The 72,089-nt window shown below is 41.9% G+C and overlaps 1 long non-coding RNA gene across 3 annotated transcripts; it reads right to left on the bottom strand.

Annotated features, from left to right (window-relative positions):
* Positions 1-17,971: 17,971 nt before the first annotated feature.
* On the bottom strand, positions 17,972-55,506 carry LOC118933465 (uncharacterized). Of its 3 annotated transcripts, XR_008992074.1 has the most exons (6): positions 53,272-55,506; positions 52,979-53,112; positions 50,491-50,601; positions 47,281-47,380; positions 39,072-39,189; positions 17,972-18,416 (listed from the first exon to the last, which is right to left on the bottom strand). It is a non-coding gene; the product is annotated as an uncharacterized LOC118933465 (long non-coding RNA). The 3 variants fall into 3 exon arrangements; XR_008992075.1 differs by lacking the exons at positions 17,972-18,416; positions 39,072-39,189 and adding an exon at positions 43,910-45,788 and having other exon boundaries at positions 53,272-55,494; XR_005033125.2 differs by lacking the exons at positions 17,972-18,416; positions 39,072-39,189 and having other exon boundaries at positions 43,910-47,380; positions 53,272-55,460.
* Positions 55,507-72,089: the final 16,583 nt, after the last annotated feature.

A 72,089-nucleotide genomic window follows, 5' to 3' on the forward strand; every position in this document is an offset into this window, starting at 1 on the left:
CTGGTTGCCTCCCCTTGGACTGCTAAGAAAGGGGAAGGACATTTAGCTGGTGGGACAGCTTCTAGGACTTAGTACTCACCAGGATAATAGAGCTGCAGAGGCTCAAAAATACTTGAATAGCTAGAGAGAGCCTGGAGCTTTTCCTGAAAGAATAGGTTGAGTTTAGGATGTTAGACTAAGGTAAGGGGGTGGAGAGAGATTTGGCAAAAGTCAACCCTGGCTGCACTTGGGACAGGAGGCCAAGGGCCCAGAAGGCAGCAGATGCTATGAAGAGTGAGACTATGAGAAGAGGACCCCTATTACAGTTGTTTTGGGTTGTATAATATAATGTTTGTTGCATACTTCTTTGAAATATTTCAGTATATTCATATATTTTTAAAAAATGTTCTTCAGTGTCATCTGGTATGTGTAAGTACAACAGAATTCAGAAACATTAGACCATCCAGATTTGTTGCATTACTGAGCTTTGTTTTTCTCTTACCGATTCCATTAGCTTCTGGAGGACAGGAAGTGGAAAGGATACTTTGCACATGGTGGATAGTGACACAGATTTGAAGTAGTGAATGAAAACGCACAAAAGAAAAGGACAGTGATGTTGTTTTGGATATGCGCAGCAATCGGGATCTAAGTAATGCCAGAAAGGAAGAAAAAAACCCCAAAACACCTGAAAGGATTTTCTGGGAGGAACAAATAAGTTATACCAGATGCCAGACCACACTCTAGATGAGCTAAGGCAAAGACCTGAGAGGTGTAGACAGGTGAGATTTTGAAGCATAGTATGAAGCATTCCAAATACTCTAGTGGCAGGATCTTGAAGAGCTCTGAAGGGACAGCAGATACATCTAATCCATCAACTGAATCTGATGTGTTTGAACAAAGCAACAAAGAACAGGTATAGAGCAAAGTCATGGCCAACTGGCTAGTGTAAACTTCACCAACAACCCCAAGAAACAGTCTTTATAAAGACCCAACAAAATGATTTTTAAGATTTTAAGGCAATTTTGTTGTGAACTGGTGTCAAATGTATTACATACTTGCTGCAAGTGAAGAGATCTTGCAGGTCAATTCAAAGATTTACTTTTGGTAAGCATAGGAAAAGGGAATGGCCAGATAATCTTTGTTCAACTGGATATAACAAAAAACAACATCTGGTTTAGTACCATTTGATTCCTAACAAACAGAGAGCCAAGAGGGAGGGTAGCAAGTTCCCAGAAGAGATCTTAAGCTCCTTAAAGTTTTTCAGAAACTTGCTTAAGCATTTTTATTCAGGAATCATAATTTTTCTCCCAGAAGAAGGCTATAGATAATCTTAGAAAATGATTTTGTTCCCAACCATGTTTGGGCATTCTTTTCCCTATAAATTAAAAAAGAAAAGTTTTTCAATGATATCACTATTAACAGACACATATATAAATCTTAAAATATAAAGGAATCTGTCACATGTCCCCTGAACTGAGACAATTAGAAAAAGAATGACTGTGGTCACCACTGGGGTCAGCAGAACCTCTTGTCTCAATTATACATCGTTATCAAGGGTAACGAGACACATGAGGTTGATCACTTGCTGTACCTTACATCTTGAGCTAGCTTAAAAATAATGAAAATAAGTATAAGGAAAAGGAGTGGCTTATAGAAACCAAAGGCTAGAAATAGGTGGGCCTTGGGAAGGTTGCTATGCATATCTGGAAACCTGTTGGGGATACAGAAAGTGCCCTCTGCTGTCTTGATCTGCTTCTGTCTGCATATGCTGCATTCTTTCTTGGGCAACAGATTTTTATGCTATTCAGTCCAGTGGAAGATGAGAGTCAACAATTTCCAAGTTCACAAGGTCTAGCCACACTGAGTGTCTAACCTTGTTTTGTGCTCCCAATTCCATATTTCTGGGGGCCAGGCTTCTGAGTTGCTGTAAGTCCAGGGAGAGGAAATCCCAGGGCAAAATACTTTTAAAAACCGAAATCAGTCAAAGGGAGAAATAAAGTTTAAAATCCATTTATTGCTTACAAACTGCAGTCTGGGGCCTTCTCTCTTCCCTGCTCCAGCAGAAGCAAAACCGGCCCTCCCCTTCATCTACAAACTGCAGTCTGGGGCTATCTCTTTCCCCTGCTCTGGAAGAAGCAAGCCAGCAAGCAAGCCAGACCATGCATATCTGGAAACCTGTTGGGGATACAGAGAGTCCTTAACCTCTCAGGTTCAGACACGCCCTTGGTTGCCTAGTTAATTACCCATTGATAAGGAGATGAACTTCTCTCCACCCCTGAAGAATGATGCAAATGCCCTACAGCCATACTTCTTTCCACCCTTCAGCGTGTGTTGATATGCAGATGTACTAAAGCCAGGCGAGATATTCTGGAAATATTACAATTTTACCCCCACTTGCTCAGCTGGGAACATTCCCATTTCACTAAACTGAGGCCAGTATTGTATAAAAGGTGTGCTGGGTGCCTTCCCTATTGATTGAGAAATTCTTGGAGAAGGAAGAGTAGTTATAAGCTGGGCTAATATACACCAAAATGTATGATATTAGGATTGTTTAAAAAAACCAGATTATTTAAAAGTTCAGTGTAGCAAGAGAGAAACCTGTAACTACTGAACAGCCTCAGAGAACGAAAAGTTCAATCTTAGCTCTAGAAGGTACAATAAGATACCATCCTCTATAATGGCTTCTAAACCTGCCCAGTCACCAGAGACTGGTTTAGTGCTTTAAAAATAGATTACCTGGTTCTTGCTTGAGAGTCTGGATCATTAAGTCTGAAATCTGCATTAAAAATTTTTCTCTATTGATTCTGGTAATCAAGCAGATTTGGGGACCACTGGTCTACTGTTGGATTCTCCCAGAGGAGGACGCCACCCCAAATCACTCACGAAAGGCGTCTCTTGATGCAACAAGCAAGAGGAATTTATTGTTATTCCAGCTAGCTGGGGTCCAAGTTAGCCCGACGCAGCGGGTCTCAACAAGGACCCCGAGCACTCAAAACCAACGGTTTATATAGCATTTTCAAAACACTTAACTCTTAGTAATTTTCTACAGCTGCACATTATCTTTGCAAGACAAGACCACTCCTCAATTGTTAGGGAGGTTCTGCACGATAAGCTTGGTATGTAGGATTAACTGACCAAGGTTAGCTGACCGAAGGCCACAGCTGCCCCCATCCCGGTGTTCATGATTAACTTGTTTTCCAAGGCCTTACCCAGTTCCAGTTATTTTCTTTTAAGTCACAACCTCAGAAAACTGCTTCTAGGCCCTTAAGATGGCTACTCTTATGCTAACTTATTCTCATTCTTACACTACCATATACCCTGGCTTCTGGATTGCAAAGAAATCTTGTTCAAAGGTTTTCTTAGGGAAAGACACTCATAATCTGAATTCTTCCTTCTCCTTATTTTTTGGCCTGAAGATCAGAAACTTTTTATTCACAACCAAATAAAAATTTCCATCCACAACTGAAACATATAAGGAATGTTCTACCTTGTATTTATTCTATGTTTATTCTTTCTCAGCTTCCATGTGAATTTTTCTAGACCTTTATACATTTCGAATTCTGGAACTGTAATCAGTGGAGTCCTATCATAAATGCATTATTCAGATTCACTTAGACAAAAACACTTCCTTTTAAAAGATCCTGGAAATTCTGACAAACCATTGTCCAGTTCTTGTCTTCAGAGACTGGGGCCATCCCAGCAGTAACTTCAGTCTTGCTGGCTAGTTGCAGCTGGGCTTTGGAGGGTGTTCTGGACTATACTGCAGAGTTGCTCATATATTGCCCTCTAAGACCTCTGGGGGGGCTTACTTCAGAGATAGAGTCCTGGGGTAGGTGGGGGGTACACATCTTTCTTTTAAGCCTTCTTTGCTGAATCATGGTTAACAGATGTCTTGCTGAGGTTCTCAGAGGACAGCATGGAGGCAAATTAATCCAGAATGTTGTTACATTTGGACCTACCTGGAAGCAAATTACCAGACTAGGACTCCTGAGTATTTTCATATCACCATATCTGATTCCAATTACAAAAGAAATACTATAGATTTAAGTGAAAAGTAAATGTCACACTCCTTCTCAGTCTCTTCTTCCAGAAATAACTACTGATAATGTTTTCTTATTTATCATTCTGTAAATTTTGCATGCACATGAATGGGAACATGCCACACGTGATCATACTATTTACATTTCTTCAGCTTTTTTCCATTGAAAATGTCTAGCTCATTTACCACAGACTTTCCAACTTCATCCTTCCTAAGGGCTATAGACAGCTGTAGAGTATTCTACCCTGTGGCTGTTCCATTCATTACTCAAACAAGCCTGTATTTCAGGATATTTAAGTTGTATAGTAGATGGTTGTAAGTTGCTTATTAGTATCCGTTCCCACTTCTTTCTGTTAACGACAACTCCAGTTTTGTTCAAGACAGCAATATTCTCAACTAAAACGACTACTGTCTCCAGACTCCTTTGTAGGTAGGGGTACTTGGCTTAATGGAATCACAATGTCCCATTATATGGGCACGCCATAATTGGGTATAGAGGTTGTTTTTGAATTAGTGACATTATAAATAAAGCTTCGATCACTGTCTATTTGCTTGATTATTTCTTTAGATAAAAGAACTGAGTTTATGTGATGGAATTTTGAGCAGTAACCAGGGGTATGGGTGGTACTTTAGGGTGGGAAGCAACCATCTCCTTGGCTTTTGTATGCCACAGGCCCTGACCTCTTGGATTTTGTTACTAATATGAGTTGACTCAGTGGTACATGGTGCATTGTCAACATAATCACTACACTTAATCATATCTCAGTTTCTCCCTGGCTCCTTCCCTGCTTGTCTGTTTCTGGCATCTTGTGGTCAGAGGTCAGTTTTCTCAGTGTCTCTGGTAGTCTGGATGCTATTGTGATTTGCATTCTAATCAGTTCTGTTCTGATTACTTCAGCATGGCTTGGTCACAGGAGAAGAGCACATGAAGTCAGTTCCTCTCGTGGGGAGCCAGTTCATCCAGGCTGCAGGCAAATTTATTTCTGTTGCATCTTGATATCTAAGGTGGAAATAATTGAGGTCGCACATCACAGGCAGACAGAGAATAGAATTCTAAACTATTTTGGAGCAATTTCAGTTTATTGGAAATATATTGCAGCATAGGGATGTTCAGAGGAGATAATCAAGATACTCAACAATCAGAAAATGTGGATGTCACATCAGAATGGATGCTGGCATTAAAAAACTGGTGTGGCTGCATTAGTGTGAAGCAACTGAATACCAGCTAGGGGACAGGGAACTGGAACTGGGATTCTTTCTCCTTTTTATCCCCAGGAACTAAATTATGAAATTCTTGTCAGCTGGACTTCCTTTCAGCCAATTCTTGTCTCTCTCAACCAGTCCAGGAGAACCAAACTTCCTGAAATGCCCCTTTAAAAATTACTTTGATTAAATCATCAATGGATTATATATTTTAAAAAAGAATTTAAAGAATTTTTTAAAAAATTCCAACTTGGATGCCTTGGTATCACTCTTTGGGTTGCAAATGACAGAACCCAGTTCAGACCATAATCAACATGAAGGGAAGTTTTGGGTTTACAGAACTAGTAAGTCCGACATGGAAGACTTCAGGGATATTTGTATTTGTTCAATGGTATTATTATTATTAAAAAAAATTTTTATTTTGGTATCATTGATGTACAATTACATGAGCAACATTATGGTTACTAGACTCCCCCCATTATCAAGTCCCCACCACATACTCCATTACAGTCACTGTCCATCAGTCAATGGTATTATTGAGCCTCTTCAATAATTATTCTGGAACTGTAATCAGTGGAGTTCTATCATACATACATAATTCATATTCACTTCATATCCTCTTTATATGTTGGTCTTCTTCCAATCTGGTGACAGGGCTGGCCTCATGGATTCCCAACTCCTGAGCTCATGAAGTTCCTGGCACTAGAAGGACCCTGAGCACAGACATGTGAGCAAGCCAGCCCAGACTAGCTGAGCCAGACCCAGAGCAGCAGAACCTTCCAGGTAGCTTACAGACAATAATAAATGCTTATTGTGTTTGAGTTTGGGGGCAGTTTGTTATATAGCATTATTATGGCAATAGATAACAAATCCAGGTGTCTATTATTACTGTCCCAATGCTCTACCATACATTGAGACTTTTTAAAGCATGCATTATACAGTATTTATCTTTCTATTGCCCGCCAGTACTTAGCACAGTGACTTGCATTTAGCACTTGGATGATAAATATTTGTGGGGAAAAACAATTACCCTGTAGCTGCTACTTTTCTATTACTCTGCTCCGTGCCTTGGTGAAATGTCCTCAGTGACTTTTCTGTAGTGCTGAACTTCATCCCCATTGCACTGACCTTCTGTCCCCACCTCTCCATTGAGACTGTCCTTGAATTGTTCACCAGCACCCTCTGGGCTGACTGCGGTGGTCACACCTCTTCCTTCCCCTTATTTGGCATCTCCATAGCTTTAGGTACAGTTGGCTACTCCTTCTGCAGAGATTGCTTTCTTCTGCTGGTTTTTGGGGGGCACCACACTTGTTGAGTTTTTCTCTTACTTTGCAGCCACTTCTCTGTTGGCTCCTTTGATGAATCTTCCTTTTTCTCATAAACAATGGACTCTCCCAGGGCTTTGGACCTTGGATTTCTTCTTCATTTTTCTTTCTGTCCTTCTCTCTCAGTGACGTCATCTATCCCCCTGGCATCAAATACCATTTCTATATTGATAACCCCAATTCCCAGCATGGACTTCCCCAAATCTATTTGCCTATCTGACATCTTAATTGAGTGCCCAAATGGTATCTTAATTCTAACATGATAAGAACAACCTTTATTTTTTATTCTTTGCTGACCTCTCCACTCTGCTTTTATTCCTTAGGCTCCATTTCAGTTAGTGGCACCACTACATTTTGCTCAAGACAAAAATCTGGCATTATTTTTGTTTTCTTTATTTCCCTTACTCCTGTATTAATACCCCAGCAAGGACTACGAAGTCTACTTCAAAGTCTATTCTGAATTCTGCCACTTCCTTCATCATCGCTACCACCCTAATTCAAGACACCACAATCTCTTCACCACAATCTCTTGCCTGAAAGATTGTAGCAGTTTCCATGTTGATTTTCTATTCTTGTCTTCTTACAATCAATTCTTCCCACTAGCAGCCAGCCAGAACACAGTATAAATACATGGGTCAGCACTATTTACAATAGCCAAGATATGGAAGCAACCAAAGTGTCCATCAATAGGTGAATGGGATAGGAGAGGAAAAGATGGTGGAAATCTCCTCCCAAAACCATACATATTTTGAAAATATAGCAAATACAACTATTCCTAAAAGAGTGACCAGAAGATACAGTACATCAGCCAGGCTACATCTGAGAGAACCGAACATCTCATGGAAAAGGGTAAAGTGCAGAGCACCATGCAATGTGACCTAGAGGAACCTGAGCACTCCCCTTCCCCAGCTCACCAGCAGGAGGAAAAGAATCAGAGTAGGGAGGGAGTGGAAGCACAGGCTGCTAAATAACCAGCCCTAGTAATCTGCACAGACACACATTGCATGGTGCTCTGGATATTAGAGAAGTGGAAAAGCAAAATCCAAGACTAAGACTGCAAACAGGTTCCCACAACCAGCTGCCCTGGGAAAAAAGAAAAGCAGGCATTTTAAAAGTCTTAAAAGGAAAAGGGTTTAACAGGTGGACAAAATCTTCCCGGCACACTCAGCACAGCAGGCTGGGAATTTTAAGAAACTTCAGGTGCCCTAATCCCTTGGTTGGCAACCCCTCACTGTGATAAGCTGCCTGCTGTTCCTTCTCCTCTGCTGGCACTGCAAGCAAACTGGCTGACCCGCCATTGCTGCAGAACAGCTGGGGATTACAGCCCCACCTACAGCAACCACATAGCTTAACACAGAGGCTTCTCACTGCACGCAGCTACCAGCCCAGATCGAGGCTGCTCCCTGCGCACAGTTGACTGGCACAGTGAACACGGGCGCAGAGTCTGGAAGGCATGAAGGGACTTTGTTCTCGTGGCAGAACAGCACCACTTGCTTGCAACCATGGCCAGCGCCCTAGGCCATCCTGTGGGCCACCCCACCACAACAGCTCAGGGAATTAACCCAGAGATTGCTTCCTGTGTGTGGTTAACTGGCAAAGACAGCAGAGACAGGCAAGGCGACCGGCAAGCATGAAGTGACTTTTTTCTCCCAACTGACACACATACCACTTGCTGGCGACCACTCCCATTGCCATGAAAAGGTAGAAGAATGTTGTTCAGTCCAAATCCACAATGTTGCTCATGTAATTGTGTATTAATGATACCAAAATTTAAAAAAAATAGATGAATGGTTAAAGAAGATGTTGTGCATATATACAGTGGAGTATTATTCAGACACAAAAAAATGGAATCTTTCTTTTTGCAACATGGATAGACCGAGAGGGTATTATGCCAAGTGAAATTAGCCAGGAAGAGAAAGACAAATGCCATAGGATTTCACTTCTATATGGAATCTAAGAAAGCAAAACAAAACAAATAAACCAAACAGAAAGAGATACACAGACACTGAGAAGGGACTGGTGGCTACCATGGGGGAGGAGTGAGGGCAGGTAGGTGACACAGGTAAAGGGGATAAAGTGGCACAAAATCTCAGTCAAAACACAAATTAGTCATGGGGAGGAAAGTACAGCATACAGAATATAGCCAATAGTTCTGTTACAACTTTCTGTGTTGACAGATAGTAACTACACTAGTTTGGGATGATCATTTAATAATGTACTTAACTGTTGAATCACTATGGTATATACTTGAAACCAATGTAATATTGTACTACAACTATACTTCAATAAAATGCAATAGTAATACAAAAAATAAAAAAAAAAAAAGATGTAGAAAAAAAATGTAGAGCAGAGCATGGCTATGTTAGTCTCTGGATTTAATACCCTCAGCCTCCTGTTCGATGTGCTGTAAAACTTAAAAAAAATACAAAGTCCTTCTCCCTTCTTGGGAAGTCCTCATCACATGACCCTTACCTCCTTCTCTGGTCCCATTTCACAGCAGCAATGCATCATCCACAGGCCTCAGCCCCACTAAGCTTCTTTCTGCTTCCTGAAATTCATTCCTACTCAATCTTTTGCATGAGCATTTTGTCTGGAATGTGTTTGTTCTTCCTTGATATTTTTATTTTATTTTATTTTATTTTTTATTTTGGTATCATTAATCTACAATTACATGAGGAACATTATGTTTACTAGATTCCCCCATCACCAAGTCCCTCCCACAAACCCCATTACAGTCACTGTCCATCAGCATAGTAAGATGCTGTAGAATCACTACTTGTCTTCTCTGTGTTGTACAGCCCTCCCTGTGCCCCCCTGCTGCATTATGCCTGCTAATAGTAATGCCCCTTTTCCCCCCTTATGCCTCTCTTCCCACCCATCCTCCCCAGTCCCTTTGCCTTTGGTAACTGTTAGTTCATTCTTGGGTTCTGTGAGTCTGCTGCTGTTTTGTTCCTTCAGTTTTTTTCTTAGTTCTTATACTCCACAGATGAGTGAAATCATTTGGTACTTGTCTTTTTCCACCTCGCTTATTTCACTGAGCATAATATCCTCTAGCTGCATCCATGTTGTTGCAAATGGTGGGATTGGGATTGTTTTTCTTCTTATGGCTGAATAATATTCCATTGTGTATATGTACCACATCTTCTTTATCCAATCATCTACTGATGGACACTTAGGTTGCTTCCAATTCTTGGCTATTGTAAATAATGCTGCAATAAACATAGGGGTGCAGATGTCTTTTTCAAACTTGGCTGCTGCATTCTTAGGGTATATTCCTAGGAGTGGAATTCCTGGGTCAAATGGTATTTCTATTTTTAGTTTTTTGAGGAACCTCCATACTGCTTTCCACAATGGTTGAACTAATTTACATTCCCACCAGCAGTGTAGGAGGGTTCCCCTTTCTCTACAACCTCGCCAACATTTGTTGTTTGTTTTTGGATGGTGGCGATCCTTACTGGTGTGAGGTGATATCTCATTGTGGTTTTAATTTGCATTTCTCTGATGACTAGCGATGTGGAGCATCTTTTCATGTGTCTATTGGCCATCTGAATTTCTTCTTTGAAGAACTGTTCAGATCCTCTGACCATTTTGTAATTGGATTATTTGCTTTTTGTTTGTTGTACTTCCTTCATCTTTGCATGACAGTTTCTCATTATCCCAATCAACTTTAATTTGACTTCTCAGAGAGGTCTTTTCTAGACCACCCAATCTAAATTTACTAAAGAGTCACTCTTACATCATCCTACTTTTCACCCCTTTGTGACTTTTATCACCCTCTGATAATGTTCTTGGCCTTGTCTGTTTCACTGTTATATCCCACTGCTTATGACATTTTCTCAAACACAGTGGCCCCGCATAAGTATTTGTTGAGTGAAAATGAGAAAAGAAATGTTGAGTGAATAGCATGAAAGGCTGAATACTTCCCTAATTTTTCTTTCATTAAAAATTCTTCATGACCCAAATCTGAAAATAGCACTCTGGCAATCTTACACATAATCTAGCCTTTGGAGGACCAAAGTACAACCTTGACTGAAAGTGTCTTTATGACAATGACTGCTGAAAAAAGAAAGAAAGGAGGAGGTGTAGATCCTAAGTAACTTTACTACTAACTTTAGATGAATAACTCGTATTGCACAACATAAAATTCTAAAAAATAAATGAATATTGGAATTGGCCACCAACCAAGATTCATATACTCTTCAACCTCTTTTTCTTCTCATCACCATCTTTGGGTACATATGATGGAATTTTAAAAGGAGAAAAATTTTCCAAGTCAATATGACACGCATTACACCACACTAAGAACTGTACAAATTAGGAGAAAGACACAGGTCCATTCTCCCTGGTAGCAGCTAATGGGCTAAGATGAGAGCTCCTTTGAAGAGTTACACATTTTGGAAAGGGGATGAAATGTGAGTTAGATGACCTTATGTTGTAACAGCCACAGCACTATCACTAAGATCAGTAGAAGAGGACACTTTCTTTTAGGAACAGTTTTAACTTAGAAAATGGAAAACAAAACCTTATTCTCTATCTTCAACAAAAGTCAGACAGATTCTCATATTATTGGCGTTGCTGGTTGGAAACCAGAATGAATAGAGCTTTGCAGTCAAGCTATTTGCTATAGCTGCAAATGCTCCCTAGGCCCCGTTCTGCAGAGAGGAAGAGGAACTGCTGGTTTGGACAGCATTCAGCAGGCAGTGGTCCCAGAGCCACTAATGAACTGATCAGCACCCCCTGTAAGTAGGCATTTGCTCTGAATTGCAGGGCATAAACAGGCTTTCTGGTGATGTCAGGCCTCACTTTTCTCCCAGATGACAGAACCCTTGAGAATGCAGGAGGTCCCTTAGAAACATGCCCCTGTTGGGGAATTAAATGCAAATGAGCAGATGCGGGCACATTACTTGGAAGGAAGACATAAATTGATCATGACATGTACTGAAGGACAAAGGAATCCCCAGTTATCTTCTATAATCAAATATCTGTTATGGATAGCTGGAGAAATGGGATATGACAATGAAATCAGTAGCACACAACCTGTTATTAGGTGGAGTCTTTAAGGCCAGGGATGGCCTAGGGAGTTTCCATGTGTTTGTGGGACGGTGCCAGAGAGTGAGCTGAGATAAGAACTGAGTGAGAACACTTTGCTCAAGAAGGTAAAAATGAAGAAGGAAAGGCACCTCAGTAGAAGGGTCCCTAGGCCAGAGCACGGCTCCTAAGGCTCAGAACCAGAAATACATGAACATGCAAAACTACAGCACTGCCCATAACTGTGAGTGGTTGGGTGTGTTGCCTAGAACCAACCCATCCTGCAGCTGTTATTCTAGGTCTCTGGGAAGCAGGAGGTAATTGGGTGGACTGTGGCTCCAGCAGATGATGCAAAATGGTGGCCCAGAGCCCAGATCCAGCCCCCAGATGTTTTATGTTTTGCATGTAGTTTTGTTTGCTTCGTTTTTTAACTGAATCACTTGGCTATATTAAATGTAAGGCATTGCCATGAAAATCAGATTTTGTTACAGTCTCTGCTGTTCCCTTTGGTCTCCTCACCAGTTTTAGTTGTGTTCTTACTGTTTCACCTGGCTCATTTCACTTCTTTACCTTATTTACCAGTCTGGCCCCAAAGGCATTTAAGTTTTGACTCTTAGTTTAAAAGGACAGGAAAAGAATGAACATGGCAAATAATCTCTTAGGTTTGTTATAAAGATTGCTCAAGGTTATACACCAAGTGCCTGGGCAGAGTTTAGAAAGTGTTAGGTGTTCAGTCAACATGAGATCCCCTCCTATCTCCTTCCTAGTTGCCATTTTGCCTCAGGTGCATTTCAAGGCTGTCAAGAAGTCTTAGGTGTGCATGAGAGGGGAGAGAGTCTCTGTCTGTAAGCACATGCCACTTGTCACTTTACAGGAGAGATAGGCAGTGTTGTTGTGTTTGGCTGTCAAAATGAACTGCTGGATTCATAATGATTAAATACTTCCTGGTGGTAGGTCTGGGTCCTAGTGACCTGGGATATGACACTCAGCAGAATGTGTTTATGCTAGATAAGCTGTGCAAGCAAGACTATAATTAGTTCAGCAGTCATCTAGGGATTGGCCACCTTTAGAGGGAAGAGAAGGACACATGTTAAGTGGCTATGCAAAACTTTTCAGTCACACAATCTACTTTCTGGCTCTGTCATTGGATTTTGCACTTTGCTTGAACCAGAGACATGAAGAGAAGATCACCCTGGGCTCTGGGTTTGCTATCAAACATGAAATCAGAGCATAATTGGATCTGTCTGTAGAGTCTCACTTATAAAAGAGATAATGTACCATGTCAACCCTCACAATGGCACCCGAGGGACAAAGGAACTCGGTGAGAATCTCCGTAGGGGTTCAGTGTGTTTTTCAGTCTGAAATGTGGTGGTAAAGAGGGCTTTATAAAACTGAGAAGAAAACTGGACAATCAATAGTCTGAGAATATTTTTATACCTCTCGATATTTCTTTCCAGATCACTGAAAGAGCTGATCATCACAAAGGCTATATCTGTTGGCAAGGCCTTCACGTCTCAATTAACAAAGTCTGTAACAGCAAAAAATTTCTTCTTTGTAATGAGACTCTGCTTACTCGATTATTTCTATTCCTAGATGATTCCTACTTAATTTTAAGGAGAAAATGCAAGATTTTCTTGTGCATACCATTTTCTTGGAATGTCTAAAAACAAGCTAATACCAGTGATTAAAATTTTAATATAGTCTTGACACATAATATAATGCATTGTGTTAATATCACACACATTATCAGTGTTACTCAGTTTCTACTGTACCTAAGGATTGCCTGGAGGCAATGATTTGCATATCAATGGTCTAATTACTAACAATTTGGGAGAGAACAAAAAAGCCCTCAATGGTAGGTAGCATTTGCCAATTTTCCTGGTGTAAATACTTCCACTGTGGCAAATTTCAGTCCACCAACATGGACTCATTTGGCTCGCAAATTCCTAAAATTCCTGGAATCTTTATACTCTGTTCTCAGAAGTTGGTATGTACCAGCTCCAGTATGACACTGCCTGGAGGGCTTATGAAAACTAATATTTCTGGATCCCACCTCCACAGATTCTTATTCAGTAAGTCTGGGTGGGACTGGAGAATTTGCTTTTTTAAGGAACTCCATGCCCCTCCCAAGTGGAAGATGACTAGGGCAGCATTTCCCAGATGGGTTTGGTGGAGCCCTACTTTAGTAAATGGCAATAAATGTTTCAGAGAAATAAAAAGACTTCATTTCTCAATTTAAATGTTGAGAAATACGAAGGCAGGCAAAGTTCAGTAGGCTTTCTTAAGCGCAGGGCTTGGCAAGATCTAATATGCCCTTGTACAAGGTGCATCAATGAGAGGGTATCAAGTCCAATATTCTGGAAATGCATTTGATCCTGAAACTTTTTCCCCAGGCATGCTGTTTTGGGGAATAATATAAGTATATCTACTTTCCATTTGTGGAGCTAGAGTTAGACCTCCAAGTCATGGTTTTGATTTTTTCTTTCTTTCTTTTTTTTTTTTTTGAGTCATGGGATTTTTGTAAACAGATTTGTTCCATGTTCCATGGTATGAGGCATGAGTTGTATTATAGACTTGGCAGAAAAAGTTTAAAGCTCAACAAGTAGCTAATTGGAAGTACTTTATCTAAATATAACCTTTGCCACCTTTTTCAATACCAAATTGAGGCAAGGGAACAGATACAGACCTCCTTAGAGTTCTTGAAGCTTGTGGCCTAGAGGAAAATAAATTATTCAGTCTCAGAGTTTTAGATCTAGAAGAAGCCTCAGAGACTATAGTCAGAGAATTTGAGAGCTGGAGAAAATGGAGAGGTCATCTGGTCAGATCCTTTTTTTAACATATGAGGAAGGAAAAGCCCAAGGAGATTAGGTACCTTTCTTAGTTTTGGGGCTAAAACTGTCTGATGCCATCCATGGCCCTTTTACATTAAAATTTCTTCTCTTTCCTGGAAAAAGTTCAAGATTCCAGCTGCCTCTGATGCCTGTTTGAGCTAACAACTGAGGGGTCCAAGAATCCAAGTATCCTATTCAGAGCTCTTTGGGAATAAGTCTCTTAAATTAGACTAGATAGCTGCATTCTTGGAAATCCTGATTAGTTAGGGGTGTTTGATTCTGATAACCCACCAGGGAGGAAATTATGCTGTGAGGTCCAGCAGCTGCCAGAAGTTGAGCCATCAGAGTCAGACCAGCACAGTCTCTCTTTCTCCCCATTTTATCAGCACAGCAGCTGAGAACAAAGGCATGGAGGAGAGAGCTGCGTGAGGAGCTACGGCGCGGACAGCTGGCCTGTGCCCAGCTCTGTTCCTATACGGGCAGTGCTATTTTCTGATGTTATTTAATTAGACTGAAATACAAATATCAAACAAAACACCCATGATGTGTGACAGCAGAAGGTTATAGATCTGAGGTACCAAAGACAAAAATGTTCCTTTGTACTCTTTAAGACAACACTGTCCTCTTATCAGTTACATCCATTATGCCATTGGAATGCAATCCAAAAGGCTCTGGTTGAGTTCAAGAAACAGAATAATCATTCTCTTATCTTCCTCTCAATACCTCCCCCTGCCACTATTCCATCCTCATATAGAAGCCATAGGTGACTCAGCTGGTATAAAGAATGGCATTGAGCTGACACAGTTAAAACCAACAAGGCTTATTCTCTCCCCTTATTTATGTACTGGGCACAGCTATGTGCCAGCTACTGTGCTGGGCCAGGGGGTACAACACTGAGCCACAACCAGCCTGCTGCCCATTCTTATAAAACTAGGAGCCTGTATAGGAGACAGACAAAAAGAAAAACAAAACAAAAATATACACAAATGACCAGATGTGATAAATGCTTTGAGAGGAAGGAGAGGTCTGGCACTGTGAGTGTGTCACATGGCAATGTGACCTAGACCAGAGCTTCTCAAACTCTGTGTTCAAGGACCAGTTCTCTCCAGTCTACTGCGGACTGATACTAGTATACAACTGGTGCTACATGTGACTAACCACATGAGTTTGATAATGCCTGGACTGGTCTTTACATTGTTCAACAAGGTTAGTTAACTTATCATGTGTGTGGCAGTCATGGCAATATTAAAATACTATGAAAATTTCTAAATGCTTATTTCTCAATTCCTGCACTTACCTCACTGTGGACAACTTGTGGACTGGTCCTGGGCCGTGGCTGGCACTTTGAGCAGCCCTGACTTGGACTGTCAAATCAAGGAAGTCTTCTGGAGGAAATGAATTTTTTTGCAGTGATCTGAAAGATGAATAGGAAAAACTGAGCTGGGAAGGAGAATTCCAGGTAGGGAGATCACAGATGACCAGCATAGCTGGAGCATGAGCATGCCTGGGAGATCAATCAAGGTGACCTAGCTGGGAATGGCCAGGCCAGGCAGGCCTGTGTTATCTTCCTGCTTCCTGGCAGTGGGCAGCTCTTAGAAGGTTTTAACCAGTGTAGACAATACATTAGCAAGGTAATAGTGAAAATAGGGAGACTCATTAACAGACTATTACAGTAGTCCAGGTCACTTAGGCCAGGGTGGGGCCAGAGGATATGTAAGAAGTGGGAAATTGAGGGAGTAAAGTAGAATTTTGAGGTAGAATGGATATGGGGTTGAAGGAATGGGGAGGATCAAAGATGACTCTTCCGGTAGCTTACTAATCATCCTGATGCCCCACTCTAATACACACAGGAATATTGCTTCTTTTTAGTTTGGTACCAAAGGAGTCTCTGTCCCAAAGTGGTTTCCTGGCAGGGAAAAGAAGTCCATTTTCCAAGTCCTCCAGAGGCCCTGTCAGTGTTTTTAGATGTGCTTTACAACTGCCATTCTTTCTTCTTTTCACTGTCCATTTATGAAACTAGTTGAGTTCTTTCTTTGTGTATAAATTCTCCACTACACTGTTTCCTCAGTTTTTTCCTTAAAACAGTTTTAGAAAATATTAAAAGTACTGGATAAAAAAGGGGTCCTTAAGGATATATTTGAGAAAATGTGCTAGACAAACTTTTTCTTCCTTTGACGTGGGACTTCTCAGAGCATTTAATATGCTAAAGTGCATCTTCAGTTTCCAAGAAGGGAAGCAGAAAATAGAGCATTTCCAACACTTATTTAGTTGTGGAGTCCCTTTTGCCAGGAGCATCTACTAGGCTAGTGTCTTGGGGATGCTCTTTGGGAAAGGATGCTTCACGGTGACTACAGATGCCTCATCCTCAGTACTGCAAGTTCAGTTTTGCTACCCATATTTTGAGGTAAGAAGAGACTCTGTGTATATGTGTGTGTGTGTGTGTGTGTGTGTGTGTGTGTGTGTGTGTGTGTGTGTGTGTGTGTTGTGTGTGTGTGTGTAAGAGATAGGACAATCTAGTTCCACTTCTTAAGATGCTTTTACTGAAATGCTCAGTCTTTGAAATCGGGAATGGCACCATCTATCTGTCTAAGCTTGCGGGTCCAGCTCTGTGGTACTAACTGCTGTGGCAGCTCTAAGTGTTGATCTAGGGCAGCATCTGGTGTGTCTGTCTGGGGGCAATGTGTCCCACCCAGGCAATGGATCTGGAAGGGGGAACATGGAGTCCTGCCCTGACGGACTTCAGTAACATTTGTGTGTGAGCAGGAAGTTTGCATTCAAGCTGAATGGCAAGTAGCAGTAATTATAAATGATAGCTTTGTGTGCTGAGGCCACCCTTCTTTTCATCCTCCCTTCTTCCTAGCGTTTGTAGGCAACCAGGGAGATCAGCAAAGAAAAGCCTTTTTCTTTCTTTGGTAAATAAGTCTCATGCACCTTTACACCTGCATCTGTTCATGGGTGATCCAGAGCAGAGCCTCTCAAACTAAGGTGCAAAAGAACCCCTTGGAGATAATATTAAAAGTGCAGGTATGGATGTAGTCAGTCTGTGCGGGGCCAGAGATCTGCATTTCTAATCACCTCCCAGGTGAGGCCAGAGCTCTGGCGAACAGAATACACTTCAAGTAGCAGGGACATAGAGGTCGTTAGTTCTCAAATTTCAGTGTGCCTGTGACTCCCTGGACCATTTCCTAAAAATGCCTATCTTGGACCTTACTTCTGGAGATTCTAATTTTGTAGGTCTGGAGTTTTACCTTTATCTTTTTACCCTCATATAGTTTAGTGTACATTTCTTAAAAATAAGACTATCCTCTTCATAATCACAGTGCAGTGTTCAAAATCAGCAAATTAACCTTATTATAATAGTGTTATTTACTCTGCAGATATTATTCAGATCTTTCTAACTGTCCCAATAAATTCCTTTATAGCACATATTACCCTCCCCCACTGCCCAAAAGAAAATATTGGCCCAGGCTAAAGGGCGTAGGTATTTAAAATTCTCCAATTAGCTCAGACCTAAGATAATAAGAAGATGGTGGGAATTGTGGCTACCTGGGATGAGGCCCTTGCCTGAAAGCATTTCAATGAAAACATCTAAAAACCACAGTGCCTGTGGAAGCTGCCAGTCACTGACACACTCTCCCGCTCCCACCCCCAGCCTCTCTGCCTCAGGCATACCCTGGGCCATGACCTTGAAGTTTTAGACCTCCCAAGGGTGCAGTCTCCTCATTCACAGCTCTTAGTTCCCCTAAGAGAACTATTCTGCCTTCCCATGAAACATAACCACAGTCAGTTATGATGCCACTGAGGTGATCCATTACCCATTCAGACAAATGGGTAAATGCTGGTTATAAATACCAGGTGAGCTTGTGAGCTTTTACGCTTGTTAAACGTGAGACACAACCATGCCTTTTTAACTCCTGTTGTGATGCGGGTTGTCAAGGACCATGACTGGAAAACTAGGTGTGGTTCCTGTAGCTGGTGAGAATCAGGTTCCATTCTGGTGTCCAATGCTTCCTGGGAAAATAACAGCCACTGTCAAGACAATAATAGTTCTAATTAGACATGTCTAGAAGAAACCTCCTTCCTTCAGAAAGGCATTCTCCCCCACCTCGTGTTTGGAGGAAGTTGACTGCTCAGAAGTCAGACTTCTGACTTTCCTGTAAATGGGAATCTGGGCTATCAAAGCCAGTCAGCATAAATGAGGATCTTTGTCAATCCTAACCCATAAGCAGAACACAGTGTCTGCCATTAGCATGATGGTCTGCAGGTGCACCGGGTCTTATCTGTTACCCCGGTGCCCAGACGTATTCCAGAATTCAGACGTTTTTGGAGTTTAGGAAAGCAATACAGACCATGCACCATGGTACTGTGCAACACCCCAACAGAATCTGGGGCCATACCTCATAAGCAACATTAATATTTCTGCAGCAAGACTGTGAATAGTCACAGTCAAATGTGATAAGTAAAGACTAGATTTTCTCAAGAGTCCTGGTGAGAGTTAAGTGCCACATGATTTAGGTCAGCTGAGATTTTACTTCCAAAGTTGTGAAAAAACTGCCAACTTTTTATGCCTTTCTGTATTTTAGAGTTGCAGATAAGGCATTATGGACCTGTTCACTTAACTGTTAGTGTAGGCTTTAGTCTGTAGTGCTCCATAACACAGATTTTTTAAAAAAGAGTTGCAATTATGAAAATGAAGGAAATGAAGTGAAAGTGAGAGACATGATAAAATAGGTAATGCTGGCTTATTCTGTCCATTACAGTAAATAACATCAGGTGGAAGCTCTGTTAGGAATTATGCTGGACGCTTTCCATTGATTACATCATGACAACCAAGAACCCAATGAGGATGGTGCTATTATGAGGAAACTGAGGACCAGAGAGGATAAGTGACCTGCCCAAGGTTACCCTGCTAATAACTAACAGAGCTGGAAGTGGAGCTGGGGTCTGTCTGACCCCAGGGAGCCTCAGGTCTACATTCATGATGCTGCTGTGCCCTCACCAAGCTGGCAGGCAATGTGTTCTGTTGTCTGTGCTTACGTCTGCAGTTAATCGAGAGAATCAGCTAATGTCTGGAAGTGTAATCGGCTATTGTGAAATATAATCAGATTACTTCTGTGTTCCTACTTCAATTTGCAACATTTCAGTCAATTCATTGATCCAAAGTCTGTTACCCCCATTACACATTATTACGACGTTAAAATAATGTGTGTGTAGATTGTGGAAGCGATTCATTGTGTTATTTATACTTTTATTCTCAAGAGTAGTTGTGGATTAAAGATTTTCTTTTAAGTTTTGATATCCTGAGGACTGCTAAAGAAGAGAGCAGCTATTACCCAGTGTAAAACAACCAGTTACAAACGGAGTCCCATGTAAGTGAGAGGGCCATTACCGAGCCCCTACTTTGTATGTTATATTGAAGGAGTTACTGAAGTGAGTGAAGCTCGGGCCCTAGGGCACTCATAACTGGGTGGCAGGCAGGCAAGGACACAAGTACTTTTACGGCAGTGTGGGAAGAGCCACACAGGGATGTGAAGCCAGGAGCTTAGAGGGGAGAAGCCAGAGAGGAGACTGTCACCCCAGGGCACACACAGCCTTCCCTCAGGGCTGTTCATAATATTAACTGTTCCACTAAAAAGAAGCCACAGCACACTTTGTTAATGCACGTGTGTGTGGAGGGGAGACAAAACCAGGCCTGACTGTGAAGTGAGGGAAACATTAGCATATCTTTCTTTAGGGTTATGTTTACATTTTCAAAATATCTGGCTTGACCAAATTCCCTCTCCTTGCCTTCCGGCCTTCTGCCTTCCGTCTGTGACATCACCTTCCCTTCTCCCTCTTGCTCACTCCACACCAGCCCCGCTGGGCTCCCCAGCTGTGCTTTCACTGGCTTCTGTACTGGCTGGGACAGTCTTCTCCCAGGTACCCACATGGGAGGTGCTGGCTCCCTCACCTCCTTCAAGCTCTAACCCCACTGCCACCTTCTCAGGGCCGCTTACCCTGATCATTCCCATGCCCTGCGATTCTGTGCACCTTCCTTGTGCTGTTTTCCCCACCTCAGTCATCATGAGGCGACACATTCTGTACTTTAGCTGTTTGTTTATTAGTTATGTGTATGCAACCATAACCAGTAGCTCCCCAGGGTCAGGAGTTTTGATCTAATTCACTGCCGTACTCCTGCTTTGGGCTCAGTATTTGCTGATGAATGAGTATGTGTCTATCATCAGCCTGGTTATAGCCTTCTGACTATTGGTGTTAGCCAAGAGTTTATTAGAGTTGTTATCCTCTGTTAATAAGAAGTCCCAAAGAATGCAAACATTTTACAATCCTCAAGCATTTTTTTCTAGAAAAGCCCCCCTGTCACCACTGTCCTGGAAAGCCTTCTCTCAACAATGAAGAAGGCTTGTTCATGCTGAAAACAATGAAACTTTGACAGCAAAACAAGATTTCAGGGTTCTATATAAATGAAAAGACAACGTATGGAAGCCAGGTCGTTGCAGGGGGTATTTCCGGAAGCTAGCTTCCAGCATGGAAATGGCTCACAGACAGAACTGCTTTGGTGATTATACCTCACCCTAGGATATGACCCTCAGCCTCACAGGGTGGGAACCTCAATCTAGCCAGTGCCCAAGAGTTCATGAGTCTTGGGGAAGCCAACTCACACACCAAATTTGGAAGAGATTCCAAGAACATTCCAGAATGTGAGACATTAAGCTCAGAATGGGAAATGGACCTGTTACAGGGACTAGACCACTCCTCTGTGTGGCTTGAGCAGCATCTCCTCTCCCTGTTGGCAGATGGACACAGGGACTCGAATGAAATTCAGAAGCCTTGTTGTTGAGGATGGGATCTGATCATGTGACTGCTCAGGGATGTGAGAAATATGCTTACTGGTCCAAACTTAGTAGAGTGGACACGTAAACAGTGGAGCGAGGCTTTAATGGAGGTCTTGCAAGATCGGGTGTCTGGTGAGCAAGCATACTCAGGGCTATTAACAAGCAATTTATTTCCTAGCACGTGAGTCCCTCCTCTGGTTCCTCATTGGCCGAGTACTACAGGGTTCACATTCTTTCCTGGACATTGCCTAAGCCAGTTATATCTATATTAGGCTTTCTTTACATTTGTCTTAATTTTACTGGCTGGTTCAAAACTTCTGCATTTTTCTGAAGTGATGCACAGCCCACTCTTTCTCAAGCTCCCTCCTCCTCCCAGCTGGAGTGACTAACTCCCTGATACATGTTCTGACATGTAGGCTTCTTGTTAATACCCTTTTGTTTAAACATTAATTCCTCTGGGAATAAATCACATTTAGTTTTATGCCACTTCTAACAAGGGACTTCAGGTTTCATCAGTGAGAGCACCCAGCCCCTCATGGGGGATTTGTCTGCCACAGACCAGGGCCAGGGAACCTCTTTGTCTGCTTTGCTACACACACATGCCTCTTTCACCTCTCCAACTCTCTTTAGATGACCAGCTGCCCCAAGAAACATTGTTTTTCTTTGGATGCATCAATTCCTTCCAATACAGAGCCAAGTCTTGCTCTGTCCTGTGAGCTGCTTTATCTTGTGAAGGTAACTGCCTCACTCTAACACCTCCATTGATTTCGCCATTTAACTCTAAGAGAGCTACTGGATTTTTAATTTCTTAGAGAGCACTTCCCCTATGGCTTCCAATCCTAATGAATGAAAATACCATCACTGTCACCATTGCCTCTTCATAGCAGACAGTGGTTTTGAAAAACTAAATATGTCTTCCACTTAGATTGTATGTGTGGCTGCAGAAGGTGGCTTCTACCATTTATTGCACTCAGGCAAATTGCTGGCTTATGAAAACTGTGCCCTGTCTTTGTAATGATTTCTAGGCACCAATTGATTGCAGGGTACACACTGTCTTAGAATTTTATTGAAGAGATATCCAGTGGGGCTGAGGCAGAAAGTTGTCACTCTGAATTCTGCATCGAGGACTGCAGATTCAGTGCCAAGAGAGACCTCTAGTGTTCTGCCAAAGTTTTAACTCAATAATGCTGAAGAAGTTTCTTTAGATGCTGTTTCCTATTTTCTATTTGTCAAACAAGAGTGCACTTTTATTCACAGTTTGCTGTTCTATCCATGAAATGAAGAGGCAAAGCCTATTCAGATTTCTGTCTAGATACTTTTAAGCCAATGAAGTTAAATGTCCCATTTGTGCTGGAAATGCTTTCTATGCAGCACCAGGACACACTGTTTCCATCAGCCTAGAATGACCCCTGATCCCATTTACTGAGCACTTGCTGCATGCCCTGCACTGGCACCTGGCTCAGCACAACATGGGCATAGCTTCTTGCGAGCATTAACTGCACTATTCTTTTCCTCCTTGTTTCTCAGAGGAAGAACTGGAGACTTAGGGAGTTTCAGTACCCAGGTTCAGGTAACTATGGCGTGGCAGGGCTGACCTTGGTCTCATCCAAAGGCTAAATTCTTTTTTTTTTTAACCCAAATCTTTTTTTCTAGGAGCTTAATTGAGATATAATCCACATACCATATAATTCACCCATTTGAAGTATACAATTCAATGACTTTTATTATATTTAGAGTTGTGCAACCATCACTATAATCACTGTTAGAACATTTTCATGACCCCAAAAAGAAATCCCGTGCCCCTTGGCTATCATTCCCTAAGGCAATTGGTATTTTATTTAAACCACTTTACTGAGGTATGGTTGATACATGAAAACACTGCACATATTTAATGCATACAACTTGCTGCATTTGAGGATAAATATGCACACATGAAACCATCCCTACCATAAACATATCCATTATCTACCAAACTTTGCTCCTGCCTCCAATGTTACTACCGTTATTGGTATTATTGTGGTAAGAACACTTAACATAAGATTTATCTTCTTAGCAAATTTGAAGTGTACAGTACAGTGTCTTTGGCTGCGGGCATTAAGCTGGGCAGACCTCCAGAATTTATTATCCTGCAAAACTACAACTGTGAACACTTTGACTCACACCTCTGCATTTCCCTCTCCCCCAGCCACTGGCAACCACCATTGTGCACTCTTTGATTTGGAACTAGTTGCTGAGGAGACATGCAGATCTCACTCTTAGTGTTTGAGCAACCCTTCTGTACTAGGAGTCTATTTTATATTCTACATATAAGTGAGATCACAGCAGTGTTTGTCTTCCTGTATCTGGTCAAAGCTTGTGTTCTTAAACATTTCACTTTTCACATAAATCTGAAACAGGCTAGAAGACCACCTTTTTCTTCCTCCCTCCCTCCCTCCCTCCCTCCCTCCCTCCCTCCCTCCCTCCCTTCCTCCCTTCCTCCCTCCCTCCCTCCCTCCCTCCCTCCCTCCCTCCCTCCCTCCCTTCCTTCCTTCCTTCCTTCCTTCCTTCCTTCCTTCCTTCCTTCCTTCCTTCCTTCCTTCCTTCCTTCCTTCCTTCCTTCCTTCCTTCCTTCCTTCCTTCCTTCCTTCTCTTCTTTGCCTCCTTCCAGCATTTCCTTTATTCTTCAAAGCTGCAGATGTCTCCACTTTCCATCAGAAGCCTGCTGACATTTGTAATGGGAGTGGGTTTGCTTTTTCAGAGTTGTGCTTCTAATGGCCTTTTTGACAACCCATGGGAATGGGCATGTTTTGTTGACACTGCTAACTGCTCTGCCATGTGAAATCAGAGCAGATCTTTCTCATGTCACTGCTGGGTAATGGCTTTTCTTGGGCAGTATCCAATCCAGAGAGCTGACGCTATTTTATTCTCCTGATGAAAACTGTTATTTGGCTTTTTCCAGCTCTTAAATTTTCCTGTCTTAGTATCTCCACCTCAGCTGAAGAGGTAAATCTGTTTTAAAGAACATGTACATTTTGCTGAAACTGAGGTGTCAAGGTTGAATGAGTCATTTGTTAGAAGCTGAACATTCAAAGCCTTTTATCTCATTACAGTGCCTGGAATCTCATGGTTCCTCCAACCACAAATAGTTTCTGTCTTTGGTTTGTAACTAGACCTAGGAGAAACATTTTCAGGGCTTTCAGGAAAATACATATGGTTAGGTCATATGTGGGGAGGTGGTAGACAGATTGGTTGAAGAGACATGCTGCACATGTCTCACTTTTAGCGTGTGAGCAACCCTTCTGTCTGCTCGGCACCTTTCGGTTGGGAAACTCCCCTCCCACGCCAGGTGGTCTGGTGGTCCATCACTCACACGGTGACTCTCTGCGAGGACTGGCATCTGAGTATGACTGGACAGTCATACCCGACTCTTCCCAGTATAGCGATGTGTCCGGCGGTAGGCTGTCTACCTCAAGCAGGACCACTCACAGTCATTTCAGGGGTGCTGACGTGGGGTGGGCGGGGAGAGGGCACCCCTCCTGAGGAGTGCAAGAGCTAAGGCACCAGGTAAGTCTGGCGCTGCCAAGATAATCTGCTTCCTCAAGTGGAGAAGACTTGCATGAGGAGGAGAGAGCAGAGCCTGAATGAAGGCAGCGATGGAGCAGGCGCGCCTTAATGACCTGATCTACGTCCTGGTCACGCTGAACTCAAAATCTGCTCCTCCTCGACTTTCCAGCTAAGAGAACCAAACGTTCCCAATTGGTTCGAACTAATTTGAGTTGGATGTTTGTCACTTGAAACTGGAAATGCCTGACTAATACAGCAGCGTATGTAAAAGTTTCTGGTTAAACAAACAGGAAGTGAAGAAACAGGACTCATTTACCATCCATACAGGTATATTCCAGGGAGGACCTCATGAGGGCTAGTCAACGGTCTCCTGCTATCAGTGAGGGATGAATCAAGACTTCTCTTTGCTCCTGGTTTGCTGCCAACCCCAAATCCGCATGGAATAGTGGGGTCAGTTACTCAGACTTCTGATTCTTCCCATCCACCTGGCACAGGCCATGTCTGTACAACTAAGGGGATAGTTGTTCTGTCCACAGTTTTTGATAAAAGTAAGTATTAATGATATTTAGTTCTTCAAAATTGAGTTGCACTGCACTGGCTCTGAAACTATGCAGCTCCAAGATACTTTTATTATTTTTCTATGTGAAAGATTTTGCTTACCAAAACATCATGCTAAATAATGATGGATTTGTTTTTACTATACAGAATAAATTAATACATAAAAAGCAATCAATCCAAACAGCTTGTCATTTGCCTAAACCAGCATTTCTACACCGAACTGATAAAATTCCTCCTGTGAACAGCAACCTACAGTGTGATATTAGTTTCTGTTAGGAATTTTGCCCTATTGTATATATTGCAAATCTATCATAAACATATGTGAAACATGTGTGTGTATGTGTCTCTGTGTGTGTGTATATATATATATATATACACACACATACATATACAATTTTATCTTTGGAGACTCCTAATTGGGAACATCTCCTATTACATTTTGGGACTGTGTTAAGTGCTCAGAAGATGCAATCCCATGGACCTGGCTTCATGGAATTCATAGTTCAGTGCCTTCATCCCCTTACCAAAAGTTTATGGATGCTCATCAAGCAGGGTTTCTTGAGATACAAAGTTGAAGGAGATGTGGCCTCTGCTCTCAAGCTTAATTGATAAGAAATGTAAGTAATGAAACCCTCAGGCCACTAAATGCTGTAATAGATTAAGATGCATATTACATATTAGATAAACCATGATTCCATGGGCACAATGCCATAGCCCCCAGCCAGCCTGCTGTTTTCAGGTCCTCCTAGCTCCAGTGACAATGGAGCTAAAAATGACACCACATACCTACACAGTGATCACCGTTCCTCAGCTGCAGCATGACAGGTATGCTCGACAGACCTACGGAGATGGTGGCAAGATGGTGCTGGTGTGTGTGAGATCCAGGGTGCTAATGCAGAAGGCATGGCTTGTTACAGGCTGTTTTTCCAGCCACACATTTAATTATGTGAGATTTGGGGGGTGATATGATCAAGATTATACGAGGCTTGGTAGGGTCCCCCTTGAGACTCACCAAAACTTTGTGGGACTTCACCCTGGACAGGCAAACACCAAGACCACCAATCTGAGTGGGTCTCCCATGACTTACAGAGGACACTGAAAAGCCACATCCCCCAAATCTCTCCCTCTTCTGATATTTCCAGTTTGGCTCTGCTGAGAACATACCCCTTGAGGTTATCACATTCAGTCCTAATATTTATAAGATGGATGTATGAGAGTCCCACTTCTCCAAGCCTCTTATCCAGTTGTGTGCAGGATTGTTACAAGCACAGGAGGGACAGCCACTTCTCACTGGGGAGGGTTAGGGAAGGCTTCCTGGAGGGAACAATGGTTATACTGACTTAGTAAATTTAGAAAGGTAGAGGGAGAAGAACAGACGATCCTGGCTGGGAAGCACTGGGCCCAGGAGCGTGGAACAGCAGTGGGCTTTTTGAGGAAGGGGACAGTAAAAAATGTTTGCAGCAATAGACATAAGATTGTATTTGGAGCATATGGAGAGATGCTGAAGGACTGACATCAAGGAATAAGGCTGGAACTGTGTTTAGAAGGTTACGGTGACATCTGTGTGGAGGAAGGATCATTTTGTGTGTGTGTGTGTGTGTGTGTGTGTGTGTGTGTGTGTGTGTGTGTGTTGGGAGTGGGCTGGAGAAGCAGCGAAACCATTAGAAGGCCAGAGGAGAGTGGTCACACGGTCAGAGGAGAGGCCACAGGGCCTGATGTAAGGAGCTCACAACGAAGATGGAGAAGGTAGAGGGACACCTGAGAGGCGGAGGAGAGTGAAGACAGCTTTTCCAAGTATGCTGTGGAATCAGCCTCTTGGAATGGCTTAAAGAAAAGTTATTCAGAAACTTGTTAAAGACCAAAAGGAAGACTTTATTCAAGAGGAGTTACCATAAGGGGGTTTTGAAAGAGGGGAAAGAGATTGAGCTCCACTGCAAATCTGACAAGGAAAAGTAGGAATTTATAGCCAAGGAGCAGGGTGGGGGTCAGTGGATAGGAAATTACTGAGAGGAAACATCAAGGCTGGGGGAGTTCGCCTAAACTGATGTGACAGGATTCTTACCGAAGGTGCCTAGTGTGATCAGACACTGAGGGTGGGGCATGAGGAATTTGATCAGATACCAAGGGTGGAGGATTTTTGCTCAATTTGACACAGCACAGCAAAGATCAGAGGAGCCTGACTCAAGTCTGGCTAAAAGAGAGAATCGGTCAATAGTAAACAAAAAACGAGCCCTCACAGCCCCCAGTCCTCCAGCATTTCCCCTGCTGGTGGGCTCAGCCCCTCCTCAGCATCTCACCTGCAAACTCACAGAGGTGACAGCAGGCCAGGCAGGAAGGGGCCTTAGGAAAGGTCACTCAATTCGCACTTAGCTGTTCACATGGACTTCTGAAAGAGCAGCTCAGGAAAGAGCAGGAAGTAAAAGCAGGTTTCAAGGACAAAAACTCCTGAAGGGACTGGGGAGGAAAGCAGCGAGATACACACTGAAAAGCAGTTCCTTACAGCTGTCTATGGAGACTGTGGGGGGACAATCTGACAGTTAGCATCAGAACGTTCTGTAACCGTTTTGCCATTACACATGCAGCAATCCTGGCAGCAAATATGCTCCCTCAGCAAACTAAGCTCTGCAGCCAGGTACTCCCAACGGTGTTCTCAAATTTTTTTAAATCCGCTGACTTCAAAGGCATTACTTCCAGAGTAGAAAGGCAGACATGAGGAGGAACCAGTTCCACCCTGAACATCATGTCTTTGTCAAAACCACACAGACCTCCAGGCCTGTAGATGGCTTCCTCTTTCCATTGCCACCCCAAAAGCTCCTAGGAAAATCTTCTTGGTACATAAAGAGAAATCATGCTCTGGCAGCTGTATCCTGAGTAATCACATTTGAGATGAAACTATTTTTCTAGCTGTGAAGGCTGTATGTGAATTTCACCAGCTGCTCTCCTAATGATTATTAGAATATTCTGGTAATGGCACCAGCTGCAGGCAAGTAAGTGATGCCACCTAATCTCTTTCTAATAAGGGAGATGTCTGCATCAGGGGAGATGATGCTTTCTTAATATAAGCAGATGTCTTCTCTCTGGGTGTTTCTCAATTCTGCCAGTGTTATGGATCACCCCAACCATTAGTATTCAAATAAATGTCGCTTGAAACCCCATCACGCACAAATAAAAGGAAACCCAACATACCTTTCCATCCCTTCTCTGTGGAACTTCTCAGGCACAAGAACGGGATGGGGTGGGGTGGGGTTCCTCTTCCAGGCTTTCTGCTTCTGCTAAATTCCAAATCTCACTTCTGTCTAGCCTCCTGTGGTTTTTCTTCTCTCAAACTCAAACACGTTTGCTTTTTCCTTTGATGCCACTTATAGAAAGCATTTGTGTGTAGCCTATTTTTACAATGGGTTTGAGAAAATAGGGATTACATTGTTGTAGAGCAGAGCAAATTCTTTAAAACTAAATATAGGATGTCGCCATTGCTTTCTAAATTGAGATATACCCAGTTCTTTCCCCCAGTGGGGGAATTTCTCTTGTGCTCTCTTCTCCTGGGCCTCCAGCTTCCCTTTTCCTGGGCCCTCTCCCTCCTGCCTTCAGTCTTTGCCTATTTCTTCTGCCAACCTATCCTGTCCCTACTGTCTCAGTCTGCATTTGGAAACTTAATTTTTTCTTGTATTATTATTATTGAGAAATATACTTTCCTTTGGCTTACTGCTCTTCCTTCTGAACAATCACTTGGAGCCTACTTTTTCATAACCAGATGGCTCTTGCAAGGCAGTTTGCTAAGCAAAAGACACTTCTTTCTGAAGAGAAATTTCATCAGCAGCTATTAAAATAAAATTGTGTTATTTCCTTGCTATATTAAAGCCTATGTCATATCCAGATTCTAGTAACTAGCATATCAGTATTACTTTTATAGTATTGCCAAAATAAGTCTATATTTAAAAAAATCTCTGAGTAAGGACATGTAAGACTCAATATGGCCAGATTTTACATTCATGCCTTCTGTGTTTTCTTTGGTCGTTTCTGCATACTGGCTCTGAAGGAAGAACTCTTTTCCAATAAACTAGCCTCATCATCCCCTTCTTTAGGTGTTTTGTTTTGTTTTTTTAGATAAGCCTTTATTTCCAAGACACTATTAGCTAGTGATGGATATTAAACTTAAATAATAAACCTGAGGTAACATCTAATACATTCAATAAAGTAAAGAATTTGAAAGAGGTGAGATGCTTGCGTGCCTGCTTATCATTTTTGTTACAGCCAGAAATTCACATGTGGAAACAAAATGCAGCAACACAGTCCAAAGCGAAGTTGTTTCTGGCTCTGCATCATAAAGGTTCATCCTTGGTCCCCCTGTTACATCTCAAGACTGGAAAGCTCTTCTTTTGGCTCCTCTGTGGGCAATGAGAGTTGGTCAATCTCCACAGCTTTAATGTCAACAGGAATTATTCAAAAGTTGTTTGCATTTTCTACCTGATCGTTTAATGCTGCTTCACATCACATCTCAGAAATAATTTTTGTTCTTGTTTGCAAAGTTTGCTAATACATTCCCAGGTCAGGTTTTTTTTATAAAGGCCCACTGTCTGGAGGCCTTCCCTAGGTATACATGGACATATCTGAAAAGGGTTTTATTGAGTTAATGACAAGGTATGTCTGCTTCATCACTACACAGCTAGCATGTCAGTCTCAGAATCACCATATCACTTCGCATAGAGATACCATCACACAGGAGGGGCACCTCCAGGGATGCATAGCCCTTGCCCAGGCCACTGGTGGGCTTCTCTGACCTGACTCTCTGGCCCTCAGCCATGGGCCATACCTAAGGTTATAACTGCTTAGCATTATATTTCTTATCTAGATGTCTTCCGGTTCTACCAGCTAGAGTCATGTCAGTATGGTTACATTTTAATGTCTCCAAAATCCCTCCTTCTGCATAAGTAGGAATTCAGTATCTTGGAATTGTTCCTAATCATCTCTGCAAGCTTCCCATGAGGGTTTTCAAAGTGTCACCAAGCAATCATTTGGTGGCCTCCATGCTCTTTCTCTTATTTCAGCTCCTGTCATGATCTGTAGGACAGCTGTTTTATCATAATAAAAATAGTAAACACAGCAAAGTCACTATTATGTGCTGGGAATAGCCCACAGCTATCCACACACTGTCATCTAATCCTTACAGCCATACCAAGAGGCGGATCATATTATCCCCATTTTACAGACAAGGAAACCTAAGTCCTGAGAAGAGCCAGCGTGGAAGTGGTAGAACACAGAGCCCTTGTATTTTGCCACTTTGCTACTTGCCCACTGTAGTTATGTTTGGTGTTGGACTTTGAACTCTATAGGTGAGAACACAGGCCTTGACACAAGTCAGACCTGGGTTCAAATCCCAGTTCTGCCACTTACTTATCAGGTAACTTCGGCAAGTTACTGAACTTCTTTGACACTCAGTATCCTCATCTGCAAATGGGGATAACATCAGTAGTGTCCTTATCAGATTATTGTGGATATTGAATAAAACAGTGCATATAACAACACAAAGTAGAGTACTTGGCTGGTAATGAATATAAGAGCAGTAACCCCTTTATATACTAATACCCTTATTGTAGATCATCAAACTGGGACTTGGAGAGGTGAAAAATTTGCCCAAGGTTAAACACTCTTAAAGAGACAATGTGGGCTTGAAACTCAGCTCTGGGGTGCCAAACCCTGTGCTCCTGTCCCCCACGCTGTACCCAGCCTTGGAGAAATGCTGCCAGTGGGCTCTGTCAAGGCAGAAGACCGCAGGATGACGCTATGTGGGATGTGGCTTTGATCAGGAAACAGTCTCTGACCTGATTTTAAACACAATTACTTGTGATAAGAGCCAAGTGGGAGAAGCCCCAGATGAGTGGAATAAATGACGTGTGTCTGGAGTGCTGAGCAGAGTGGGGCGGTGGGACAGAGCTCACATCATTTCTGGGTAGTCTCAGACTTTTGGCCGAGTGCCTCAATCTTCATTTCACCTCTTGCTGTGGAACCCTTACTTCTTTTTAAACCCAAGAGTCCAGCTCCACACGGAACATAATACCATGTAAATGCGGGTAATCGTGGAGGGTGGGCTGCTTGTCATGCTGTAGCGGCTTTGTTGCTGGAATGAAAACCACATGTGCCCTGGTATTTTTAGCCTGGTTAATCTTAGCAGGTCAGCAGCAATTTTATTTAGATATTGCTATTCCAGCTGTGCATCTTCCACTTACTTCAAGGAGATTCCGAATTTCTACCGGACCGTAAGTTTTCAGCCCTTCCCCTCAGCTCTTCTGGTTTCCACCTGGAATTTGTATTTGCTTCCCTGAGGCTTCGTGAGAGGAAGACTGGCTGACCCAGGGGAAGGCTTTCAAAAAATGGTAGTGCAAACCACCAGGTGGGGTAAAGGATGAGAAATGGCCCCAGATTGTCCTGGAAGCAAGGGCAGAGAGTCAAGACGATGAAAGAGAGAGGAAAAGGGGATGTCCCGGGGCCTTGCTGAGTTCTTGGAATTTAGTGACATGGTAATGTTTTTTGTTGTTGTTTGTTTTGATCGTTTTGAGAAAGGGAAGACCATTGCATTCCAATCCTGAGTTCTCTTTGGAGTCACTTGAATCTCTAAATTTGCTTTTTTACAAGAAAGTTTTTATTTCTTGGGAAAGGTCCCCAGATTACTTTCTCCCCAGCTACATTGTACCTCTCCTTCTCTACCCAACCTTAAATACCCAATGTCATTGTGACCAACAGAATGAAAAAGCCGCTTCTTTCTCCCTAGAGAGAAACTGAGGCAGACAGAGGACCTTTGAATTTAATTATGTCACTAAGAGCAGTGATCTCAATCCTTGGGATGGTCCTCTGGACCCAAGCAGTGACTGATGAGCAAGCTCCCCTCTGCCCACCAGGCTGGAGGAAAAAGGGGGTAAAAGAGAGAAATGACCACAGTCCCTTAAAACAATCTTAAGGACAAAGACCTTCCGGCTGAGGATCAGGTTGGTTTATGCCAGGCGCACGTGGGCAGAAGCTCAGCACCGTTCGGTGATAGGGGGCAGGGCCGATGAGATTCCGCTTTGGCGTATATGCACTTTGTAACCAATGTATTGTGACTATATTGAGCCCAACAGCTCTACACAGGGAGCTGTTGAATTTCCCCCACCATGACCACCTTGAAAACAAACGCTGCTCCATCTCCTTCCCCTGTCTCCTTGGGTAGTCTGGTTATCTTCAGAGGGAAAAAAACAGACAAGTCTTACTCTGATATTTTTGTCTTCTTAAGTATTAAAAGACCCAGCAGAGTAGAAAACAAAACTCTGATCTCAGGTCCAATTTTACATTTCCCGTTTCCACAGCGTAGACCTGACTCTCATCAGGGGAGATGGGGAAGGAGGGTCTGATCTTAGGGTCCCATTGCTCACTCTTCTTCTGAGTTCCTGTTGTCCCCATTCCTCCCCCAGGATTGAGACCTTCAGTTTCTCCAGGGTTGGGATTGGGGGCAAAAGAGGAAGAGGAGCACACAAGTCTTTCATGTAGTTGGTGCTCTTCGGGGTCCCTCTTGGCAGGCACTGCCAAGGTGTGGGGCGCTTTGTTATACTTTTTCATGATGAGCATTTGTGGGGTCATCTGCACTGGGGCTTTTGCACTGTGCTGGTTCCTGATTTAGGTGGTACACTCTTCAGCCAAGCTCTTGTGACCCACTTTCTTCCTTCTACCCCAGCTTCTACCCTAGGTAGGAGGGCATGTCAAAAGCTAAGTCAAAAGCTAGGCCTCTTGCACAAAATAGCTAAGTTGTGATACAAAGGGAAAATTCTTGAAGGAAATTAAAAGTACTACTCCAGTGAACACATGAATAATAAGAAAGTGAAGCAGCCTTATTGCTGATCTGAAGAAAGCTTGAGCGGTCTGCAAATCAGGCACAACATCTCTGTAAGCCAAAGCCTGCTCCTGCACAAGGCCCTAACTCTCTTCAATTCTGTGAAGACTGAGAGAGGTGAGGAAGCTTTAGAAGAAAAGTTGGAAGCTCGCAGAGGTTGCTTCATGAGGTTTAGGGAAAGAAGCCATACCCAAAACATGAAAGTGCAAGGTGAAGCAGGAAGTGCTGATGGAGAAGCTGCAGCAAGTTACCTAGGAGATCTAGCTAAGATAATTAATGAAGAAGGCTACACCAAGCAACAGATTTTCAATGTAGATGAAAATATAAGCCTTCCTTATAAATGGAAGAAGAACATAGTACATGCATGTGATAAGAGCAGGTGCCACATGCATATTTATTCATAATATCCCTATAGACAAGGCTGTTCCCTAGGAACACCTTCCAGTTATTATGCTCTAGATGTCAGGTGCCTGCATGGCTGGGACCTCACAGTTTCTGTAGCACTTACAACACCTCTGCTAGATGGGGGCTGTCACCATTCCGCAGAAGGCTGAGGCTGACACAGGTGGAGTCACGTGGCTGGTGGCAGAGCCAGGGCTTCCACTCTGGGGTCCTGGATTACAAAGTCCAGAGACTCTTCCCCTCAAGGTCACACCACCACTGAGTCAAGATGGCAGGACATCTGGGAAGGTGAGGAGTCGCAGCTACTATGGCCTGGGGTGACGTGGAAATGACAGTGCTCCCCCAGGAGAGTGCCGCCTGCACGTTGCCATGACAGAAGACAGCATTTGGAGGCCACCTTCAACAATAGCTAGAGAGGAGAAGCTGGTGACTTTAAGCTGAAGCCAATATTCATTGGCCATTCTGGAAATCTTAGCGCCCTTAATTATGTTAAGTCTACTCTGCCTGTGCTCTATGAATGGAACAAAGCCTGGATGACAGCATATCAGTTTACAACATGGTTTATTGAATATCTTAAGTCCACCGTTGAGAGCAACTGCTGAGAAAGAAAGATTCCTTTCAAACTATTACTGCTCATTGAACAATGCACTTGGTCACCCAAGAGCTCTCTGGTGGAGGTATACAATGAGATTGATGTTGTTTTCATGCCTGTTAACTCAACACCCATTCTGTAGCCCATGGATCAAGGAGTAATTTTTACTTTCAAGTCTTATTAAGAAATATATTTCATAAGGGTATAGCTGCTATACATAGTAAATTGAAAACCTTCTGGAAGGGACTCACCATTCTAGATGCCATTAAGAACATTTGAAATTCATGGGAAGAGGTCAAAATATCCACATTGATAGGAGTTTGAAAGAAGCTGATTCCAGTTCTCATGGATGACTTTGAGGGGTTCAGGACTTCAGTGGAGGAAGTAAGGCAAATGTGGTGGAAATAGTAAGAGAACTAGCATCAGAAGTAGAGCCTGAAGATAGAATTGAACTGCTGCCAACTCACAATAATATGTAAATGGATGAGGAGCTGCTTGTTATGGATGAACAAAGAAAGTGCTTTCTTGAGATGGAATCGACTCCTGGTAAGGATGCTATCACAGTTGTTGAAATGACAACAAAAGTTTAGAATGCTACATAAACTAACTTGATAAAGGAGCAGCAGGGTTTGAAAGGATTGCCTCCAATTTTGAAAGAAGTTCTATGTGGGTGAAATGCTCTCAAACAGCATGGCATGCTGCAGAGAACGTGTTCATGAGAGGAGGAGTTCATCAATGTGGCTTACTTTAAGAAATTGTCTTATTTAAAGAAAGTGCCATATCAATATCTAGGCAAGACCCTCCACCAGCAGAAAGATTATGACTTGCCCAAATCTGAGATGATGGTTAGCATTTTTTAGCAATAAAGTATTTTTTAATTAAGATATGTACATTGTCTCTTTTGACATAATACTATTGCATACTTAACAGATTATAGCACAAACATAACTTTTTGTGCACTGGGAATCAAAAAAAAGTTCATTTGACTCACTCTATTGTGATATTTACTTTATTGCAGTGGTCTGGAACCCGCTGTATCTCCGAGATATGCCTGTTATGTCCTCAGACCTTTGAGGACGTGTGTTCAGCTCCCACTGACGAAACAAGAAGAGCAAGGTGATCTCTGTTCTTAGACATTTCCTTTAACAAGCTCCCTTTGGGAATTCCAAGTCTGAAGCACCCAAATCAAGATGTTTCCTTCTAGGCACTCCAGCCTTCCAGCAGTGTGGATCACCTGTCTTTTTATATAGTCTGGAAGTGAAAGACCAGTCTGGCCACCTTTTGGTGAGTTTTGGTATCCAGCAGGTCCCTGCAGGATTGAGGAGGGAGGTGCTAGCTAGCGAAAATTTTTCACATTAGCCCAAATGCAGACAGCGAGAAAACTTCTATTTGCACCTAATGGGAATCTGTAAGTTTAAAGTTCAGAAGGAGTGAGTTTTCTGTGTTGACTGCACTTTGAGGCTTCCTCATGAGTCACTCAGAAAAATATTTCCAGATTGTACTCTCTGGGAATGCATATTTGTCCACAGACAATGTCTGTGTGTATATGTCTGCTTCAACAATTACTTGTTAGATAAACAGAAAAAGTACTAGGCTTTTCTACATTGGTGGGAAACTATCTATAGTTGTACCGAAACTTAATGAGCACTTGTTTGTTAAGCTCTGTTTAATGTGTTTTAACTCTTTAAAGCCTCTCTATTATTATCACTGCATCACACATAGGAGGCTGAGGGGCCGAGAAGTTAGGAACATGACCAAGGTCACACAGCTGGAAATATCTGAGCCATAGTCAAGCCCTAGTCATCTGCTTGTAATCACAGCACCCTTCTACTCCAGGAGCCAGACTCCACTTCCCGCCTCACTAACTTCCTGATGAAGCACCTCTGAGTTCCCTTAGACTGAATGTCTCAGACTCAGGCAAGAGCACCACTGGACAGTGATGGCTTCTGGGTCAAGACCAGGGCTTCAGGTAGTAAGTTAGATTTGCAAAGCTTGATGTCATTACTCTGCTGAATGGGAAGAACAAGGCATTTGGAGAAGCAAGAGGCTCTCTGGGAATAGGCTTGTGCTTATGAAGGAATCCCCGTGAGAAAAGCCTGTATCTTTGGATTTTTCTTCTTAGGCTACAGGAAGAATCATGAACAGTGTACAGATTTAGGTTTTATAAGGGCAAATGTGTTGTTGGTTCCTTGAATTAACCCAGTTGTTCAGACAAGACTGCTACTCCTCTATGCTGACACATGGAGAATGAAAGATCTGGCACTTGATTTAAGTGTGGTCAGCACCATGTCAACCTTAACTGAGCCCACGAGAGGGGAGAAACATCCACTGATGGGGGTTGTCTGAAAGGTCCTGATGGTGACCATGGAGGAGGGGTGGGGGCCTGGGCCCATGGCAGAGTGAGAAGGAGAACAGGGTGCTTGGAAGTACATTTAAAACAGAAATGATATGAAATAAATTTCCATTTCCAACATGTTCTTAGAAAATCTGACCTGTGTGAGGAGAGGAAGAGGAAAGGGGGCTACTTGGATCAGATCTTTCTTCACTGAAGATCAGTAAGGCTGTCACTTGGTCATGTGGCTTCAAAGAGAGCAAGTCAGAGTGAATCTTGAATAACCCATCAAATGGGACTTGGCAGAAATGGGGTGAGAGACCTGTAGGTCAAGGAGGGCAGGAGGGCAGACATCAAACTTTGTTTGGCATCTGGGCTGGAGTGTCCTAGGTGGGCAGCAGATGGTGTTCAGAAGGAAAGCAAGCAATCAATCTCTGCTTCAAGGGAAAGGTGGAGGCCAGACTAAAGGGCATGTTCTGGTCATGAGGGTAGCTGTGTCAGGCACAGCAACTTGGGAAAATATCCTGGGGAATACTCTAATGTGCCTGATTTCTCATCCAGTAACTTTCATCTGGGGATCATACAAATAGCAACAGAACGACATTTAGCAGTCTTTGTTTACTTTACAAGGATATAATGGATGCTTCATATGTATGCAGCCTTGTACTAAGCCCTGAAGATACTGTGCCACTAGAAGACATGATCTCTGCTTACACAGAATTCACAGTCCAGGGGGATGGCCTGGCAAGTCACCAGGGCGGTGGCATAAGTGCTTTGATGGGACATGCACAGGTGCTCTGGACTCACAGGAGGGCACACAACGTAGGTTTTAACTGTGGGAGGTGAATGTCAAAGAAGACTTCCTGGAGGAAGTGGTTTCTACAGGGATGTCTGTAGGATGAGTCACTTCAGCCTGGAAATGGGGATGGGGTTGGGGGACTGAGTCAGGCAGATGAGTCTTAACTTGAGTAAGGGCCAGAGGCAAGAGGGAGCCCTGAGAGGCCTGATAGGACCTGAGAGGACCATGCCAGCAGGAAGTGACAAGAACTGAGGCAGGAGTAGGGGACAGATAATGACAGGTTTCGTAAGCAGCCTGTAGGTTGGTAGTGCAGTCATGACTTTATAGTAGAGGCCTTTGAGCTCGGGGGGTAAGTGACTTGCCCTGCCTCACACATACAGGTGGCAGATATCTGCCCTGCCCCCAAATATGGAGCACTTTCTACATTAGTCCTCTGCAACTTTTTCTTTCTTCTTTTACTTGGGAAAAAGTTTGATTAAAATTTGTACCCAAATAAATAATGTATCTATCTCTAATAGACCCCTCTGCTCCATTTTGACCCAGAAGCCACTCTATCCTCTCAGGATTCAACAAATTGAAATGTATTTTAAACTATTCTTTCCTGATCCTGATGGAGGCAGCAAATCACCAGGAACATGGCTCTGTGTTCAGGCAAAAGCTTGGACGAGCCAGGCCCTATTTGTATTTCAAGTGAGAGTCCAGAGAGAAAAATGCACAGCGGTTTCTTTCATGAAATTTTTAAAAGAACCAGTTTGCTCATGGCCTTGGTTGATTAGGGTCAGGAACTTGTCATGATAATGCTGGATAGACCAGGAAAATTTGCTCACTGGCCTATGCTCCTCCAGATCAGCTTCTCCAGCTTTAACTTTGCTGCACTTAGCCCTTAGGAAATACAAGTTGGTTTGAAGGTTTTTTTTTTTTTTCCTTTGCCTCTCTTCCCATCTGGGGCAAAATCCAGCATAACTGTGACATTTAAGTGAATGCCACATACCACTGATAAGTGAAAAATAAAGTTCATTGAGAACAATAAGCGTTGTCATAGCTCATTAAGAACTTACAACACCTATATCCACATGGCTGCCTTCCTGGCCAAACATCTGAGGGCAGGCTTTCCATTTCATCACAGGGATTTGTGCTGCAGCCACTCTATGTCTCCCACCCCGGGGCATTACAGACCCTGGCTCATCTTGGACAAAAATTGAGAAATAGGCAACAAATGCCTATGAGGCTGTCAACTTGCCTTTTCTCCCTCTGCCCGTGGAGGTTTACACCCCCTGGCTTAGGTGCCCAGTGTCACAAAGTTTCTCCCTCTCTCATCAAAGTGACAAGCAAGAAGGAATCTCAAACTTAACCATCAGAAGAGAGGAAGGAGTAACTATGACAATAAGAGCTAATGGTAGTGCACCCTTTGTGCAAGACATGTGGTACTCAGAGTTTGGTGTGCATGACTCAGTGAGTTACTTCAATAAATCCTCACACTAGAATCATTATTCCTCCATGTTACAGAGAGGTTAGTTTACTTATATCATTAGAATGTGGTAGAGCATGGTTTAAACCCAGGAAATCTAGTTTTGTCCATTGTATTATGAGAATGGGAATGATTTATTAACCAAGATGTTGCAGGCACTGTGTTAGATACCACAGTGCATTATTTTATTTAGTGCTAACCAGCTTCTGATAGAAGGTTCTGTAACTCCAGCTTACGAAAAGGAAGACAGAGAGGATAAGTGACGTGACGACATTTTATACCTAGTAAGTGGCAGAGCAAAACTGAAGCCATGGTCTGAGTGACTGCCGATTCCACTGTCCACCACATCATTCCATCCGGGTCATCAGTCACAGAGTGTCAGTCTCTTCAGATCTTGTACTTTAAAAAGTAGCAGAGTATTAAGTTAGACTATTGCAGCTATGATCATCTGAGGTGTAACTTTGGGTAGCAAACAGGAGGCTGGAGAAACATTGCATTTGGGAGTGGCAGAGCTCGTGCTGAGACGTGTGTAGACCAGAATTGTAGTTTGTAGGCCAGTGACTACTAGCCATGCTTGCTTCCCAGCCTCACCTAGAAGCTTTTTCTCCTCATTTCTAGCCCAGTATATTTGTCTGCCTTCTCCCAGTTTCACAGCCTCCCCAAAGTGGCCATTTGTGAAACTAACCCCACCTTCCTTCTGTTCCCATCCAGGCTTGACAGCATCCCCTAGGCTGGAAACCCCTCCTCTCCTTCACGTGTCATGTCTGATCAGCCTATGAGTTCTGCAGGTTCTGCCTTTCGCAGGTATTTCTGGCTCATTCTCCTGTACCTCACTGCTCATCCTTCTCTGTTAGGTGTTTATCATCATTCACCTAAATCATCAGAGTTGTCTCCCAAGTGACCTCTTACTCCGAGTTTTCTCTCTCCCCTAATGTACCATCATTGCTGCCCCCGGGGAATTGCTCTAAAATGGAAATCTGATCTTGTCACTTCCTTGCTCAAAAGCTGTCAGAAGTGGGCCCCAAGGACTTATATAATACTTGCTTAAACTTCAGGCTATGGTCTTCGGCAGTGCACTCTTGGGGATGATGGGACCTCTCGGGCATTAAAAAAAAACCATTTTTAACTTCAAGGACAGTTTATAATTTGAGTATATGCATCTTCAAGGTCATTTGATGACCACTTGTAACCTGGGGCCAAGTAGCCCTATTTTATTGTCCCAAGCTATGGAGAAAGAAACAGAGATGAACTTGACACATAGGGGTGTGGTGGCCATATGACATCACATAGTTTCTTTTGACAGCAGTTCCATGCTAGTCTGACTAGAAAGAAGTGGGAAAGTTGAGTCATTACTTAGCACACGGTCATAGGCGTGCTGAATTTAAAATAGTGCACATGCTTTTAGCAAGTGTCATGTTCACATGCCAGAAACCATTTGGTTTCAGTTGAACAAGAACATCCATTGCATTAAGTGAATTTCGTTAAATTACATTAGATTGGATTTTACTTTGTAAATTTGTTTTGGTTTTATTGTTTATAATGGCTGTAAACATTGGGAAGTTATACCTGGGTCATGTTGGTATATATTTAAGTAATGTTGCAATAAAAAGAAGTTGTCAATACCAAGAATATTTAATAAATTCTTTCAGTTGATCCATAGTATTTCATACCCAAGTTCAGGAAATAATGATCTAAGGACCGAGGGCAAACTCCTTAGACCAGTACACGAGGCCCTTTGTGTTTTATCTCTCCACCCTTTAGCCCCATTCCTGCACTTTTGCCCTGTGCCTGCTCCTTCGTACTTGGCTAGAGCTCCTTGACAGCAGGGGCAATTTCATATTCACAGTTGCACCTAATAAATGAATGATGGAATTACATGTAATGGAAGGCAAAAGAAAAGGAAGAAGCCTATTCCATAGACCTAATGGTGAACTCCTAATGTTAAAATGATAAGATGTCTCTTTTGAAATGCAGGCTGGAAAACCTTCCAGCCTCTCCTATCTCCTCAGCCACAATTTTATTTTTGAGTAAGTCATTTACAGGCAGAAGGGGAGGGAGGAAAGGAGGGACAGAAGGAGGAAAGGAGAGAAAGAGTGGGGAGAGGGATGGGGGAGGGAGGGAAAGAGGAAAGAAGGAGAGGGAGATTGAGATTCAAAACTAACACCCCTAAGGGTCAGATGCAGCCTGTATCCCAAGGGAAGGAATCACCTCCCTGTGGTGTTTCAACTTGGAAATTCTCAGAAGATCAGAGAGATGGTCCGCTTTGCCACTGGTCCCATAGCATGTCAGCTGTTCCCCTCCCACCCCTTTTAAATTCCAAAAGAAGTCTGATTCATTTAAACACACTTTTATGTGTACATTTAGTCCAGAAAGTTATTTGCTTTAAATGTTCGTGCATGGGAATGTGAATTCAGATCAGCTGATGATGGGGGCAGACTCCTGGCTGCAGTGGGGCATAAACAACTTGGCACACAGAACTGCACAGCTTATGTGACTGCCAAGGCCCATCAGTTCCAAAATTCTATGTTCATATGTTCATATGATCAACTGCAGGCGGTCTCGGCTATAATATCATTCTCCTAAGGAGCATTTGGGTGCACTGTGTAGCCAATCTCACCGCCTAAAACAGAACTTCCTTCTTTTCTTCTTTCCTTCCACCATTCAATAATCGCCAGGTGCCAGGGACTGTGCTGAGCCTGGCTAGTCACTGATCCTGATCAAACACAACAAAATTATTAAATAGTTCCCTCTTGTATCTGTATAAAGCTTTACAGAGAGACAATTTGGTTGTAACAAAAGAAGCTGTCTGCCTGGGTTCTTTCCCTAGAAATGTGCATTTTAATACTGCCTTTGGAGATGAGGAGACCTGGGTGTTCTCAGTTCTTTTACCTGGAGCAAGTCACTGACTTCTTATAACTTTATAAAATAACTCTTATAACCTCTATAAAATGATGAAGGAAAACACCTGCTCTTTTTTTACATAAAGTACAGTGATGAGGGATAAAATAAAATGAGATGATTCATGTGAAAGCTTTGTTAACTGCATAATGTACTAAACCAAAGTCTGGGAGGGTTATGGTCCCTGGCATGTCTTTCCTGCCTCTTGTTAGAATATTGCATCCTATATAAATAAAGGTCATTATGTAAACAAGGCCTTAGCTTCATACTGTTCAACAACTACGGTCGACACCCTCAGTCATTCTGCTGGGCAAAGGTACCAGATAGAACCAGGCTGGGGCTGGCTGCCTCCAGACAGAGGCAGACACCTACCGCCACTGGGGGGACATGTCTGGGGGATGTGCACTGTGAATGAGGGTCCTTTGCTGCTTGGAATCCTGAGCTGCAGGGAGAGATGGAAAACAGCCAGATGCAAGCTGTCCATGCTTGCTGGTGTCCTCTCCCTGAGCACTTTCCCATGGACGGCAGTTGTTCAAGAGAACTGAAGGAGTTCCCAGAGATTCTCGGTTACTTTCATTACATTTCTCACCACACCCAAATGGTAAGACAAAGCCATCTTCTGCCTTCTGGGAGCTGTATGTAAAGACTGGCTTTAAATCCCAGTGATAACTTAGTTTATTAATTCTGTATTGCCTACCCTCCCCCTACAGCCTCACTGCTGCCTTCTCCTGTGTCTACCACAGGCAGGAATGCACACTGGGGAGGAAATGCTGGGAATAAAGGGCTTTTCCTGTGATGGAAATACCCACTTTGTCCCCTGTTCCCCTGCCTTTAGGAAATACACACTTCCTCTTCAAGGGAAGAGACCTACACTATTAGTAACAGGAGGCATTTTCCCCACTGCCATCTTTAACCTCATATTCAGCTACTCACTCATTCCTTTGTAAGTTTAGTACACAGTGGTTGAGGGCCAATATGTGCCAGATGCTTTTCTAAGTGCTCATACTAAAGCAGTGAACACAAGAGACAGGATCCCTGCTTTTATGCAGGTTTTGTATGGAAAGGACACAGTCAGTAAAACAAGTACAAAGATGGCTTCATATACTGAGCAAAATAGAAGGAGTGACATGATAGAGGACGGGGGTATCTGGGGAGATCTCTGAGGAGGTGCATTTCAGCTGAAACCTGAGGACAAGATTCTGCTGCAGGTGGGTCGGGGCAGTGCATTCCACTTTAGGGAAACACCAAGGGCAGGTTCTGAAAAGCTCCCGTCTCACTTGCTCAGAAGCCAACGATTGTTTTGCTGAAATTGAGAACAGCTGAGTGTCCAGATTCCCAGGCCAGGTTTCTTCTCTCTACACCATGTCACTAGTGGGTGCCCACAGATTTAAGAACATGCAAAAGGGGGACAATGGACTTCCCTACTAATCAGCAGCCCTCTTGCAGGACTCTCTCAGGCAAAGACAATAACACAGATTATATAGCTGGTTTCAAGTCCCTGCCTTTCCTCAATCACCCCTATTTCTGGCTAAGCCTCTAAAACCTATGCTGAGATCTATGCTTACAATGCTTACGGAAGCCTAAATTATTCCTCTTAACTACTACTACTATTAGAAATCTTGGCCATTTATCTTCAGACACAGACCTCAATCTGGGGATTTACAATGGGCCTGATGTAATGTCCATTTAAGGAGGGATACCGGTATATATGGATTTGTTTTGCCCTGATGGACTTTCTCAAGAATGGAGAATGGGAAAACTCTCTTTACAAACCAGTGATACATAAGAAAGAGAAGCAGGCTTCAGATAGGAAAATTATTTACTAGATGTTAAGAGCTGTCAACTGACAATAGAACACCCCATGAGGGCATTTTTATATAAATTCTCCCAGGGCCTTACAGGGCCCCTCTCCATTCTTTTCCCCGTTTACATGCCCATCAGCCCTGGGAGTATTTGAAACACACAGCAATCATTTTTCCCCATTATACAGTATAAGGAACAGAAGAAAATACTCTGTGACTCACATCAAACAAGGTGAATGTTGCAAATATACAAGATTTCTAGGCCAACTCAACTCAAGAGGCTCTTTTGTCTCTTTGACAAGTAATGCCACAGGTCTTCCTGCCTCCTTGTTTAAAACCTGCCCCTGAGTCCATCCAAGGGGCTGACTTTGATCTTCCCCAAGTTGTGTGCTATGCCCATCTTCATTAGGATATGCTGCTCATTTCTTCTTCATGGTAAATCTTTGCATACATCATTCATTTTCTCATACTGATGACATGTTTATTAAGCATGTACTAGGAGCCTACAGCATGTCAGGCTTGGGGACAGCAGCCTATTCACCATTATGGACAAGGATACTTGGCTCCAGCCCACATGAAGCTTGAAGTTTACAAAGGGATGTAGACAAATAGGCCAGAATAACATGGGGTGACAAGTACTTTGATAGAATAAAACAAGAGTTATGGGGAACACAGAGGAGAGAAAGAGGAATGCTACTGAGGTGGGGCAGGGACATGGGACAAGCATCATGATTAATTTTTCCTGCCTATGATAAAGATGCCAAGATATAAATAGTATAGTAAGAACAGGAGGGACTCCATCTTAAGGCTAAGATTCCATTTTAAAAACCAGGAAGTTAGGAGGTAAGATTCCTAACATATTTTATGGTAGTCAACCAATAATCGACCCTATGTTAAGGCAGGGTAAGCAGTTCTAAATGATATGTTCCCACTGCTTGAGGGTAACCACTATCTTGGAGAAGAACAGGATCAACAAATTTCTTGTGTTAAGTTTATCTTACAGAATATCTAGAGGACTGACTGTGGATAGTGACATGATGTCTCTTACTGGAGATACACATCATGAGACACCATGTCAAGCCTATGCCCTTCTAACCCGTTACCCCATTTTTGAAAACCTTAAAAGACAGAATCCTAAGCCCTTAAGCACACCTCTTTTCTCAGGTTGCCTGCATTCCCCTATCTTCAAGTGTGTACTTTGCCTTAAATAAAGACTTCTCACTGCTCAACTTACTGTGTTTAGTCTCTGTGCTCTTGCAGTGGTAAGCATCTTTGTAACTTTGCTATTTCATTCCATTTTCTAGAATTTAAGCAGAAGTCTTCACTTGCTGTCCTACTTCAGAAAAGTAGAGAAGGGCTACTGAGGTCTCTGATTTGGGCTTCAGGTTTCTGTCACCTGGGTGACTTGGGCAGGACAGCAGCTGTAAGATCATGCTCTTTAGTAGCTTCCCCAAAAATATTTCTTTGTTTTGGGAAATTCTCAAAATATAAACTCACTCCATCCAGTGCTCTACGGCTCCTCCAAATCCTGGGGTGGTAGGTAGGGGTTTAGTTCCCATGCTGGGCAGATTCAAGTGAACACGGATGCTAGATGACCCTGGCTTCAGGAGTTGGGAAGAGATCTGCCCTGTGCCGAGGAGGAGTTTAATCAACTTTCCTTTCCTCCCTCTGCTCTTCCTGGCTCTGTACTGCCTGCATAGTTGCAGCCATGCACTACTACTCTTGCTTTAATGAATTCCTTCCTTGCCTACACTCATCAGACCTGTTTGAGAATTTTTTCTCAGAGTCAAGAACCCTCCACCATCCAGGTCGAGGTTTCACCTAGAGCAGAGTGAGCGACCTCCACAGATGCAGCTGCCTGACAACAGTACTATTCTAAGGAAGGGCAGAAAAATTTCCCCCTTTCCTGCTGGTGTCATCTTCTGGGTATGCCCATTGCCTGTCCTCTTTCTTCTGGCTCTGTCTGGCAAATCCCTGTTCTGCATCACTTTTTGCCAAATGAAGCTCACTCCTGGCCTCCTCTGGCCACCCCTGCAACAAATGGCCAATGATTTCCTGTTTATAGGAATGGAGGGCTACTGTCTCAGTGGGACAAGGATTTGTTTGTTGTTTCCCTTTTATTTTTAATATGTTGTTTGATGTCCCTCAATTTGAAGATGCTTCTATGATGTTGCGGAGATAACATTTGCCTGCTGATCTCAGTCAGAAGGTTGTCACAGAAGCAGCATTCCTCAGGACATGAAGCGTTTGCTCCCATAACTTCCCAGGAGTTATGATGTCCTTGTGTTATATAGGCACCTTGTGACATATTTAGATTAAGGGCTTAGAGGAAGAGTTTTGTGGCAGTGGAGAAAATTCTATCTTAAGATGACAACCATATTTGGGAATAAAAACAGCTCCTGAGGCTTCATTAGACTTGAGCTCTAACTCAATGATACAGGGTAGAAATAACAATATTAAATCAACCATTCAAATGAGGAGATGTGCATCATTTCCAAGTCCAATAAGTGTGACCTTCAGCACTTACTTATTACACATTGGCTGACTATACTGAGTAGAAAAAAATGCATTCATAAAGTCTATTAGATACCTCTGGGGAGGGGGTGAGATTTTTCAAGATGAACTGTGTATATTTCTGTGCCAATAACCACAGATCTCACTGTGTGATTCTTACCCAGCCCATATCAAAGGCTCTGTTCTGTTCTAGGGACCCTCTTCCTTTAACAGAATTGTTACTTTGCTAGGGCACCCATTGGATTGAGACTGCAAATTTATAAGGTTTTGGTGTTATTTCTTCCTCCACACAGACATCAGAGGCAAACACCCTCTCCATCTCTGACTCAGGCCTTATCCGATAAGCAAGCATCATAGAGCTGGGTGAACAGCAATCTCAGACAAGGACCTGAGTCATCTTAGATAAGGGCCTCAGTGGGGCAGAGTTCTGGGCCCCATGCTTTTCTTCCATAGCTGTGCTGACAGTGTCCTCAAAGAATCCTTCGCCTCAAAACTCCCCCACTGGTCTCTCAATTCCAAAGCTTGGAATTGTTTATTTTGTATATAACCAATCCTGGGTTTTTTCCGTATTACCCAAATAATATATGTTCCTTGTCGAATAGAAAATAAAAGTCAAAAGTATGAAGTTAATCCAGATATCCAACCTCCTTAGACTGTTAACATCTTGTTGATTTTTCTGGACTCTTCCGTATGCACTCTACATACATTGGATGTGTGCATGTGTGCACACATTTTAAATGTCTGCTGTACATGTTTGAGAATTAATTTTTTTCTCTTAGTTCCTTATTATAGACTTTTAAATATTATCACATGTTCTTCTATATCATTATAATGAATGCATAATTTATTATATAGAGAGGTTTGATTAAACCACTCCATGTGGGATATTTAGAGTTTCCAGTTTTACACAAATTTAAAAAAAAAAGACCATTTCTCACAGTAAAATTTTTGCAAGGAATTTCTCAATGTTCATCTTTAGGAACATTTGTCTGGGTCAAGGCCAACTAGGGTGTCTTAGTCCAGCTGGGCTGCTATAACAAATACAATAGTCTGGGTGGCTTATAAACAACAGAAATTTATTCCTCGCAGTCCTGGTGGCCAGAGTCTGAGATCGGTGTGCCAGCACGGCTGGGCTCTGGTGAGTCCTTCTGTGAGGTGCAGACTGCCAGCTTTCACTGCCTCCTCACGTGGCAGAGAGCAGTGAGCTCTCTTGTGGCTCTTCTAAGGGCACCGATCCCACTCACGAGGCTCTGTCCTCACGACCTCAGCTAATTACTTTCCAGAGGCCTCACCTTCTAATATCACATTGTGCGGTAGGGTTTCAACATATGAATTTTGGTGGGGACACAAACATTCCATCCATAATACTAGGTAACCTATGACAGGAGACAGATTCATAGAATCATAGATTCTTTTCAAGAGGAAAGTTAGTGATTCTGTTAGCTGAAATATGAATAATATTAATAAAACCTAATTCAACTTTTCTTTCTTTTTGTCTACCCTGCCAATCTGTTAATGCTTGAGCAGCTCCAGGGATGTGTGCTCACTATGTTTATATAGTTCCTTATAATCCACAAGGGTTTCATACACATTATCTTATTTTAGTCCCAGAAGAACCTGTGGAGTAGAATTGATATTTTTATGACCATGTTTTTTATAGATGGGAAGGCTGAACTCAGAGAGGATAAATGACTCCTCTAATTTATGCTTCTGGGACATGGTGGAGTTTTGGCCTCTCAATTAAGATGTGTGGGTTTATGTGTTGGGGTGAGAGTAGAGGTCTTTTCTCAAAGCACCTTGCACTAATTCTCATTCCCTGTTCTAATTTTTCACTTCTGTCTAGATGGAGCAAATCTATTCTTTCGTTCACTGCAAGTCCTCCTTGACTGTTGCTGAGGAAGTATACTAAGTCTTGAGCTGCGGCAGGGGGTGTAGGAATGGAGGCCGTGGGTCTAGCGCCTGAGGAAGCGGCCCTGGGTGTGGAGCCTGGCCGGCGCCTGAGTGGGACGTGGCGTTGTGGTCCCAGGGAGGGAGAAATGGCAGTGAGGGTGAAGGGCCTCCTAGGGGATACCTGGCCCTGCCAATGGCCTCGTTGGCTGGTGCCATACCTGCTTCTAACTTTGGGCCAGACACAGATCACTGCGATCAAACATGCTCTCATTTCATTGTACTATATTCTTACCATTAGAGCATCAGCACAACAAAGATTGCTATGGAGAGAAGTAAGTTGAGATGTGTTTGCTGCTTCCCTTTTATTTTTAATATGTTGCTTGATGTCCCTCGATTTGAAGATGCTTCTGTGATGTCGCAGAGATAACATTTTCCTGCGGATCTCAGCCAGAAGGCTATCACAGAAGCAGCATTCCTCAGGACGCGAAGCGTTTGCTCCTAAGAGCACGCTGTATGGAGGGCAAAGCAGTGAGCAGCCAGGTTCCCGGGAAACGCAGGGCTTCGTGCTGGGCAGACGCCCTCTTGTGGAATTGAGCTCATTGTCTAATCTGCCTGGCAACAGGCTTGCTTGTACAGCTCTTAAAACCAATGGTTTTTTTTCTTGCTGTGAATTCGAGTTTGAGGGTTTTCTTAGAAGATTCTAAATACAATTTCTGGCTGCTTTTAATATCTACCAAGATTTGGTCATTTTAAATCAATGAGCAATTCAAAAGTTTGCATTAATTGTTTTGAGAGAGCCAGATTAACTGTGAATTATCTCTCAAATTGGCATGTTGGGTAATTATTTTCATATTTTGGTGCAAAGCCTTACCAAATAGTGTTGCAATTAGAGTATTTAAAAACTACCTTTCCCACCTGGGTAGGATTTAAGCAAAGCCCAAGCAGTTTGGGGCTATTTTTGGTCCTGATTAATTATTAGGCCAAGATAATTCCAAGTTCAGCAGCTTATTTGGAGGAGACTTGACAGCTGGGCTCTCAGGACAGCCTCGGGTCAAAGCCGACATCTTTAGAACAAAATGGTGCTCTCCCCACCTCCAGAGAGCGGGCACGGGTAGCACTTTGTGACACTGGTGTCAGCTTTGCCAGCCTGGAGCTAGTGAGGGGAGGAGAAACCGCTGATTCAGGGGCCTGCAGACATGGCTGATCTCACTGCAGTGAAAATAGGTCACTAATGACACCTGGCGATAAGCCAAAAAACTGTGGCCAAGAGCTCTGAACCATTTGCTGGTAGCAGGATCCATTTTACTAGAACTCCAGAAAGAAAGCAACCTGCTTGTGTTTGTTGATAACCACCACAGGGTTGCAGAACTCAACATGCCCAAATGGTGAACTGGCTCCCCCTTGCCTTTATTTTCCTAAGCATTCAAGTTGTTTATGGTTTTAGCTTAGCCCTTTTCCATTCCCATGCCCTGAAGTAATGCCTGGGTCCCTGCTTCCTTTTGAACAGTCAAGCTGATATGATTTTCTCTCTCTCTCCCCACTGAAGCAGTGAGGGGCAGAACAGAGACAAGGATAACATTACCTTCTCTGATTCCTTATATGTTGACACTGAAATAGCTCTGGCCAGATCCTATTCCCCACCACCCTGATCTTCATGGAGCCATCCATCTCTGTGATTCTAGGGAGAAATGTCTGCTATTGCCATCAGTGACAAAAGAGCATTTTGCTTCATTTTGGACAGTGTCTCCCTGGGTTGGTGTTTCCTGTTACTCTAAGTAGTTCCCTGAGAAGGGGAATTGTGAAAGGAAGACTGAGGATGGCTGATAGGTCTTCCACACATGCCGGGAGTGATTCAGTGTAGAGCTCAGATCAGAAATTCCCAAATGAAAATAAATTTCATCATCTTTTGCAGGGCCTGTAAAAACCCAGATTGCTGGGCTCCTGAGCTCTGGCTCAGTACATCTGGAAGAGGGGCCCGAGACTGTGCATTTCTAAGCAATTCCCAGGTGACCACATCTCAAGGAGCCCCGGCTTAGGCAAGTCAACAGTGGCCTCAAACACTGCCCCTCATAGGTGATTTCCATGTCCTAGAGCTTCTTCCACGCAACTGTGAGCAGTTTAAGGCTAGGGACCATGTCTCTCATTCATCTTTGAGTTTCCAGACTCCAGCACAGTGTCTGACACAGAGAAAGTACTCAAATCGTTGTTGCATTAATTAATGACTGAATCCTATCAGCTGATCTTAAAACAGAAGGTTTCCTGAAAGCTTTGATTAACCTTAAATGGGATATTGGACCCATTGAATGTAAATGATTAAGTCACCAAAATTAATATTAAGGCCACAATGGAGTAAGGAAAAACTGGGCCATATGTTTTTCCCAGGACTGCCCAGGTTGAACAAGAAGAGCTGGGTTTTAGGAAGAGGCTAGGCAGAGGAAACCTGGGTCCACCACGTTTGACAAGGTGTTTTACCCGTAATTTGCAGTAAGGGACAGAAACTTTCCACAAATATCAAGCAGGTGACCTGGCAGCTCCCCTCTGGAGCTACCCTCCTCCTATGCACTGAATCTCATGGAAGGTAGGAAATGGTTCTTACGTCAGAGAAGGGTTTTCAGGATGGTTCATATTCTTAGGGGCTGTTGTACATGCTGGGAACAAGTGTGTAATCCCTGAAGATCAGCTCCCAGAACTCCTCATATCTGTGTGTCTGTCCATTTAGATGGGAGCAAAGGGGTAAATGGAGTTTGAGACTGGTTTGGTCAGAACCTTCCATCCCCCCAAGACCTTACTCTAGCTTCCCCAGCTTGTCCTCTCCTCATATCCTACCTCGCATTTTGCACTCTATCTAAACACCATTGCATACTGCCCTTCTGCTTCTACCCTCCAATGAACCCAAGTCTGGATGATGTGGACTTCTCACGTAGCACTGCACTTAGCAGCCACCTCTTTCAGGAAGTCTCATTTGGTGAATTTCCTCTGTGTTCTCATAGTACCCTGTGAACACCTCGATCACTCATTCACTTATTCACTCAACAATTATCTATTGAGTTCCTGTCATGTGCTAGTCATTGAAGATACAAAGATGGATGTGACATGGCTCTTGTCCCTAATTAGCTCATTACCTAGTGAAGGGGCACAGATATGTAAACAAGTAGCTGTAATACAAAGTGCATAGCCCTGGTTGCTATGGTAGTACATAGAAAGAACACCTAACCCCAATATGAAGTGTCAGGAGGTGGTGGTGGGGGGGTAGTTTCTAGAGTAAATATATCCTACTCAAGATCTAAAGGGTTAAAAAGCATTTAGCCAGGCAAAGAGGTGGGAGAAAAGCACATCAGGGAGAGGAAATGGATTTGCAAAGGCCATTATCTGTTTATATGATTGGCTTTAGATCATAGATTTTGGGGGCTGAGGGTATGTTTTATTCATTGGTCTAGCTGTCTAGCCCCAACTCAAAGCACAGTACCTGGTACACAGTAGACATCCAATGAAATGTTTATTGAATAAATGAATGAATAAGTGATTTAAAAATAGACATATAGATCAATGAAACAGAATAGAGTGTAGTAATAAACCCATTTTCATGTGGTCAATTAATCTATGACAAAGAGCCAAGAATATACAATGGGAAAAGGATAATCTCTTCAATAAATGGTGCTGGGAAAACTGGACAGCTACATACAAAAGAATGAAACTAGACTACTGTCTTACATTATACACAAAAATAAACTTCAAATGGATTAAAAATATAAATGTAAGAACTTAAACTAAAAGAAAACATAAGCAGTAAACTCTTGAACATCAACAATAACAATTTTTTCTTCAGGTTTTGTCTCCACAGACAAGGGAAACAAGAGAAAAAATAAACAAGTGGGACTACAACAAACTAAAAAGCTTCTGCACAGCAAAGGAAACCATCAGCAAAATGAAAAAGGCAACCTACTGAATGAGAGAATATATTTGTAAATGATATATCTGACAAGGGATTGATATCCAAAATACATAAAGAACTCATACAACTCAACATCGAAACAAAATCTGATTTAAAAATAGGCATTTTTCCAAAGATAACCTACAAATGGCCCACAGGCACATGAAGAGATGCTCATCAACATTAATCAGGGAAACACAAATCAAAATCACAATGAGATATCACCTCACATCAGTCACAATGGCTAGTATCAAAAAAATAAGAAATAGTAAGTTCTGGTGAGACTATGGAGAATAGGAAACCCTCATGCACTGTTACTGGTAATGTGAAATGGTGCAGTCACTATGGAAAACAGTATAGAGGTTCCTCAAAATTGAAGAGTAATACCATACAACCCAGTCATTCCTCTTTTGGGTATTTATCCAAAAAAATCCAAAACACTAATTTGAAAAGATATATGCATCCTATGTTCATTGCAGCATTATTTATGATAGCTAAGATATGGAAGCAACCTAAGTGTCTACTGACACATGAAGGATAAAGAAGATGTGGTATACATATACAACATTACTCAGCCAAAAAAGGAATGAAATCTTGCTATTTTCAACAACACAGATGGACCTAAAGAGTATTATGCTAAGTGAAATAAGATAGACTAAGACAAATACCACATGATATTCCTTACATGTGGAATCTAGAAAACTAAAACAAATGAACCAACAAACCAAAAACCCAGACAGCAGACTTATGAATACACAACAAACTGGTGGTTGCCACGGTGGGGTGGAGGGATGGGTGAAATAGGTGAAGGGAGTAAAGAGGTACAAGCTTCCAGTTATGAAATAAATAAGTCACAGGAATGAGAAGTGTAGCCTAGGGAATATAGTCAATAATGTAGTGACAGATGGTAACTACATTTATCATGTTGAGCATTTCATAATGTATACAATTATTGAATCACTGAAATTATTTTTGCACACCTGAAATTAATACTGTAAATCAACTATACTACAATGATAAAAATGACTTAACCTCTGCTGAGATGACTGCTGAGGGCACTGAATAACCACAAAGATGACAATTCTTAGAAAGTGAACATTTCCTGGCTCAATGGCTTTCTATCCTAGTTCCTGTACACTTTCTGTGTACTTACCAATGGGTTAGCAGACATTAAACTTGGAGGGGCTCTATGTACAGGTGCACTTCATGTCCTGGGCATAATTGTCATGGTTTCCACGAGGCAACAGAATGTTCCAAACAAATGCTTTGAAAACAAATGTGCAATTTCTGAAAAGAAGATTAATGCAAAAGAGGTTAGAACTGATGTGCATTTTAACACTGCTTGAAATCTAGAGAAATCAAAATGCACTTTCAAGAGACAGACCTCTTTATTTTTTCAAAATGGGACAAACACTGCTTTTTCCTGGTGTTGCCATTGTCACTTACCTTTCAAGGTGTGTGTTTGCCTTTAATGGAACAGTGAGGTGTGTCTACAGGCCCACGCACTGGCTCACTTATTGTCATCGAGCTCTGAATTTCTGAATAACCTTGGGAGAATGGGAAATGATTAAGTCAAAGCAAAAAGGGTGATTTACATTTTCTGAATGAATGATAATGATTGGAATGCAAACTCCCAAGAAATTTGCAGAGGAGTTCTTAAAGGAAGCAGAAAGCATCTGTGCACTCAGAAGTCACTTCCGTGACAGGATCTCTGCCTCAGAGAGAGTGGGAGGCAGCAAAGGAGGCAAGAAGCATTGAGTGAGAAAGGGTGAATGACTCAACTGGCGCGTCCTTGTGCTACTCCTGCGCCACGATTGCGTGGGCCGACCTGGCTATACATAGATGCTCAGCAAGGGCTCACGGCTCGCCATGGTTCAGCATGGGTCTTCTCAACTGTGGGTCCACATTGGAATCATTTCCAGAGTTTTGGAAAACACCAACCTTAGGACTTCATCCTAGGAGTTTTTGAAAGATGTTTGACAAGAAACTCACTGATCAGATGAAGGGATCTGTAAAGCGAAAGTTGATGGGGATGGAAGATAAGTACGCAAGGGTGGAGAGCACGGAACTAGATATCAAGAAATAAATGGCTGTAACGTTTACCTGAAAAACAGTGGAGACCCCTCAGTGACTCCCAGGAGAAAACAAGGAAGAGATCTGGGGATAATACTAATAGGTATGGACCACATAAATTTTTAAGATTTTAGTTTCAAGAACTGAATTTTTTAATTTATTATTTTAAGTACCACCAAAACTGTTGGGGTGGGACTTGTAAGTGGAACAGTCCACCAGCATACTGCCCTCTAATTACAGAGTTCCAGACAGTATAAAGCTCTCTGACATTCATATATTCCATCCAAAGCTTTATAAGGCTCTCACATCCATACAACAATAGCTTGGGGAAGAGTGCCTTGCGCATTTTCATAAGGCACTGTTTAGTTCTGATTTGTGCCAATCTCAATGAAAAATTCAGATCCACTCAGAGAAAACTCTAGTCTGGTCCAACAGGAGATCCTGGGTTTCTTTCCTTGACCATCCCCTATTCTGAGCTTGCTTTGGTCTCTCTCTGCTGGAGGAGTTAAATTTACCAGAGCCACAAAGGTGAGAACCACTATCGGCTCCATCTTGGAAAGCTGTGCTTCCTGGCATAAAAGCTACATACAGATGTTCTCTAGTCCCTGGGAATTTCATATGACTCTGATTCCCTCAAGAGAGGTGGCATCCTGTAGGGGAAGCTCCAAGAGAGACATCACTCCTGAAAATAGAATCAATCTAGACTACCCTCTGCTCCTACTTTCATATCTGTCTTGGCACTGAGAAGCCCACGGGTGAGAGGGTTTTTGTGATCAACCGAGTACTTCACATGTACCCCTCCTAGAACTGTGTCTCACTGCCTAGCTTAAGCCCAAAAGTTCTGATCTGCAAATAGGATATTGGATCTTGCATAGCTAAATTCTGCTGGCAGAAGCCTGAGATATGTTCCTGGCATCCCCCTGACATAGCACAGCTCTCAAGCACCCATACAAGAGTTAGTGTGTTCCAACTAAAGGATTTAAACCAAGTGCAATCAGCTAGTCTTAGTGCAAGAAGCTGGCTGAAACAAGTCACTACGGCCTTGGGCTCTGCTTACAGGTCTTTATTTACCAGTTTCCAAAGTGGTCAAAAAAAAAAATGAAGGGCCCTACCTTCTCTTTTGTCCAAGAATACCTCTTCTGGCCTTATATCTCTAATGGTATGGTTATCTTCAAATCTTCAAATATCCTGTAATATCCACTAAGCCTATAGGTCTTTGGTTCTCTAAGATTTGTGGGAAATGGCCAACAGATGCTAGGAAATACCTATTCAGGATCTGCCCTTATCCTGTTATGCTGCTATATATCTAATGGAATCTGTATTTGAAAAACAACAAGGTCAACCTTGATTCTTCCAGGTTGTTCTGAACTTTGAGAATCAGAATTCATGTGCCTCCAAAATTTTGTAAAATACAATTTTATCCAAGGAAATTAGGGCCTCCAGACATTTCATATCAACAAGCATCCTTTCCATCAACTACTGAATAGAAGCAGGAGCCCCCAGGGTCTCTATGAACATTGCCAACGGGTGACATTGCCCACTAGGCAGCAAAATTGTCCTCTTGTTCTTGTTTAGCATCTGGATCTGATGCTGTTGGCTTCTAAAAAAAACAAATTGAAAACCGTTGTCTCTGGAAAGCAATGCTGGGCATTTTGAATGTAGGTTTTGGGTTAGGGTCTCCTTCAATGTCTATTCAGAAGGCAAAGAGTCCATCTGAATCTAAGTTTTATCTCTTTTTATCCTTCACAATGCTGTGAGGTGCAGAGATTATAACTATGATCTCTTAAATTATTAGCCTCAGAAAGTGTGATTAATCTAGACTTTTCCTAACTGGTCAGGGTTTGCATCTCTATTCTAGGTTGCTCTCAGCCCATGAACTGTGCACATTGCACTCATGGAGGGCACACCCTAGACTGCTGGCTTGGCAAGTCCTCTTGAGTCTCATCTGCATCTCCTCAGATACAAAACCAACACTTTCCATCCTCCGAAGGACCTGTTTGGGACACTCTCAAGAGAGAAAAAGGGACAAGCCAGAGCTTGAATATTTTCTCTTTGTGTTAGTGCAGCTTTCTGCCCACAGTGCTTACATAAGGATAGCCATACTAACCACCCACATATGCTGTCTACACATCTGGACACACACAGCGAGCATGCTAGAGCTGGCCTGATGCATCCAGCCACTGACTGCAAGTCTCCTGAGTTTGCTGTGCTCTCTTCTTCAACGCCCACCACTCCCTCCCACTTCTTCCCTGACTCTTACACACAGGATTGATGGGGGGGCTTCCACACAGGGGCTGCAGAATCCAAAGCCAGGATGGTGGCACAGGTGCTGGCTCTCAGGTGTCATCTTTAAAACTCCCTAACTAGCACCACTGAACCCCAAGTCTCCTTTCTCCTGGTAGCTGCTTCTGCTGGGCCTTTGCCTATCCTGGGAGGTGAGGGATGGAGTTTTTCAGAGCAAGAGCCTGCTCTTGGAAGGCTGGAAACAATGCAAATCCTTGGCCGATTCATTGTTTCCAACCTTCTTCATGGGGCCACAGTCCTTGGAGAACTAAAGAGGGGTTCTCTCTCAACTATCGACTTTTGTCTGTTTCCTTCCTTTCCAGAGCAATAGCATATTATGGGATGGTCCTTCTCTTTCTTTAGGTACTGCCTTCCACCCCTACACCCCAATGTTGGAAGCAGGACCCTTAAGACCTTGCTGGAGCCTTCCGCACTGTGAACACCAAAACCTGCAGGTCTGGTGTGGGAGGAGTCCCCCTCCACATGGGGTCCGGCACCCACGTGGGGCCTTGTAGTTCCTGTATGTTCTTGTCCTTCATTTCCTGTTTAGTTTTGTTAATTGAAGGAAATAAGAGGTTCCACCTCTGGCATGTCAGCCGGAGCTCCTGCTGCAGCTTGCTCCTCAGAAATATCTTAAGACCTGCCCTATCTATCTTTCTGTGTCTTTTTTTCCCTACTGCTTTCTATAACAAGGTTTCCAGATTCAGTTTATAAGCAGAGGTCATTCTCCTTCCCTGGATATCTGGTTAGAAATTTGACCTGCACAGTCCTATATCTGCTGGCACCCTCTGAGGCTGGCTGGAAAATCTTCACCTTCCTGCCCCTGACAGCAGACAGTGTTTGCCTTGAAGCCATGAGTGATTTCAGACACCAGCTGCCTGAGGCTTTCTACCAGCCTTCTTCTCTCTACATCTGCTCCCTGCCCTTTTGGAGTGTTGTAGCATCTCAGACATATGCTCTGGCCACGACTGGAAGGTGCTCGCCTGACCCCCTCCCATCCCCCCACCCACCCCAGGTGCTGGAGCAGGGCTTCTGAAATAGTGCCAACTTGGAGTAACAAGTAACTTTGGCAAATGAGTGCCCTGCATCTCCAACTAGTGGTTCTAATGCACAAACCTAGTTAGAAAATTTTACATAAAGTCGACATAAATAATCCAGCTTGATGAATTTTCAAAAGCTGAATATTCCCATGTAACAGGCACCCAGATCAAAAAGCATATTATCAGAAGCCCAAAGCACTTCTCATGTTCCTTTCTAGTCTCTCTAGACTTCTAGCATAATAGTCATGTTACCTCATTATAATCTTATATAGATAGAAGTACACACTATATACTCTTTGTGTCTGACTTTTGCTCAGCATTATGTTTGTGCAGCTTATCCATATCATGCTTGGGGTTGTAGATTATGACTTACATGTACTGTGGAGTATTCTACCATGTGAACATACCGTATTTATGAAAAATCCATTTTACTATTTTTCTCCAGTTCTTGCTTCAGATTTGGCCATTACAAACAGACTATAAACACTGTATTACCTGTGTTTTGGCATTCCTGTTGGGTCTACATAGGTGTAGAAACTCTGGGCCATGGGATGTGCTTTTGCTATATGCTGCTGATTTTTCAAACTGTATGAGGGTTTCGTCCTCCCCATCCTCACCACACTCACGACTTTCTGTGTTTTCATTTTAGCCGCCCTGGTGGGTGTGCAGTGGTATCTTACTCTGGTTTTAGCTTGTATTTCATTAGCCTGGCTTTGTGGCAGCCTCAGATATGAAGTTAGGACATCTAATGAGGGAAGTCACTGCAAGACTATGCCTGCTCTCACTTTCAGGGGATGCAGGCTTTCCCCTTACTTTAGAAATACCTGGTTTGCAGAAGCTGGCTTAAAAATTCAGAGTCAATCAGGCAGCTCTGTTCTGAGGAAACGTTTTATTGTTCACAGGCCTAGACACATCCCAAAGCAGAATGCAAGTGACAATGTCCGCTACACTCATTTGCTCATCTACAAACAACTGTAGAGTCCTATGTATGCCAGGCACTCTTCCAGGTGTTGAGAAATATCAGTGCAAAATAGAGTACAAACTCTTAATAGTTCATACTTTAGGGTGACAAGAGACACAATAAACAAAAAATATGTAAAATAGCTTGGCAGGCAGTGATCCGTGCTCCAGAGACACGTGAAGCTAGGGAGGGGTAAGGAGGGCTGGCTCAGCCTTAAGTAGAATGGTCAGGAATGGCCTTGCCTATAAGTTGATATGTGAGCAAAGTCCTTCAACTGACTTGAAAACAATTAATCTGAGTACTAGGAGAACATTCTAGGGGAATCAACATATGAAAATGCCCTGAGATGGGAGCATGTTTGAGGAACAGCAAAGAGGCTGTTAGGAACAGGTGAATAAGAGCTGATGGGGTACAGAGAAGATGAAGGTTGTGTTGGGCCCTATAGGCAATTCTGAGAACTCTGGCTTTCCCTCAGCTTTGAGTGAAATATCCTCAAAGCTGCTCTGGCTCCACCTCTGTGAAGCCTCTTTGAAGTACCACAGCTTCCTCTCAACTGCGACTGCTTGGATCTCCTCCCACGGCCTGGGCTGGGTCAGGTGGATATCCCTTCCCCCTTGCTTCTTTTCTAGTGATTTTGAGGTCATTTGGCTGCTGCAACAGAAAGGAGAAGGATCAGATGGCGTTTGAGGATATTCATTTTTCTTGATACATTGAACAATATTAGAGTTCAAACATTCCTGAAGGAATCCCCAGGCTGCAACCCCAACTAGGCCTCAGCAGCATGTGAGCACCAACAGGCACAGTAACAGTCAAATTCGAAAGTCTGTGGGATCTATATTTCCCATCTGCATTGTAGAAAACCAATTCCCATTTTCAAGGTCCCTCACCCTGACCATGTGTCTCTTGGGGCAAATCCAACACATGCTCTCAATTCAGGCAAACACAGCTGTATATTTTCTGAAAAGGAATATGAAGGAGGGGTCTTGGTATCAGAATAGGCTGAGCGGAAGAGAAAAATCCAGAAGAAGAAAGTGATAGCATATGATAAAGGGAGTATTGATCATTAAATGGTGTTGGAAAAATCTGGCTAACCAGTGAGGAAAAAAGTAGACTCTTTGCTCTGTAATTAATAGCAAAATCAATTTCTATAAAAATCCTAGAAGAAAATACAAGGTTTTTTTTTTCAACATAGATATAGGAAAAGACTTTCCATATCATCTAAAAAGTAACACATCATCACCATTGTTGTCATCCTCTGACACTCTGTGTCAAATATAATTCTATGTTTTACCTATATTAAATAATTTAACCTTCACAACTTGATAGGTATTTACTATTCATTTCTCTCATTTTCTAGCTGATAAAATGGAAGCACAGAAAGGTTAGGTAATTTTCCCAAGGTCCCAACAAGTGGTGGTGCCGGGATTCAAACCAAACAAGTGTGACTTTAGGGTCCATATTTCTAAATCACTAAACTGCAAAGGAGAACACTGAGAGATCTGAGTACGTGAATTAAAAACTAGATGGAAAAAAAAATCATGTAAAGGACAAATGATGAATGGGGAAAAACCATGCTACATACATAACAGATTAAACCATTAGTATCCTTTAAAGAAAACAATTTCTCAAATGTTATTGCCTAGAACACCAGTGTTCTGAATGATGCCAATGGGTGTTGTGTGGAAAAACAAAGTTTTGATGGTCAATTAAGTTTAAGAAATGATGTGTTAAATATGACCACAGAATTCTTTCCCCCATCTCAGCACACCTATTATTATCTCACAGGGCAATGAAGTTCCCTGAAATACAGTCTAGAAAATGTCATTTTTGCATGCAATGAGTTGCTACAAATCAGGAAGGAAAATATGAATATTTGAATAGAAAAATAGGTGTTAGAGAGGTCCAAGATGGTGGCATAAAAAAGACCCTGAATCCACCTCCTCCCACATACATATCACATGTACACCTACTGATTGCACAACACCGTCTGCACAATGAGGGCTGAAGAGACCACTTGAAAAATGGCAGAAGAGACGGAGACAGGTAATGGTGGGAACCCTTCCCTAACAAGGCAACCTGCAGTAGGGATAGATATTACTGAGGGAACTTCACACAGATTTGCCTGCACTGGGACACAGAAAAACACATGGTTTAAACGTCAATTAGATTGTAAGTAAAGGAATTCAATTTACTAACTCTGGAATGTGCCAAGTGGTGGGGAACTGCTGGAACTCTTTCTGGGATCAGAGGTACGGGGAGTGCCATTGTTTATATTCCCCTTCACACATTGATAGCACAGAGGGAATCAAGGTCTGGATGCCCATAGCAGCTCAGAGAACCCCTGAAGCAACTCCCCACCCAAACACAAAGCACCTACATGAGATCTGGCAGTGCCATCAAAGTGCCCCACACTGTGCACAGTGGGAGACACCTGTACCACAATCCTCCAACCCCCAGCCCCACAAAGTGTCCCCAGCCTGGCACACACTGGGACTCCCCCACCCTATATTTACCTGGCTTCCAGCTAGCCAAAGCCACCAGGCACACACAGTCTACCCAGGAGATGTCCACTCCTTCAAGACTGGGAGAAGAGTGTTTCACATAATTCATAGAAACAAACACAGAGAGTAAAAAAAAAAAAAATGAGGTGATGAGGAATATGATCCAAATGAAATATCAAGACAAAACTGCATAAAATGAACTAAACAAAACAGAGTTAAGCAATTCACCTGATAAAGAGTTCAAATTAATGATTACAAAGATATACTCCCAACTTAAGAGTGGATGAACTCAGGGAGAACTTCAACAAAGAGATAGAAAATATGAAAAACAAACAAGCAGAACTGAATATGAAATAACAATAACTGAAATGAAAAATACACTAGACGGAAGTAGCAGAGGATGCGGAGGAGTGGAGCAGCAATCTGAAAGACAGTGTAACGGGAGCACTCAAGCTACAGAGCAAAAAGAAAAAAGAATTTTTAATAATGAAGATGGGTGAAGGGACCTCTGCAGCAACATCAAATGTACTAACATTTGCATTATAGAAGTCCCAGAAGGAGGAGATATGAGAGAAAGAGGCAGAAAACTTACTTGCAGAAATAATAGCTGAAGAGTTTCCTAATCTGAGGAAGGAAAAAGACACCCAGGTGCAGAAACCAGAGTCCCAAACAAGATGAACTCAAGGAGGTTCACAGCAAGACATGTACTAGGTACAATATCAAAGATTAAAAAGAAAGAGAAAATCTTCTTAAAACAGCAAGAGAAAAGCAACAAGTTATGTATAAGGGAAAACTTGTAAGACTATCAGCTGATTTTTCAGTAGAAATTTTAAAGTGCAGAAGGGAGAGGCATGATATATTCAAAGGACTGAAAGGAAAAACCCAATAGCCAAGAATACTCTACTAAGCTTTCTTTCATTTAGATTTGAAAGAAAGATGAAACTTTTGCAATTAAGCATAATTTAAAGGAGTTCACCACCACTAAACTGGCCTTACCAGAAAAGTTAAAGGGACTTCTTTAAGAGGAAAAGAGAGGCCGTAAATAGAAACAAGAAAATTACAAAAGGAAAAAATTTTACTGGTAAAAGCAAACATATAGTAAATATAGTAGATTAGTTACTTAAAAGCTAATAATAAGGTGGAAAGATAAAAGTAGTAAAATTAACCGTAATCTAAAAATTAATGAAGAGAATTACTAAACTAAAAGGTTTAACACAACACAAATAGATATAAGACATGGAGGAGGGGAAATAAAGATGTACTGTTTTTAGAACATGTTTGAACATAAGAAACCATCAACTTAACATAGACTATTATATATGTAGGAACTCATGGTAACCACAAATCAAAAATATGATACACAAAAATTAAAGAGAAAGGAATCTATGAATAACAATAAAGACAGTCATTTCATACAAAGGAAGAGAACAAGAAACAAAGATCAGAAAAGAATACAAAACAATCAGAAAACACTTAACAAAATGGCAATAAGTATATACCTATCAGTAATTACTCTAAATGTAAATGGACTACCTGCTCCAATCAAAAGACATAGGGTGACTAAGTAGATTTGAAAAAAAAAAATAAGACTTGTCTATATACTGCCTACACGTGACTGACTTTAGATCTAAGTCACACACAGACTGAAAGTGAAGGGATAGAAAAAGATATTCCATATAAATGGAAATGAAATAATAAAGCTGGGGTAGTAGTATTTTATATTATACAAAGTAGGCTTTAAAACAAAGGCTATAACAAGAGACAAAGAAACACATTACACAATGAGAAAGCATTCAATCCAGCAAGAAAATATAACAATTGTAAATATCTATGCTCCCAAAAGAGGAGCACCTAAATATATAAAGCAAATACTAACATATAAAGGGAGGTATTGAGAGCAATACAATAACAGCAGGGTCCTTTAACAAACCACTTACATCAATGGACAGATCATCCAGACAGAAAATCAATAAGGCAACAGTGGCTTTGAATGACAGATTATACCATATGGACTTAACAGATATATACAGACTATTCCATCCCTGAAGCAGAATACACATTCCTTTCAAGTGCACATAAAACATTCTGCAGAATAGATTACTTAGGCCAAAACACAGGTTTCAATTTAGGAAGACTGAAAGTATATCAAGCATCTTTTCCAATCATGATGGTATAAACCTTGGATCACAAGGAAAAACTGGAAAAAACACCAACACATGGAGGCAAAACATGCAACTAAACAATGAATTGGGTCAATGAAGAAATCAAAGAGGAAATTTAAAAAAATACCAAGAGACTAGTGAAAATGTACTCAAAATGTTTCAAAGTCTTTGGGATGCAGCAAATTCAGTTCTAAGGGGAAAGTTTATAAATACAGGCCTACCTGGGAAACAAAGATCTCAATTAAACAATCTAACCTTACCCCTAGAAAAAGGAACTAGAAAAAGAGGAACAAATGCCAACATAGAAGGAAGGAAATAATAAAATTCAGAGTGGAAATAAATGAAATAGAGACAAAAAACAAAACAACAACAATAGAAAAGATCAATGAAATTAAGAGCTGGTTCTTTGAGAAGACAAACAGATTTGATAAACCTTTAGTTAGACTCTCAGATAAAAAAGGAAGACTCAGATTCATAAATAAAAGAGAAGTTATTACTGACACCACAGAAATAAAAAGAACTATGAGATCACAATGAAAAATTATAAGCCAACAAACTGGACAACTAGAAGAAATGGATAAATTTCTAGAAACATGTGATCTTCCAAGACTGAACCATGAAGAAATAGAAATTCTAAAAAGGCTGATTACTTACTAACAAAGCTGAAGTAGTAATTCAAACACTCCCAACAAAATTCAGGATCAGGATGCTTTACAGGTGAATTTTACCAAACATTTAAAGATGAGTATCTATCCTTAAATCATTCCAAAAAAATGAAGAGGATGGAATATTTCCAAATGCATTCAATGAGTTTAACATTACCTTGATTCTAAAACCAGACAAAGACACTACCATAAAAGAGAAAGAAATTACAGATTAATATCCCTAATGAATGCAAATGCAAAAATCCTGAACAAAATATTAGTAAGCTGAAAGAAAAAATACATTAAAAGCATCATTCACCATGATCAGGGGGATTTATTCCAGAATGAAAGGTTAGGTCAATATCTGCAAATCATTGTGATACACCACACTAACAAAACAAAGGATAAAAGCCATATGACCATCTCCATAGATACAGAAAAAGCATTTGTGAAAATTCACTATCAATTCATGATAAAAACTCTCCACAAAGCAGGTACAGAAGGAACATAGCTGAATATAAAAATGTCGTATGTGACAAACCCACACTAACATCATACTCAATGGTGAAAAGCTGAAAGCTTTTCCTCTAAGAACAGAAACAAGACAAGGATGCCCACTCTCACCACTTTTATTCAACATGGTACCAGAAGTCCTAGCCACAGTAATCAGACAAGAAATAAAGGCATCAAAATTGGTAAAGATGTAAAACTGTCACTGTTTATAGATGACATGATATATATGTAAAGCATCAAAGACTCCACCAAATCACAGAAACTATTAGAATAAATGAATTCAGTAAAGTTGCAGGATTCAAAATCAAAATACAAAAATCTGTTGCATTTCTGTATACCAACAATGAACTAGCAGAAAGAGAGGTTCAGGAAACAATCCCTTTACAATTGCATCAAAAAGAATAAAGAACCAAGGAATAAATTTAACCAAGAAGGTGAAAGACCTGTATTCTGTAAACTATAAGATATTGATGAAAGAAATTGAAGAAGATAAAAATCGAAAGATATTCTTTGCTAATGGCTTGGAAGAATCAATATTGTTAAAATGTCCATAGTGCCCAAAGAAATCTGCAGACTGAATGCAATCCCTATTAAAATATCAATGGCATTTTCCATAGAAACTAGAGCAAATAACCCTAAAATTTGTATAGAATCACAGAAGACCCTGAATAGCCAAGGCAATTTCAAGAACAAAGATCAAGGTATCCTGCTCCCTGGTTTCAAACTAAACTACAAATCTATAGTAATCAAAACAGTATGGTACTGGCAACCAAAAAAAAAGACACATAAATCAACGGAACAGAAGAGTAGAGAGCCCACAAATAAGCTTATGTTTATATGGTCAATTAATATATGACAAAGGAGACAAGAATATATAACAGGGAAAGACAGTCTGTTCAATAAATGGTGTGGGAAAATTGGACAGCTACATTCAAAAGAACAAAACTGGACCACTGTCTTACAACATATACAAAAATAAACTCAAAATGGATTAAAGATCTAAATATAAGAATAGAAACTAAAAGAAAACAAAGACAGTAAATAAATTCTTGAACATTGGCATTAGCAATTTTTTTCTGGCTATGTCTCCCTGGACAAGGGAAACAAAGCAAGAATAAACAAGTGGGACTACATCAAACTAAAAAGTTCTGCACAGCAAAGGAAACCATCAACAAAATGAAAAGGCTACCTACTGAATGGGAGAATATATTTGCAAATGGTGTATCTGACAAGGAATTGATGTCCAAAATATGTAAAGAACTCATACAACTCAACACCAAAAAAGAATCTGTGAACAGACATTTTGTCAAACACAACCTACACATGGATGACAGGCACATGAAAAGGTGCTCAATGACACTAACCATCAGGGAAATACAAATCAAAACCACAATGAGATATCACTTCATTCCAGTCAGAATGGCTAGTATCAAAAAGACAAGAAATATAAGTTCTGGCAAGAACATGGAGAAAAGGGAACCCTCATGTACTGTTGATGGGAATGTAAACTGGTGCAGCCACTATGGAAAAAAGTATGGAGTTTCTGCAATAATTTAAAAAATACAAATAACATATGACCCAGAAATTCCACTTCTGGATATTTACCTGAAGAAAACAAAAACACAAATTCAGAAAGACATATGCATCCTATGTTCACTGCAGCCTTATTTACAATAGCCAAGATATGGGAGCAATGTAAAAGTCACTGATAGATGAATAATTATGTGATATATATACAGTGGAATATTACTCAGCCATACAAAAGAATGAAATCTTGCCACTTGCAACAGCCTGGATGGATCTAGAGGGTATTATGCTAAGTAAAATAAGTCAGAGAAAGACAAATATGAATTGATTTCACTTATATGTGGAATCTAAGAAACAAGAACAAGGAAAACAAATAGATTCATAAACACAGAGAATAGCCTAGTGGTTGCCATAGGGGAGGGGTTGAGGGGAATGGGTGAATTAAGTGAAGGAGGTAGAGGTACAAATTTCTAGTTATAAAATAAGTCAAAGTGATAAAAAGTACAGCATAGTCAATAATGCTGTAAGAACTTTGTAGCAACAGAAGGTAACTACACTTATCATGGTGAGCTTTTCATAATGTAGATAATTGTTGAATCACTTTGCTGTACACCTGAAACTAATATACTGTATAAATCAAGTATGCTTCAATAAAAAGGTATAAAGTTAAAAAATATGAGAAAATGGGCACAAGAACAGTCCATTCAAAAAAGAAAAAATACAAATATTTATTAGCATATGAAAATCTCAACTTTGTTAAAAATCAAAGAAAATAAAACAATAGGCACCAATATCTTTTTCAAATGGGTGTAAATTTTCAAAAGGCTTATATTTGGTATCTGTGAGACTATGAGGAAGAAATGCACTCTTCTGAACTAGCGAGGTTGTAAAGGAGTAGAAGTTTTCAAAGGGAGGGGCTATTTGGCAATATGTATCAAAGGCCTTGAAAAAAATGTATATGACTTGATCTAGCAAAGTTTGCTTACAGAATTTATCATAAGGAAATAACTGGGCAAGTGGGCACAGATGTATGTACAGGAAGTTCTTTATAGCATTATTTGTGTTAGAAAAATGTCCAGTAATGTCCATTAAAGCACACTTATACATTGCAGTACTCTGTACCTCTTAAGAACAGTGATGATTAATTTTATTCCCATAGGATAATATCCAAAATACAGAGAAAATCAGATTGGTTAGTATTAGTATTTTCTCTACTACCAGGATTTGGGATTTTTTTTTCTTTACCCTTTTCTGCACCTTTTTTTTTTTACACTGATTACTTTTATTTTGAAGATAAAAATGGCTATGACCAGTTGTAACATGAAATTTTTATTACTCAGAAATAGTCACAGATTAGAAAAAGAAGAGGATTTCATTCTTCAACAAGTATTAAATTATTATGCTTTAAACTCAGTCTCAGTCTAATAAGCTAAACTTAAAGTGAAGATGAGTAGAAGGAAGGCCATTGGCAAAAGCTTTCCAAAAGCTTACTACCTCTTGGGGTTCCTGAAAGGGGGACCTGGGAAGGGGTGACAGGGCCAGCTTCCTGTGGGAGACAAGCTGGCAGGACCTCCATGCCCTGAAGAGGAAGTTAAGACCTAGGGCTGCTGGTCTTTCTTCATGAGGAAGAAGAAAAAGAAACTTTAAAAAGTCTGGAGTCTGCAGGAAATAATAGATCTTAATAAAAGGAATACAGAGAAAAATGTAAATTATAATATTCACTTGGTTTAATTGCTGCATTAAATCATTGGCTTGTCAGAGGAAAATCCTGGACCAGCTAATAGAGAAACAAGTGAACCTCAAATAGTGCTTGGCTAATGGACCCACAGAGCCACTCTCCAGCAATTTCTGGAGGGAATCTCAACTCCTTGTTCCTGAATTTGTGGAGCAGGATCCGGGCCAACTCCTCCCCATTTTTGACTAACCCAAAATGAACTCTTTATGTGAAATCTGGACCAGTTCCAGTACACCCAGCAATCAAGGTTGTCAGCCAGCTTTTGGCAGCTCACACTAATTTTCTCTTAAATAGTGCAGAAATATGTTGCTTTACACACACAGGGAAAAATGTACCAAAGGCCCTAATTTGCAAATATCCCAAACCTAAAATTAGCCTTAAGAGCTGGTCAGTGTATTTACCCATTCCTTCTGTTGCGCTGGGTTGATGGGAAGGGGTCATTTGGAGAATTACCTATTTATGCTATGTAATGGGAATTCCCAGCAAATTCCCCTGGACAGGACTTGAAACTAATGAAGAACCTACCTTCTTTGCTATTCTCTTGCCATTGGCAAAGCTTTCCAAAAGCTTACTGCCTCTTGGGGTTCCTGAAAGGGGGACCTGGGAAGGGGTGACAGGGCCAGCTCCCTGTGGGAGACAAGCTGGCAGGACCTCCATGCCCTGAAGAGGAAGTTAAGACCTAGGGCTGCTGGTCTTTGACTGGACTCCTTAAAGAATCAGTTTTGGTTCTTATGCTTTTATTTGCGTGACCTAGGAGACCCTTCCTTGTACATCAGCCTATTCAGGAGCTGGGTCTTAAACCACCTGGGTAGGTTTTTATTTTACTTGGGGGAACTTTCAAATTCCCATTGAAAATGTAGTTTCCTATATTTGCTTAAAATAAGATCTATCATAAAGAATAGATATATTTGAGAAAGTATAGAATATTTGGGGAAATGTATTATCTTTATTCTCTTGTTTTAAAATACCTTGTTGAGAAACACCATTGTTTGCTGTTTTATGGGGCAAATTACCCACGCCAACCCCCTCACATACTACTGCTAGGTCTTTTCCTTTATTCCACCACCTTCTGGAGATCAAAGACTCCAACTTTTTAAGTGTTGTTGGCATATGGACAAAGGGCCTTCCACCTTGGGCAGTTCAGATGGGCTCAGCAATTTCCCAGGTCATCGGAGGATCACCTGGGGTGATGTGTGGGAACATGTCATAGGAAGACGGGAGGCCCCCGCCCAGGGGATAACCAGGGAGGCGAGGAGGGATGCGTGCTCTTGACAGGAGGCCTCCTGCCATTGGCCACCTGCAAGTATTTGTTTCAACATAAACTCTCTGATCTGCCTTGAATGGAAATAAAAATTCTGAACAATAACCTTTCCTTTCTTTCAGTCTTCCAGACATAACAACGCTAAGGCTTCTGCCAGCAGAGTAGATACTTCTGCCTACTAGGGGGAAGGTCAGGAAATGCTAGGAAGAAAGAAAACACAATGATTAATATTTAAAGATCTTATCTTCCACACTTGCAATGAAAGCCTTTTCTTCTGTATAGCTGTTGGAAATGCAAGGAAAACAGAGATAATTGGGGGTGTGGTGCCTCTGCGGGAATTTCTCTGGGTGGAGGGTATTAAATGAGGAAGCCAGAGAGCTCCTGTGGGGTTCTGGGAGTTGGGTGGTGGGGGTGGTTGCCTGCTTTCTTCTCCATGTGCTCAGTGTCCCCAGAATAATTTCATGCCGGACACTTTAGCCTCCTTTCTCCTCCCTGATGCCCTCCCCAAGTTCTGGAAGAATCAGGAAATCACAATGGCTGAAACAGGAGCTGTTTTAAGCAAGACTAAGTCTGTTAGCTGACTCTACGCTATCTCCTTCTAGATGCAGGGTGAGCAAGCTGAGAAGTGGTGAAGACTGCTATACTTGCAGACTGGGCCTGCCTCCAGTTTTTCTCTCTGATTATGGATTAAAGTGGAATTTTCCAGGAAAGCTTGATCTGGGAGGAATCCTTCTTAGGTCTACAAGTTCTCTTTATACAGCAGGAAAATCCCCCCATTGTGACCACTGCATGGGCAGTCCCTGCCCACTCCACCAACCATCAGACCTAAATTAAGGAGAGGAACAGCATCCTCAGCAGAAAGGTCTGGATTACAGGGTGGTTTCCACACTGTGACAAGTCAGACAACAGTAACAGGCTTGTTGATAAAGTGTAGGTAGGGATTTGAGTTTCTGTTTTTATTAATATTATAAGAGGAATTTTGGAGTATAACTTCCTTGGGCAAGTCACTTACCCTCTTTATGCCTCAGTTTCTCCAAGAAATGAAGGGATTACACAATATTTATAACCATTCTTACATTAACACTTACATTCTTTTTAGAAATATTCCGAGGTAGTTAAATGCCTTATGTTGTGTGTTATAGACAAAATTTTTCTAGTTAAGAAAAAAAATCTCCAGCTCACATTTTAGCTGTTAGGAGTATTATTTCTTGTTCATTTCCTAGGCAAAGGTGACTGCATTTGTTAAAGGTTAGACCTCCTTGACAAGCTTTTTGAGTGCCTGGTAATAGTGACATTTCTAAGTAAATTTGAGAATGTTTAATCCCTAAAATGCTGTCACTGGAATGAGGTACCAAGACTTCAAAGCACACCCCAGTGATGATGATGGGTATGAGCGTGGGATAATGACTCTTCATTACTTAGAGACAGAGTAGAGGGTCTTGAAAGCTATTATTGGGGGCAGGAATACAATCCACAAGATACATGAGAACTTATGAGTAACCAAGGCTTCCCAAACTATGGGGAGTGAGTGAGCACCACCCCGTGATGGCAGGCATCTTATTCATTTCCCAACCACTGCTTCTGGGTTATTTCTGTAGACAGGCAACCACTGTGGTTGGAAGAGGACTCTGAGGGAGTGAGAAAAGGATACTTTGGTGTCTTTGAAGTCAATACTTAAAAACAAAGAAAGGTTCCTAAGAGGGAGGCCATTGTTTATTTTGCTTGGCTTATGCTTCCTGTTCAGCGAAACTTGCCAAGGGAATCTACTACCCAGTTTCTTCAAGTCACTTGGGATCAAAGGACAGACTGGAGATAAAAGCAGATCTAAATTCAGAGGTTTATCAACCTCCACTGCCCGCTATGCTACCAGTGGGCCTGGGGTGGACCTGATCTGAATATGCCAGTCAGAGGGCAGCCCTTTTGTATTTAGAGCATGCACAGTCCCTTGCAGCACCAGCTGTGACATGAGTAGACCTTGGAAGCAATGACATCAATGCTTAAAGTTCCATGGACTTGATAGGGCCCTACTGTTCCAACAGTAGGTTGGGTGCCAGAGGGTCTAGTTTTCTGCCTTCTGCATCTGCATCCAAACACTTCTTTCCCAATCCTGGAGTACTCTAAAGAAGAACACAACTTGATGCTCATTTTCGCCCTAGACTTACCTTCATTTCAGACACAAAAGAGAATTTTTATACTCCACCCCACAGCTTAGCCTGGCATTTTAGTTTCATTACATAACTCCACTTATGCATTCTTCATACACATCTTTGGCTCTAGTGGGAATCGCTTGTATCATTCCCATGAAATACCTTCCTGTCTTTATTGCTGAATCCAGGGCTTGTCCCATTCTCTGGCTTTGATGATTTTTCTGCTATTATTTGTTGAAATTAAGAAAGAGTTAAGTCCTCTGGAAATTAAAAACTGTATCATGGCAATTCTTTTAAAGCTTTTGCTAGGCGTAACTGGTAAACCAGTGAAGACATCCCAGACATCATCCTCATCAGAAACAAACACCTCTAGCTTGTACACTGTGAATTATATTTTGCCTGCAGGGAGTTTACAATCCAGCATACAACTACTGACAACTATTGATTTAGCTTAAGCTTTAAATAGCAACAAATTAGTGCCAATCAGAAGTATTAAATGCTCTCACTGAGGTCCTGGATATAGGAATAATGGGATGGGATTCTATCTCTGCACATAGTCCACACATGTGAATGTCAACTTCAGAGTTTCTTAGGCTAAGATTCCAGCACAGACTAAATTGCCATTAGACTAAATGGCAGCAGTAAAAACTTAATCCCTAAAAAGGAAAAATAATGTTCACTGCCAATTTAGAGAAATGGCAAAGCCCCCTTTATTAAAATTCAAGTTCCAGGGTGTGGACTGTGGTCTAACAGTTGTAGCTCTTGTGGATCCCATTCTCCCCTTCAAGTCGGATTGAAGCCCATTAAAACCAGGTTACAATGAGCTGGTGTTTTTATTTTATTCTTTCCCATATGAACAATGTGTCCAAGCAGGCATCTGCATAATTTAACGCAAGTTGTCTTTCCAACAAGTCCACAGCCACCTCCTCTGAGGGGGCAGGAGCTACGTGAGCCCATCTCTTAGAGGTCTGGTAAGCATTACATATTTATTTGTGTTTGAATAAGATATAGGATTGAGCCGCAACTAAACACACTGTAAATGAATTGAAATTGACTAGTTGTTAGAATAGGATTTTCTGAAGATTATCAGATTTATGTTTGCAGCCTGCTGGTGCCTGAAATTACTGACTGGCTCTGAGGATCTCACACAGGCGTTCATCCCAGGGCTTTTGATCTCGTTAATAAACTTTACACAGTCCTGCCTCCTTCCTCCTGCTGCAGACTTTTCATCACTTGGCATAGAAATCAAGTGAAAGAGAAACTAACTCACAGACCAAAAAAGCATCGCAGAGCCTTTTTCTTTTTTAAATATCAGTAAGGAGACGGGAAATTCCTGAATCTAAATGCCAGGGTCTAAAAGAGTAGATTTTCTGAGGTCGATTTATAGTGGTTTAATCCAATCATGGGAATTTGAGAC

The sequence above is a fragment of the Manis pentadactyla genome, chromosome 10 (assembly GCF_030020395.1).
Source record: "Manis pentadactyla isolate mManPen7 chromosome 10, mManPen7.hap1, whole genome shotgun sequence".
In the NCBI taxonomy this organism is placed as follows: domain Eukaryota; kingdom Metazoa; phylum Chordata; class Mammalia; order Pholidota; family Manidae; genus Manis; species Manis pentadactyla.